Here is a 72089-nt window from a genome sequence, read left to right as displayed (position 1 = left end):
GAGCCTCTCGCCCTTACAAAAGATGTTCACAGAGAATCACGGAGCAAGGGAGGGATTAGCAACTCACACACGACACAAAGATCACAGCGAATACGCACACACAAGACCCAGACTTGAGCTCAAAAGACTAGCACACTAGAACAGAGCTCAAATCACTAGAATGTCGAACAAGTGCGCGAGATTGATGTGTGAGTGATCAAGAGTGCTCAAGGAATGCTTGGTTGTTTCCTCCATGCGCCTAGGGGTCCCTTTTATAGCCCCAAGGCAGCTAGGAGCCGTTGAGAGCACATCTGGAAGGCTATCCTTGCCTTCTGTCGTCGGGCGCACCGGACAGTCCGGTGCACACCGGACACTGTCCGGTGCCCGATTTATTTCCATAAACAGCGCAGCCGACCGTTGCCGACCGTTGCAGATCTGGCGCACCGGACAGTCCGGTGCACACCGGACAGTCCGGTGCCTCCTTCCGACCGTTGGCTCGGCCACGTGTCGCGCGCCGATCACGCGGCCGACCGTTGGCCCGGCCGACCGTTGGCTCACCGGACAGTCCGGTGCACACCGGACAGTCCGGTGAATTTTAGCCGAAGTCGCCGGAGAAAAACCCGAGAGCGGCTGGTTTGCTCCGCGCTGGTCTGGCGCACCGAACACTGTCCGGTGCACACCGGACAGTCCGGTGCCCCAGCCCGAAGCAGCCTTTGGCTGCACACAGCTACTCTCCACTTCTTTTCTTCTTCCTATTTCTAACACTTAGACAAATACATTAGTACACAAAACCAATGTACTAAGACTTAGAAACATACCTTTGTTGAAGATTTGCACTTTGTTCATCCATGGGCATTGATTTACATTTAAGCACTTGTGTTGACACTCAATCACCAAAATACTTAGAAATGGCCCAAGGGCACATTTCCCTTTCAATCTCCCCCTTTTTGGTGATTTATGCCAACACAACATAAAGCAACTAGAACAAGTGCAAAATCACTTCAAATAAAAACTCAAGTTGGTTTTGATTCAATTTTGGCATATATGGATCATCCTTTGCCACCACTTGGTTTGTTTTTGCAAATCAAACTCAAATCTCTATCTCTAAGTCAAACACACATGTTGAAGCATAAAGAGAGTCATTCTAAAAGAGATTGATCAAAGATTTCAAAAACTCCCCCTATTTCCCATAATCAATACTTCTCCCCACAAGAAGCCAATTTTTGACAAGAGAGACAATAAAAGAGTTTAACAACACAAAAACTCTATTCTATTATTTTCAAAATCTCTCAAGTGGTAGCTGATCCATTTAATCGCTTTGGCCTTTATTTTCTCCCCCTTTGGCATCAAGCACCAAAACGGGATCAATCTTGGCCTTTTAACCCCATTGCCTCACCAAAGTCTTCAATTAAGAGCAAATGGCAATAAGATTTCATGAGATGAACTTGGAATTAGTTACCCTCTCATCGGAGTGCAGTGGAAGTCTTTCATGGTCCAAGTCCACCATTTCCCTTTCAATCCTCCTTCGAGACTAAAACATCAAACTCAAGCACATGGTTAGTCTCAAAGGGTCAAGTTGTAACACATCTCCCCCTAAATATGTGCATTACTTTGCAACGGACTTGTGAGGTCCAGGGAGTGTTTGTACAACTTGAGCACCATAATAAGCAACAAAATGCAAAAAGGAACATGATCAAAAGCATAAGTACATGTATGCTACAATTCAATCCAAGTTCCGCGAATCTAAGACATTTAGCTCACTACGCAGCCTGCAAAAGGTCTTCTCATCTAGAGGCTTGGTAAAGATATCGGCTAGCTGGTTCTCGGTGCTAACATGAAACACTTCGATATCTCCCTTTTGCTGGTGGTCTCTCAAAAAGTGATGCCGGATGTCTATGTGCTTTGTGCGGCTGTGTTCAACCGGATTTTCCGCCATGCGGATAGCACTCTCATTATCACATAGGAGTGGGACTTTGCTCAGATTGTAGCCAAAGTCCCTGAGGGTTTGCCTCATCCAAAGTAGTTGCGCGCAACACTGTCCTGCGGCAACATACTCGGCCTCAGCGGTGGATAGGGCAACGGAGGTTTGTTTCTTAGAGTTCCATGACACCAGGGACCTTCCTAAGAATTGGCACGTCCCCGATGTGCTCTTCCTATCGACCTTACATCCAGCATAGTCGGAGTCTGAGTATCCAACCAAGTCAAAAGTAGACCCCTTTGGATACCAGAGCCCGAAGCAAGGCGTAGCAACCAAATATCTAAGAATTCGCTTCACCGCCACTAAGTGACACTCCTTAGGATCGGATTGAAATCTAGCACACATGCATACGCTAAGCATAATATCCGGTCTACTAGCACATAAGTAAAGCAAAGAACCTATCATTGACCGGTATGCTTTTTGATCAACGGACTTACCTCCTTTGTTGAGGTCGGTGTGTCCGTCGGTCCCCATCGGAGTCTTTGCGGGCTTGGCGTCCTTCATCCCAAACCGCTTTAGTAGATCTTGCGTGTACTTCGTTTGGGAGATGAAGGTGCCGTCCTTGAGTTGCTTCACTTGGAACCCAAGGAAGTAGTTCAACTCGCCCATCATCGACATCTCGAATTTCTGCGTCATCACCCTGCTAAACTCTTCACAAGACTTTTGGTTAGTTGAACCAAATATTATGTCATCGACATAAATTTGGCACACAAACAAATCACCATCACATGTCTTTGTAAAAAGAGTTGGATCGGCTTTCCCAACCTTGAAAGCATTAACAATTAAGAAATCTCTAAGGCATTCATACCATGCTCTTGGGGCTTGCTTAAGTCCATAGAGCGCTTTAGAGAGCTTACACACATGGTCGGGGTACCGTTCATCCTCAAAGCCAGGGGGTTGCTCTACGTACACCTCCTCCTTGATTGGCCCATTGAGGAAAGCGCTCTTCACATCCATTTGGTACAACCTGAAAGAATGGTGAGCGGCATATGCTAGCAAAATACGAATGGACTCTAGCCTAGCCACAGGAGCAAAAGTCTCCTCAAAGTCCAAACCTGCGACTTGGGCATAACCTTTTGCCACAAGTCGAGCCTTGTTCCTCGTCACCACCCCGTGCTCGTCCTGTTTGTTGCGGAACACCCACTTGGTTCCCACAACATTTTGCTTTGGACGAGGCACCAGTGTCCAAACTTCATTGCGCTTGAAGTTGTTTAGCTCCTCTTGCATGGCCAACACCCAGTCCGGATCAAGCAAGGCCTCCTCTACCCTGAAAGGCTCAATAGAAGAGACAAAGGAGTAATGCTCACAAAAATTAACTAGTCGAGATCGAGTAGTTACTCCCTTGCTAATGTCACCCAGAATTTGATCGACGGGATGATCCCTTTGAATCATCGCTCGAACTTGGGTTGGAGGTGCCGGTAGCGCTTCTTCCTCCATTACTTGATCACCTTGTGCTCCCCCTTGATCAAGCGCCTCCACTTGAGGTACCTGTTCGTCATCTTCGGTTGGGAGTTGCACCATAGTTGAGGAAGAAGGTTGATCTCGTTCATCTCGTTCCTGTGGCCGCACTTCTCCAATCGCCATGGTGCGAATAGCGGCCGTCGGAACATCTTCTTCATCTACATCATCACAATCAACAACTTGCTCTCTTGGAGAGCCATTAGTCTCATCAAATACAACGTCGCTAGAGACTTCAACCAAACCCGATGATTTGTTGAAGACTCTATACGCCTTTGTATTTGAGTCATAACCTAATAAAAACCCTTCTACAGCTTTGGGAGCAAACTTAGATTTTCTACCCTTCTTCACTAGAATGTAGCATTTACTCCCAAATACACGAAAGTACGATACATTGGGTTTGTTACCGGTTAGTAGCTCATACGACGTCTTCTTGAGGAGGCGATGAAGGTAGACCCTGTTGATGGCGTGGCAAGCCGTGTTCACGGCTTCCGACCAAAAATGCTCGGGGGTCTTGAACTCTCCTAGCATCGTCCTTGCCATATCGATGAGCGTCCTGTTCTTCCTCTCTACCACACCATTTTGCTGTGGTGTGTAGGGAGCGGAGAACTCGTGCTTGATCCCTTCCTCTTCAAGGAACTCCTCCACTTGAAGGTTCTTGAACTCGGATCCGTTGTCGCTCCTTATCTTCTTCACTTTGAGCTCAAACTCATTTTGAGCTCTCCTGAGGAAGCGCTTGAGGGTCCCTTGGGTTTCAGACTTATCCTGCAAAAAGAACACCCAAGTGAAGCGGGAAAAGTCATCAACAATAACTAGACCATACTTACTCCCTCCTATGCTTAGATAGGCGACAGGTCCGAAGAGGTCCATATGCAGCAGCTCCAGGGGTCTTGAAGTGGTCATCACGTTCTTGCCGTGATGCGCTCCTCCCACTTGTTTACCTGCTTGACAAGCTGCATAAGGTCTATCTTTTTCGAAATGCACGTTAGTCAAACCTATCACGTGTTCTCCCTTTAGAAGCTTGTGAAGGTTCTTCATCCCCACATGTGCTAAGCGGCGATGCCACAGCCAGCCCATGCTAGTCTTAGCTATTAAGCATGCATCTAGACCGGCCTCTTCTTTTGCAAAATCAACTAAATAAAGTTTGCCGTCTAATACACCCTTAAAAGCTAGTGAACCATCACTTCTTCTAAAGACAGACACATCTACATTTGTAAATAGACAGTTATACCCCATATGACATAATTGACTAACAGATAGTAAATTATATCCAAGACTTTCTACTAAAAATACATTAGAGATAGAATGCTCATTAGAAATTGCAATTTTACCTAACCCTTTTACCTTGCCTTGATTCCCATCACCAAATATAATTGAATCCTGGGAATCCTTATTCTTGACGTAGGAAGTGAACATCTTCTTCTCCCCCGTCATATGGTTTGTGCATCCGCTGTCGATAATCCAGCTTGATCCCCCGGATGCATAAACCTGCAAGGCAAATTTAGGCTTGGGACTTAGGTACCCAACTCTTGTTGGGTCCTACAAGGTTAGTACAAATTTCCTTAGGGACCCAAATGCAAGTTTTGTCTCCCTTGCATTTTGCCCCTAGCTTCCTAGCAACAATTTTCTTATCCTTTCTACAAATTGCAAAGGAAGCATTCAAAGCACAATAAATCGTAGAAGGTTCATTCACTACTTTCCTAACAACATTTCTCCTAGGCATTTGATGAACAACATTTCTTCTAAGCCCATTCCTACCATGCATAACATGAGAACTAGAAGCAGTCATAGCATAAGAGTCATAAGCATGTGAATCAAAAACATCATGACCTCTAAAAGCATTTCTAGAATATCTCCTATCATAGTACATGAAAGCATGATTCTTCTTAACACTATTAGCCATAGGTGCCTTCCCTTTCTCCTTGGTGGAGATGGGAGTCTTATGGGTTGTTAAGTTCTTGGCTTCCCTCTTGAAGCCAAGCCCATCCTTAATTGAGGGATGTCTTCCTATTGTGTAAGCATCCCTTGCAAATTTTAACTTATCAAATTCACTTTTGCTAGTCTTAAGTTGGGCATTAAGACTAGCCACTTCATTATTTAACTTTGCAATAGAAGCTATGTGTTCACTACAAGCATCAATATCAAAGTCTTTACATCTATTGCAAATAACAACATTTTCTACACAAGTTGTTGATTTACTAGCTATTTCTATCTTAGCATTCAACTCATCGTTAATGCTCTTTAATTTTGAAATTGTCTCATGGCATGAAGATAATTCACAAGTAAGCATTTCATTTCTTTTAACTTCTAGAGCATGAGATTTTTGAGCTTCTAAAAATTTATCATGCTCTTCATACAATAAATCCTCTTGTTTCTCTAAGAGTTTATCCTTCTCATTCAATGCATCAATTAATTCATTAATTTTGCCAATCGTGATTCTATCTAGACCTTTAAATAAACTAGAATAGTCTATTTCATCATCGTCACTAGAATCATCACCACTAGAAGAAGCATAAGTAGAGTTTCGAGTACTTACTTTCTTCTCCTTAGCCATGAGACACGTGTGACGCTCGTTGGGGAAAAGGGCCGATTTGTTGAAGGCGGTGGCGGCGAGTCCCTCATTGTCGGAGTCGGAGGAGGAGCAATCCGAATCCCACTCCTTGCCTATATGCGCCTCGCCCTTGGCCTTTTTGTAGTGCTTCTTCTTCTCCCTTTTGTTCCCCTTTTCCTGGTCACTTTCATTATCAGGACAGTTAGCAATAAAATGACCAAGCTTACCGCATTTGAAGCATGATCGCTTCCCCTTGGTCTTAGTCTTGCTCGGCTGTCCATTGCGACCCTTTAGCACCGTCTTGAATCTCTTGATAATGAGGGCCATTTCTTCATCATTAAGACCGGCCGCCTCAATTTGCGCCACCTTGCTGGGTAGCGCCTCCTTGTTCCTTGTGGCTTTGAGAGCAAAAGGTTGCGGCTCGTTGATCGGTCCATTCAAGGCGTCGTCCACATACCTTGCCTCCTTGATCATCATTCGCCCGCTGACGAATTTTCCTAGGACTTCTTCGGGCGACATTTTGGTGTACCTGGGATTCTCACGAATATTATTCACCAAATGAGGATCAAGAACGGTAAAGGACCTGAGCATTAGTCGGACGACGTCGTGGTCCGTCCATCGCGTGCTTCCGTAGCTCCTTATTTTGTTGATAAGGGTCTTGAGCCGGTTGTATGTCTGAGTTGGCTCCTCGCCCCTTATCATCACGAACCGTCCAAGCTCGCCTTCCACCAACTCCGTTTTGGTGAGCAAGGTAACGTCATTCCCTTCATGAGAGATCTTGAGGGTGTCCCAGATCTGCTTGGCGTTATCCAAGCCGCTCACTTTGTTATATTCATCCCTGCACAATGAAGCTAGAAGAACAGTGGTAGCTTGTGCATTCTTATGGATTTGCTCATTAATGAATGAAGGGCTATCCGAGCTATCAAATTTCATTCCATTTTCCACAATCTCCCAAATGCTTGGATGGAGAGAAAATAGGTGAGTTCGCATTTTGTGACTCCAAAATCCGTAGTCCTCTCCATCAAAGTGAGGAGGCTTGCCAAGTGGAATGGGGAGCAAATGAGCATTTGAGCTATATGGAATGCGCGAATAATCAAAAGAAAAGTTTGAGTTAACCGTCTTTTGTTTGTCGTGGTCGTCGTCCTTTTGGGAGGAAGAGGACTCATCGCTGTCGTAGTAGACGATCTCCTTGATGCGTCTTGTCTTCTTCTTCTTCCCATCTTTTCGCTTGTGGCCCGAGCCCGAGTCATTGGACTTGTCATCCCTTGGCTCGTTGACGAAGGACTCCTTCTCCTTGTCGTTGATCACAATTCCCTTCCCCTTAGGATCCATCTCTTCGGGCGGTTAGTCCCTTTCTTGAAGAGAACGGCTCCGATACCAATTGAAAGCACCTAGAGGGGGGTGAATAGGTGATCCTGTAAAACTTCAAAACTTAAGCCACAAAACTTGTCAAGTGTTAGCACAATTATGGCCAAGTGGCTAGAGAGGAGTCAAAACACAATAACCACAAGAATTCAATCACAGAGATGACACGGTGGTTATCCCGTGGTTCGGCCAAGTACAAAACTTGCCTACTCCACGTTGTGGCGTCCCAACGGACGAGAGTTGCACTCAACTCCTCTCAAGTGATCCAATGATCAACTTGAATACCACGGTGTTCTTGCTTTTCTTTTCTCAATCCCGTTTGCGAGGAATCTCCACAACTTGGAGCCTCTCGCCCTTACAAAAGATGTTCACAGAGAATCACGGAGCAAGGGAGGGATTAGCAACTCACACACGACACAAAGATCACAGCGAATACGCACACACAAGACCCAGACTTGAGCTCAAAAGACTAGCACACTAGAACAGAGCTCAAATCACTAGAATGTCGAACAAGTGCGCGAGATTGATGTGTGAGTGATCAAGAGTGCTCAAGGAATGCTTGGTTGTTTCCTCCATGCGCCTAGGGGTCCCTTTTATAGCCCCAAGGCAGCTAGGAGCCGTTGAGAGCACATCTGGAAGGCTATCCTTGCCTTCTGTCGTCGGGCGCACCGGACAGTCCGGTGCACACCGGACACTGTCCGGTGCCCGATTTATTTCCATAAACAGCGCAGCCGACCGTTGCCGACCGTTGCAGATCTGGCGCACCGGACAGTCCGGTGCACACCGGACAGTCCGGTGCCTCCTTCCGACCGTTGGCTCGGCCACGTGTCGCGCGCCGATCACGCGGCCGACCGTTGGCCCGGCCGACCGTTGGCTCACCGGACAGTCCGGTGCACACCGGACAGTCCGGTGAATTTTAGCCGAAGTCGCCGGAGAAAAACCCGAGAGCGGCTGGTTTGCTCCGCGCTGGTCTGGCGCACCGGACACTGTCCGGTGCACACCGGACAGTCCGGTGCCCCAGCCCGAAGCAGCCTTTGGCTGCACACAGCTACTCTCCACTTCTTTTCTTCTTCCTGTTTCTAACACTTAGACAAATACATTAGTACACAAAACCAATGTACTAAGACTTAGAAACATACCTTTGTTGAAGATTTGCACTTTGTTCATCCATGGGCATTGATTTACATTTAAGCACTTGTGTTGACACTCAATCACCAAAATACTTAGAAATGGCCCAAGGGCACATTTCCCTTTCAGTCCACTCGGATTACCCGCTTGCAGCTCACCGGAGACACCATGTTCGGCGCCCATCGAGGGTAACATGGCGCTTTCCCCCCTCCTCCTTGCGGAAAGGCGACGCAGGGGCGTATGTAAAAAAGCCGAGTCTGTCCCTGATCGCCCTCTCGCCCTGTGCGGAGGCTCGGGGGCTGCTCTCGCAAACCCGGCTCCGGCCGAACCGTTGACAGCGTCAACATACCAGCCTGAGAACTTGGGCCCCGACCGTACACCCGGGCTACGGCCAGTTCGCATGAGGGAACAACCAGACCGGCCGAAGCGTTACGCAAGGCATTAAGACCTCGGAGGAGTGAAACCACTCCTCCGAGGTCTCGGGGGCTACACCCGGCGGGTGCGCTCGCGCGCACCCACCGGAACAAAATGCAACCGAGAAAGGCTGGTCCCCTTGCAAAAAAGTGCGACGAAAGCCTCCAAGCGAGTGCTAACACTCCCTTCGAGGCTCGGGGGCTACTGTCGGGGACCATAATTAGGGGTACCCTCAAGACTCCTAATTCTCAGCTAGTAACCCCCATCAGCATAAAGCTGCAAAGGCCTGATGGGTGCGATTAAGTCAGGGATCAGTCCATTCGAGCGACTCGATCAGGCCTCGCCCGAGCCTAGCCTCGGACAAGGGCAGCCGACCCCGGAGGATTTCCGTCTCGCCCGAGGCCCCCCTCCAACGGCGGACACATCTCCGGCTCGCCCGAGGCCCTGCCTTCGCTAAGAAGCAACCCTGACTAAATCGCCGCACCGACCGACCGAATCGCAGGAGCATTTAACGCAAAGGTGGCCTGACACCTTTATCCTGATGCACGCCCCCCGGCAGAGCCGAAGTGACCGCCGTCACTTCGCCGCTCCACTGACCAGCCTGACAGAAGGACAGCACCGCCTGCGCCACTCCGATTGCAGTGCCACTTGACAGAGTGAGACCGACAGGCAGTCAGGTCCTGCCAAAGGCATCATAGGAAGCTCCGCTCCGCCCGACCCAGGGCTCGGACTCGGGCTAAGTCCCAGAAGACGGCGAACTCCGCTCCGCCCGACCCAGGGCTCGGACTCGGGCTAAGTCCCGGAAGACGGCGAACTCCGCTCCGCCCGACCCAGGGCTCGGACTCGGGCTAAGTCCCGGAAGACGGCGAACTCCGCTCTGCCCGACCCAGGGCTCGGACTTGGGCTAAGTCCCGGAAGACGGCGAACTCCGCTCCGCCCGACCCAGGGCTCGGACTCGGGCTAAGTCCCGGAAGACGGCGAACTCCGCTCCGCCCGACCCCAGGGCTCGGACTCGGGCTCAGCCCCAGAAGACGACGAACTCCACTTCGCCCGACCCTAGGGCTCGGACTCCGCCCTGGCCTCTGCCGAACGACCTCCGCCTCGCCCGACCCAGGGGTCGGGCTCGGCCTTGGCCATGGAAGACAGACTCGACCTCGGCTTCGGAGGAGCCTCCACGTCGCCCAACCTAGGGCGCAGGCCAGCCACGTCAACAGGAAGCGCCATCATCACCCTACCTCGAGCCGACTCGGGCCGCAGAGAACAAGACCTGTGTCCCATCTGGCTAGCTCTGCCAGATAGGCAATGATGGCGCCCCGCATGCTCTGTGACGACGGCGGCTCTCAGCTCTCTTACGGAAGCAGGAGGACGTCAGCAAGGACTCAACCGCTCCGACAGCTGTCCCTCCGCCAGGCTCCGTCGCTCCTCCGACGGCCACGACATCACACCAGCTGGGTGCCAAGATCTCTCCGGCTGCCACATCGGCATGTACTTAGGGCGCTAGCTCTCCCCCGCTAGACACGTAGCACTCTGCTACACCCCCATTGTACACCTGGATCCTCTCCTTACGCCTATAAAAGGAAGGACCAGGGCCCTCTTAGAGAGGGTTGGCCGCGCGGGGACGAGGACGGGACAGGCGCTCTCTTGGGGCCGCTTGCTTCCCTCTCCCGCGTGGACGCTTGTAACCCCCTACTGCAAGCGCACCCGACCTGGGCGCGGGACGAACACGAAGGCCGCAGGATTTCCAACTCTCTCACGCCCATCTCCGGCCACCTCACTTCCCCCCTTCGCGCTCGGCCTCGCATCGACCCATCTGGGCTGGGGCACGCAGCGACATTCACTCGTCGGCTTAGGGACCCCCCGGTCTCGAAACACCGACAATTACAAACGGTCAACGCGAAGTTAATTATGTGACGGCGGCAGCGATGAGCCTTCCGTCATCTTGTGCGCCACCATCCTCCTGCTCTAGATGATGGTGATGAGGCAGATGCAGACATGCTCCAACTGCACCCTGAGGTCCTCATACTCCGCCTCCTCCCTCGCCACTTCCTGCAGCAACGGGCACTAGCCATAGCCCCACACCGTGATGCACGCCATATCACAGACGTGCATCCTCCCTCGCTACCTCCTGCAGTAGCTCTTGCTCGCCGCGGCCCCACACAGTGACGCGTGCCACATCACGGTCACGGCCGTGCTCTAGCTTGTCGTGCGCGCGCTACACCATGCGGCTCACCATGTCTAGGTCCCGCCCCACGATGCAAGCGCTGCGCGTGGCAGTGGCCGTGTGGCAAAAAGGGATCTTGTTGATGGATGGATGGATTATTAAGAATTTATTAGAGGCATCTTGTGTGTATTTAGTTAGCTGCCATATCCTATTTTTATTGTAGGCAAAAAGGATCACATGCATGGAAGCTTATCTGTGGTACTACTTGGTTCGGGGATGACATTCTACAACTTGAGCACCAAAATAAGCAACAATATACAATAAAGCTTAAAGAACATGATCAAAGGCATATAAAAGATGTATGCCATAAATCAATCCAAGTTCTATGAATCTAAGACATTTAGCTCACTACGCAACTCACAAAACCTCCTCTCATCGAAAGGCTTGGTGAAGATATTGGCTAGCTGATGATTGGTGCTAATATAGCAAATGTCGATATCTCCCCTTTGCTAGTGGTCTCTCAGGAAGTGATGCCGGATGTCTATGTGCTTAGTGCGGCTGTGTTCAACGGGATTATCCGCCAAGCGGATTGCACTCTCATTGTCACATAGGAGTGAGACTTTGCTCAGATTGTAGCCAAAGTTCTTGAGTGTTTGCCTCATCCAAAGCAATTGCGCACAGCAATGGTCTGCGACAATATACTCAGCCTCGACGGTGGATAGGGCAACGTAATTCTGTTTCTTTGAGCTCCAAGACACCAGGGATCTCCCTAATAACTAACATGTCCCTGATGTGCTCTTCCTATCTACCTTGCACTCGGTATAATCAGAATCTGAATACCCAATTAGGTTAAAGATAGACCCCTTAGGATACCAGAGCCCGAAGTGAGGCGTATGAACCAAATATCTTAAAAACCGCTTCACGGCCATAGCGTGACATTCTTTGGGGTCGGATTGAAATCTAGCACACATACATATGGAAAGCATAATATTCGCTCTACTTGCACATAAATAAAGCAAAGATCCTATCATAGATCGGTATACCTTTTGATCCACGGACTTACCTCCCGCTTCGAGGTCCAAGTGTCTGTTTGTTCCCATTGGTGTCTTGATGGGATTTGCATCCTTCATCCCAAACTTCTTGAGGATGTCTTGCATGTACTTTGTTTGGGAGACAAAGATGTCTTCCTTGAGCTATTTTACTTGAAATCCTAGAAAGAATATCAGCTCGCCCATCATCGACATCTCGGACTTTTGCACCATCAGCCTGCTAAACTCCTCACAAGACTTTTGATTAGTAGAACCAAATATTATGTCATCGATATAGATTTGGCATACAGATAAGTCACCATTATATGTCTTAGTGAAAAGAGTGGGATCAGCTTTTCCAGCCTTGAAAGCATTTGAAATAAGAAAATCTCTAAGGCATTCATACCATGCTCGTGGGGCTTCCTTAAGCCCATAGAGCGCCTAGAGAGTTTGTACACATGGTCGGGATACCTGTCATCCTCGAAGCCAGTCGGTTGCTCCACATAGACTTCCTCCTTGATTGGTCCATTGAGGAAGGTGCTCTTCACGTCTATTTGAAAAAGCTTAAAAGAATGGTGAGCAACATAGGCCAATAATATACAAATTGACTCTAACCTAGCTACAGGAGCAAAAGTCTCCTCATAGTCCAAACCTGCGACTTGGGCATAACCTTTTGCCACAAGTTGAGCCTTGTTCCTTATCACCGCTCCATATTCATCTTGTCTGTGGCGGAACACCCACTTGGTTCCCACAATATTTTACTTTAGACGCGGCACCAAGCTCTAGACTTCATTTCTCTTGAAGTCGTTGAGCTCTTCCTGCATGGCTATCACCCAATTCGGATCCTTCAAAGCTTCTTCTACCCTGAGAGGCTCAATAGAGGATACAAAGGAGTAATGTTCACAAAAATTAGCGACACGAGATCGAGTGATTACTCCCTTGCTTATATCCCCTAGGATCAGATCCACCGAATGATCGCGTTGTATGGTGGTGCAGACTTGGGGTGGAGGTGCCTATGAAGCATCTTCTTCCTCCTTGTCTTCTTCTTCATGCACTCCCTCTTGATCAATTCTATCATCTTGAGGTACATGTTCCTCATCTTGAGTAGGGGGTTGCACCAGAGTTGAGGAAGACGGTTGATCTTGTTCTTGTGGTTCCTGTGGTCGCACATCTCCAATCGCCATGTTCCTTAGCGCGGTCGTTGGAACCTCATTCTCATCTACATCATCAAGATCAACTTGCTCTCTTGGAGAGCCATTAGTCTCATCAAATACAACATCACTAGTGACTTCAACAAGTTTAAAGGATTTGTTGAAGACCCTATATACTCTTGTATTTGAATTATAACCAAGTAAAACCCTTCTACAGCTTTGGGAGCAAATTTAGAATGCCTACCTCTCTTAACCAAAATATAACATTTGCTCCCAAACACACGAAAATATGAAACATTGGGTTTGTTATTGGTTAGGAGTTCGTATGTAGTCTTCTTGAGGAGGTGATGTAGATACAACTGATTCATAGCATGGCAAGCTGAAGAGGACATCACTTCTATACATATAATGCATGGACCGATAACACGATCGCGTGCACGACAGCTAAATCTCTAGCTACGTTCTACCCTAGTCAGTTGTGTTTCAGAGCTTACGCTTGGGGCCATGGATGTTTTGATGATTAGAAACCTTGGAGAGGACCAGCAAGGACTTGAGAAAGGCCAAGTGTCGAGGAGGAGCCGCAAGGGCATCCACAACAGGAAGGAGATCAAGTCTGACTCGGCTGCGACTCCATCTCAGGTTCTAGGACCAGTCTGCACTTAAATAGACACCCAGGACGCATCCAGACTCTGATTGCAAGGACTTGATATGGTTGAAAAGATAAGGAGATTATCTAACTAACCCAACTGGTCCCACCTTAAAATTCATCCGGAGTCAATGGGAATCGTCGAAACAATTAAGCATTCAGATTCTATTTTGGTGCTGCGACACCGTCTGTTGGACCGTTGGGCCGTGTATCAAGTCGGAGCCTATTAGGGGTGAGACCAGGGGTCACACACGCCCTAAGGCTCTATTTATTCAGGAGCCGCCGCCACATTAGGGTTTGGGTTTTGCTTAGATCATTCTGTCATCGAACAGTGTCGCCGTAATTAGCTTGTGAGACCCCATCTCGTAATCAACACAGTTTTGGTTGCGTTCTTCCTGTTCTTGCTTGTGTTCTTGATTGCGCTTGCAGGGATAAGCATTCGTGGTGAGGTCACTCGTGTGTCATGGGTGATAACCAACAGAGCAGTGGTGTAGTGATTGCGAGGATCCGTTCGCTCGAAGCCTTGGATCATCAACGTCGAGATCTCCACCCAATCAAGTTATCGTACCTCACGGAAGATTGGACCTCGTCCTCTATCAAGTGGTATCAAGATTCAAGTTGCCCATGAGGTATAATCTTACCTTTCGATTCGTTTTGTTCATCCTATAACCCACAAAAAAGCTAAAAAAAATTACGATTCGTTTATCCCGACCTAAAACCATCGCATTAGCCTTTGCATAATTCAGTTTTGGAGTCCGCAGTTCTGAGTTCATGTCCTAGGTCAAGGTCTTGTTGCTGGTTTAGATTTGTTTTGGGTCAGTTTGATCATTACCATCCGCTGCCATCCCACAAACTCAATCTCAATAAACCAATCCCATCCACAAAACCGACCCCATTCACCCTTCATTTGCCGCGCCAACAACCCTAATTAGGTTGCTGGTTTAGATTTGTTTTGGGTCAGTTTGGTCATTACCATCCGCTGCCATCCCACAAACTCAATCTCGATAAACCAATCCCACATACAAAATAGATCCTATCTCCAAAATCGACCCTATCCACAAAACCAACTCCCACCCTTCCAACACCTCACCAGAAACTCTGATTCAGAGTCCAAACTTAAAATGGCCATAACTTTCGCCTCGGAACTCGAATCGAGCCCATTTTTTTTCCAAATCGCACAGAATTAAATTTTGCATCCGATTCTCTTTGGCTTTGCCAGATTCGCCGTTTTTAAAATCCCCAAATTCGGCTTGGAAATAGGAGTTCTCATTTTCCAAACATTTAATCCAATTTTAGGGCAAACTTGCAAAAATTTCAAAGGACGCGTCTTTGCACAAAAAAAATCTGAAACTTGGTCGGTTTCCTTCTTATGTGCTGCTGCAAAAGAGAAAATATACAAAACATATTTGAAAAAAAATCGCAAAATAAAACAACGACTAGAGCAAAAATCAGGGAAAAAGAGAAAAAGAGAAAAAAGAGTAGCACATAAGCAGAAACGCCATTGTTCTGTGCACCTCTGTGATTATTTTGCTCTCAACTTGTTTTCTTGCTGCACCTAGATGCTTGTTCCTCCTTTCTTGTGCCTTGGTCCAACTGTTCTAATACATTTTCTAGGCCAGCAACTAGGACGAGTATTTGGAACACTTATTCAGCATTGCTATCTGTTACTGACTTGTGTGCCACAATATATATTTAGTCAGCCTTCCCAAAGCTCCACCTTTCTCTCGAGCAGAACAGGTACTCCTTTGCAACCACACCCACGCTTTTTGGACAGTCACACCGGCCACCGTTTGCCACCAGCAGTGCTGGTAAGAACCTAGTAAGAGCAGGGTAAGACGCTTCATAACTTGTGTTCCACCATCACCACCTTGAGAGATAGTTGTAGGGTTTACACTGTTTGTTTGTTGCCTTTTTGTCTCTGTTTTGTACTAACAATGACAGGACCAAAGAACCAAACGGACAAGGAGAAGAGCCCTAAGCTTAACGACGATGAGTGTGTTTCTCAGCTGGAATTGAAGGAGATGATGCGCGCGATGACTGAAGCTTTCAAAAAATACCAGGACTCTGCGGCGACATCCTATTAGCAGCTTGATCAACGAGTTGCTGAGCTTGTTACCCGTATGGACGTGCTGGAGGCCCCACCACAAGCTCTAGCCCCAGCTGCTGGTGCAGTAGTGCTCTCTCCTGCGGAGGACGACAACGACGGCGGCGATGTTGATGCACCGCTGCGACGACGCCTTGCACGTAATCGACAAGATATGGGAGGTAATGGTAGACGTCGTCATCATAATCATGAATCAGACAATGATTTATATGCTAAGATTAAGTTCTCTATTCCACCATTCATTGGTTCTTATGATGTTGAAGCTTACTTAGACTGGGAGATGACGGTAGAACAAAAATTTAATTCCTATCTTGTTCCTGAGCAGCTTAGGGTTAGACAAGCCACTAGTCAATTTAAAGATTTTGCTATCATTTGGTGGAATGAACTTATTAACACACGTGCTGCACCACAAACATAAAATGCGTTAAAAGAGGATATGCAAGCTCGCTTTGTTCCCCCTTCTTATAGACGTGATCTTCGAAAAAAATTACAATGCTTAGATCAGGGAGACATGTCTATGCAGGAATACTACCAAGAGCTTCAGAAAGGTATGCTGCGATGTGGGGTAGTTGAGGATCCGGAGGACCAAATGGTTAGGTTTTATGGGGGATTGAGGCGGGAGATTTAGGATATTGTTGATTATAAAGAGTATCATTCTATACAACGCTTGTTCCATCTTTCTATGTTGGTAAAAAAAGAATTGCAGGGTCGCCAACAGCGAAGGAGTAGCACCTTCACGCCACGACAGCCATCGATGCCAGCCAAGGCGTCATCCTCTTCGGGCGTACGGACGTCCACACCTTCCTCCACCAGTAGCACACGTAGCACTGCACCTTCGGCATCACAGGGACACGACAACAGCAAGTCCTTGAAAACCTATTGCAGCCACCTCTTCCACAGGCCGCTCCTTCGACATCAAGTGCCACCGCTGCCAGGGACTTGGCCATATGCAGCGAGATTGCCCCAGCAAATAGGCATACATTGGTACTGGTGATGGTGGGTATGTTAGTGCTTCTGATGTTAAAGATGAAGATACTGTTGGAGCTAACATTGCGGGAACTAATGATGGTGATGAAGAGGTTCTTGGTACAGCAGCGACCGAGACCTATAAGGCCTTGATTGTGCAGCGAGCTTTGAGTGCCACGGTCGGCGACGACGACAATGGACAACACCACAACCTCTTCAACATGTTCCTCATCGTCAAGGACTGTCGTGTACATACCATCATTGATGGTGGTAGCTGCAACAACTTGGTGAACGTTGAGGTGGTCAAGAAGCTTGGCTTGACCACATGAGAGCATCCCCACCCTTATCACATTCAATGGTTTAACAACAACGGTAAGTTCAAGATAACACAAATAGTAAGGGTGCATTTTTCTATCGGCTCTTACCATGACTTTGTTGATTTCGATGTGGTAACTATGGATACTTGCTCTTTTTTATTGGGACGTCCTTGGGAGTTTGATACTGATGCTATTCACCATGGTAGATCTAATAAATATACTTTCATGCACAAGGGAAAGAAAATTATGTTGCTTCCTATGAATCCCACTGAAATTATCCACTTTGAACATAAGAAAAAGACTAATGCTAAGCAAAAAGGTGTTTTGAACTCTGAAAATCAGCAACCTATTAAGTTAAAAACTCCTGCTTTGCTAGCTACTAAATCTGATCTTGATGAGTTACATGCCTCTATTGGACTTTGCTATGCCTTAGTGTGCAAAAATGCTTTCTATTCCATTGTTGATACGTCCATTGCTTTGCCACCGGCTGTTGCCAACCTTTTGCAGGAATATATGGATGTGTTTCCCTCTGAGATACCCCCTAGATTACCACCTGTGCGAGGCATTGAACACAAGATTGATTTAATTCTAGGGGCGAGCTTGCCCAACCGTGCTGGCTACAGGACCAACCCCGAGGAGACTAAGGAGATTCAGCGCCAGGTCCAGGACCTTCTAGACCGTGGGTACATTCATGAGAGCCTTAGTCCTTGTTCTGTTTCTGTTCTTTTGGTTCCTAAGAAAGATGGCACTTGGCGCATGTGTGTTGATTGTAGAGCCATTAATAACATCACAATTCGGTACCGATATCCTATTCCTAGATTGGATGACATGCTTGATGAATTAAGTGGTTCTATTGTTTTCTCTAAATTGACTTGTGTAGTGGATACCACTAGATTCGTATGGCTTTAGGTGATGAATGGAAAACTGCATTTAAAACTAAGTTCGGTCTTTATGAGTGGTTAGTCATGCCTTTTGGGTTAACTAATGCGCCTAGCACTTTCATGAGATTGATGAATGAGGTTTTACGTGCTTTCATTGGTAAATTTGTGGTGGTTTATTTCGATGATATTCTTATCTACAGTAAGTCTCATGATGATCATATTGAACAATTAAGTGTTGTTTTTTATGTCTTGTGTGATGCACGTTTATTTGGTAACCTTGATAAGTGCACCTTTAGCACTGATCGTGTGTCTTTTCTTGGATATGTTGTGACATTGCAGAGCATTGAGATGGATGAGGTAAAAATTGTTGCCATCATGAGCTTGCCACTTTCGACCACGGTCACACAGGTTCAGAGTTTTCTTGGTCTTGCAGGATTCTATAGACGATTTGTGCGGGATTTCAGCACCATTGCAGCACCTCTCCACGAGTTGAAAGAATGGAGTGTCATTTCATTGGGGACCAGCACAACAACAAGCTTTTGATGCCCTCAAGTCGAAGCTCACACAAGCACCGCTGCTGCAACTTCCTGGTTTTGACAAGACATTCGAGCTCGAGTGTGATGCGAGCGGCATTGGGATTGGAGGAGTGCTCATCCAAGGAGGTAAACCTATTGCTTTCTTTAGTGAAAAATTGCATGGTCCAACTCTGAATTATTCTATATATGACAAAGAACTATATGCTTTAGTACGAGTTTTACAAACTTGGCAACATTATCTATGGTCTAAAGAATTTGTCATACATTCGGATCATAAACCTTTGAAGTATCTTAAGGGACAATCTAATCTAAACAAAAATCATGCTAAATGGATTGAATTCATAGAATCATTTCCTTACATTATTAAGCATAAAAAAGGAAAGGATAATATGATTGCTGATGCTTTGTGTAGATGTTATACTATGCTGTCCCAACTTAATCATAAAATCTTTGGTTTGGAGACTATAAAGGAATTATATGCTGCTGATTTGGACTTCAAAGATGCTTTTGAAAATTGCAAAGAGGGAAGAACGTGGCAAAAATTTGTGTTGTGTGAAGGCCTTCTCTACCATGCTAACAAGTTGTGTGTTCCAGCTAGCTCCGTTCGTCTTCTACTCTTGCAGAAAGCACATGAGGGTGGCTTGATGGGACATTTTGGTGTTAAAAAAACCGAGGATGTGATGTCCACTCATTTCTATTGGCCTCGGATGCGGCGTGATGTTGAGCGCTATGTCTCTCGTTGCACCACGTGCAACAAAGCTAAGTCCCGACTTAACCCCCATGGTCTTTATTTGCCTCTTCCTGTTCCTAGTGCACCTTGGGAGGATATTTCTATGGATTTTGTTTTGGGATTTCCTAGAACAAAGAGGGGGAGTGATAGTGTTTTTGTGGTTGTCGATCGTTTTTCAAAGATGGCACATTTTATACCCTGTCACAAAACTGATAATGCTTCGCATGTTGCTGATTTGTTCTTCACTGAGATTGTGCGTTTGCATGGTGTGCCAAATACTATTGTTTCTGATAGGGATGCTAAGTTTTTAAGCCATTTTTGGAGAACCTTGTGGTTTAAATTGGGAACAAAGTTAGTGTTTTCTACTACTTGTCATCCCCAAACTGACGGACAAACAGAGGTTGTTAATCGCACTTTATCTACTATGTTGTGGGCTGTTTTGAAAGATAATTTGAGGTTGTGGGAGGAATGTTTGCCACATATTGAGTTTGCTTATAACAGATCCATTCATTCCACAACCAAGCTTAGTCCGTTTATGGTAGTATATAGTTTTAATCCTCGTGCTCCAATTGATTTGCTACATTGACCAACTTCTAAAATAGTGAACTTGGATGATACACAATGTTCTGAATTCATTCTTAAGTTGCATGAAACAACTAAGTTACAAATTGAAAAGATGAATGAAAAGTATCGCATTGCTGCTAGTAAAGGTAGGAAGGAAATAAAATTGGACCTGGTGACTTGGTGTGGGTTCATTTGAGAAAGGATAGGTTTTCTAATTTGAGAAAGTCTAAACTCATGCCACGTGCTGCTGGTCCTTATAAAGTTCTTGTAAAAATTAATGATAATGCATATACACTTGAATTGCCTCTAGATTTTGGGGTTAGTCCTACCTTTAACATTTTAGATTTGAAGCCATATATGGGTGAGAAAGATGAGATCGAGTCGAGGACGTCTCCAATTCAAGAGGGGGAGGATGACGAGGACATCACTTCTATACATACAATGCATGGACCGATAACACGATCGCGTGAACGACAGCTAAATCTCCAGGTATGTTCTACCCTAGTCAATTGTGTTTCAGAGCTTACACTTGGGGCCATGGATGTTTTGATAATTAGGAACCTTGGAGAGGACTAGCAAGGACTTGGGAAAGGCCAAGGTGTCGAGGAGGAGCAGCAGGGCGTCCACAACAGGAAGGAGATCAAGTCCGACTCGGCTGCGACTCCATTTCGGGTTCTAGGACCAGTCTACACTAAAATAGACGCCCAGGACGCATCCGGACTCCAATTATGATGGACTTGATATGGTAGGAAAGATAAGGAGATTATCTAACCAACCCAATTGGTCTCACCATAAAATTCATCCGAAGTCAACAGGAATCGTCGAAACAATTCAGCGTTCAGATTCTGTTTTGGTGCTACGACACCGTCTGTTGGGCCGTTGGGCCGTGTATCACGTCGGAGCCCATTAGGGGCGAGACCAGGGGTCACGCACACCCTAAGGCTTTATTTATTCGGCAGTCGCCGCCACATTAGGGTTTGGGTTTTGCTTAGATTATTCTGTCATCGAACAGTGTCGCCGCCATCGGCTTGTGAGACCCCATCTCGTAATTAACACAGTTTTGGTTGCGTTCTTCCTGTTCTAGCTTGTATTCTTGATTGCACTTGCAGGGATAAGCCTTCGTGGCGAGGTCACTCGTGTGTCACGGGTGATAACCAACGGAGCAGTGGTGCAGTGATTGTGAGGATCCGTTCACTCGGAGCCTTGGATCATCAACGTCGAGATCTTCACCCAATCAAGTTATCGTACCTCACGAAAGATCGGGCCTCGTCCTCTATCACAAGCTATGTTCACAGCTTCCGCCCAAAACCAATTCGACGTCGCATCATTCTTGCCATGCCGATGAGGGTTCTATTCTTCCTTTCCACCACGCCATTTTGTTGTGGTGTGTAGGGGGCAGAGAATTTGTGCCTGATGCCTTCCTCCTCAAGTTATTCCTCCACTTGAAGGTTCTTGAACTTTGTGCCGTTGTCGCTTCTTATCTTCTTGATTCTCAAGTTAAACTCATTTTGAGGTCGCCTTAAGAAGCGCTTGAGAGTCCCTTAGATATCTATTTTATCCTACAAAAAGAATACCCAAGTGAAGCGAGAATAGTCATCAACTATAACAAGACCATACTTACTTCACCCGATGCTAAGATAAGCAGCGGGTCCGAAGAGATCCATATGAAGCAGCTCTAGTAGTCTTGATGTTGTCATGATGTTCTTACCCGGATGACTCGATCCAACCTGCTTCCCTACTTCACAAGATGCACAAAATAGACATCTGTTAGTCCTAACACATGTTTTCCCTTTAGAAGTTTATGAAGGTTCTTCATCCCAACATGTGCTAGACGACGATGTCACAGCCAGCCCATATCGGTCTTAGCGATTAAACATGCATCTAGATTGGCATTCTCTTTTGTAAAATCTACCAAATAAAGCTTGTCGTCTAGTACACCTTTAAAAGATAATGAACCACCACTCCTTCTAAAGAAAGTTACATCAACATTTGTAAATAATCAATTATAACCCATATGACAAAGCTGACTAACGGAAAGCAGGTTATAGCCAAGAGATTCTACCAGAAAAATATTAGAAATTGAATGCTCGGTAGTAATGGCAATCTTACCCAATCCCTTTACCTTGCCTTGGTTCCCATCACAAAAAATGATCATCTCGTGGGAATCCTTGTTCTTGACGTAGGAAGAGAACATCCGCTTCTCCCCCGTCATGTGGTTTGTGCATCCGCTATCAATGATCAAACTTGACCCCCCAGATGCATAAACCTGCATGGTGAATTTAGGCTTAGGGTTTAGGTACCCAACTAGTGTTGGGTCTTGTCAGGTTAGTCACATAAGATTTTGGTACCCAAATGCAAGTTTTACCCTTCTTGCATTTAGGTCCCACATTGGAAGCAACAACTTTACCAGACTTACAATATAATACATAGGAAGCATCAAACGTACGATACAAAATAGATGGACCATATGATGCATTCTTAGCCTTAGGCATATTACTAGATCTAGCATGAGCAACATTGTGTCTAGGTCTACTCCTACCATGAGCATGAGATACACTATTAGATGATGCAATCATGGCATGTGTAGAACAAACATCGCTATGAACATGACGCACAGAGGGAATATCATAATCAAGACAAGCATCATGAGCATAATGAGGTGCATGATGAACATTATGAGCATTCTTAACATGAGCATACAAATAAGCATGGTTCTTGCTAACATGCGAAGAATGTAAGCTACTAGCCATAGGCACTTACCCTTTCTCCTTAATGAATTTGGGGACCTCATGGCTACTTATGTCTTTAGCTCTATTTTGGAAGCTAAGACCATCTTTAATAGAGGGATGTCTACCAATGGTGTAGGCATCCTTTGCAAATTTAATTTTATCACATTCATCTTTGCAAGTTTTAAGTTGAGCATTTAGTTTTGCAATATCATTATTCAACTTATTAACAATGGTAGAGACATGATCATTGCAAGCATCAATATCAAAATCTTTACACCTATTGTAAATTGATACATACTCAAGAGAAGAACTAGAAACATGACATTCATCCAATTTCTTACTCAAATTATCATTGGCTCACTTAAGACTAGAAATGGAAGAATGACAGGAAGACAGCTCAGCAGATAACAAATCATTCTTCTTAATTTCTAATGCAAGGGATTTTTCTACCTCAACAAACTTGTCATGCTCCTCATAAATTAAATCCTCTTGCTTTTTCTATTAGTCTATTCTTCTTATTCAAAGCATCAATTAGTTCACTGATTTTATCAAATTTTTATCTATATAGGCCCTTAAATAAATCACTATAATCTACATCATCCTCATCAGATTCCTCATCGCTAGAAGTATATTTTGGTGTGTCTCGTGTATATACCTTCTTCTCCTTAGCCATGAGGTACGTGTGACGCTCGTTGGAGAAGAGGGTTGACTTGTCGAAGGTAGAGGCGGCGAGTCCTTCGTCGTCGGAGTCGGAGGATGAGCAACCTGAGTCTCACTCCTTGTCGATGTGCGCCTCGCCCTTCTTCTTCTTATAGAATTTCTTCTTTTCTTTCCCCTTGGCGTTCTTGTCTTATGCCTGGTCATCATCATCAGGACATTATGCAATAAAATGACAAGGCTTACCGCACTTGAAGCATGCATGCTTCCCCCTTGATTTTCCTTTGTTGGAGAAGTCCTTGTGCCCCTTGAGTGCGGTCTTGAAGCGCTTGATCACAAGTGCCATCTCCTCTTCGTTGAGGCTGGCCACCTCAACTTGCGCCACGTTGTCAGGGAGCACCTCCTTTTGGTTCGTCGCTTTGAGAGCGATGGGTTGTGGTTCGTTGTAGTGGGGGAGGCTCCCGTTGGCGACTTCATCGATGTATCTAGCCTCCTTAGCCATCATTCGCCCGCTTAAAAACTTACCAAGGATCTCCTCAGGCGTCATCTTAGTGTACCTGGGATTCTCACGGATCAAGTTTACAAGGTTAGGATCAAGAACGGTAAACGACCTTAGCATGAGTCGAACGACATCATGATCCGTCCATCTTGTGCTTCCATAGTTCTGGATTTGGTTCACCAGGGTCTTGAGCCTGTTGTACGTCTCTTGTGGCTCTTCACCTCTCTTCATGGCGAACCTCCCAAGTTCACCTTTCGATGAGCTCCATCTTGGTGATCATCATCATATAATTTCCTTCATGAGTGATATTTAGTGTGTCCCAAATCTCTTTGGCATTGTCCAGACCACTAACTTTATTGTACTCCTCCCTGCATAAAGAAGCTAGCAACACAGTAGTAACTTGGGCATTTTTATGAATCATTTCTTGGACATAAATAGCATTATGGTTCTCATCATCGCTATCTAGTATGTGCATTCCATTTTCTACTATATATTTTGTGGCTCCATCAAGAATAATCCTCCCCATCAAAGTGAGGAGGCTTGCCAAGAGAAATAGAGAGTAAATGCGCATTGGAATTGTACGGAATGCGAGAGTAATTAAAATATGTTTTTGAGTAATTTTGTTTAACCGTCTTTTTCTTGCTAGAGGAGGAGTTGTCGTCCTTGTGTGAAGAGGAGGAGGAGTCATTGTCATAGTAGACGATCTTCTTGACGCGCTTTCTCCTCTTGCCCTCCTTCTTGTTTGATCCTGAGTCGATGGGAACATCGTCCTTGAGATCGCCGTCAACGGGGATCTTCTCCTTCTCATCAACCACCTTGCCCTTCCCATTAGAGTCGTTTCCCACCATCTATTCAGGTTGTTAGACCCAACGGAAGAGATCGGCTCTGATACCAATTGAGAGCACCTAGAGGGGGGTGAATAGGTGATCCTACAAAAATCAAACACAAAAACACAAACTTGGTCTAAAAGATAGAGTTAGTGCAAATTAAACCAAGTTTGAGTGGAAAGAAGGGGGAGAAGTCCTCTTCACTTGATTGCTCTATCAAGATATAAATTAAACTTAGAGCAATATCACAAGTGATTAGAAAGAACTTAGGAAGGGAGAAAATCGCAAGAAAGTAAATGGCACCAACGCACAAAGCGATTTTTTCTCGTGGTTCAGTCAAGCCTAAAATGCTTGCCTACTCTACGTTGTGGTGTCCCGATAGACAAGGGTTGCACTCAACCCCTCTCAAGTGATCACGTAGATCAAACTTGAGTGCCACAGTCTTCCTTTATCACTTTTATCTCATTTGTAAGGAATCTCCACAAATTGGAGTCTCTTGCAGCCTTACAAAAGATCAAAGTCTCAAACTAGAGTAAGGGAGGGAGAGAAAGTACACACACAAGAGCAAATCGCAGCAACACACACTATAAACACAAAGACAAGAGCGCAAGTACACAAATTCACAAGAATAGCTCAAAACAGGCACTCGAATCTCACTAAAACCACTAGAATGCGTTGTTGCAGTGTGTCGAAGTGTTGGTGTGCTCTTGAGATACTTGAGTGCTGAATGGAGGTAGGCCTGGGCAGAAAACTCGAAACCCAAAACCCGAACCCCGAAAACCCAAACCCAAACCCGAATAATCCGTACCCAAAAAACTCGAACACTAATTAGGGTCTAGGTGACCGGTACCCGAACTAGAAACTATACCCAAACGTCCCCATACCAACCAGTACTCTGGTAGGTGTGGTACCATGGACCACGGTAGCTAATAGACCCAATACCCAATAGCCCAAGCCCAATATCTGGCTCTCACTGATTCATCGCAACCCTAGTCCCTACCTCCCTGGAGGCTTCGCTGGATGCTTGGATCCACTCTACCAAAGTACCAATCCAACCGAGCGCTGGTCGCCGACCGCCACGGCACCAGCACCACCTAGTCCACCACCGGCCAGGCGTCCACCGTGGCGCCGCCCAGGGCCTAGGCGCGCCCACCACCACAGGCACGGCAGCACGGGCCACGCTGCCATGGCCGAGCCCAGCCACTGACGACCACGATTCATCGGAGATTTGAAGATTCAGAGTATCGGACCACCGCCTAGGCTCCCATCGGCCAAGGACTGGTGTAGTGGTGTGGAGTGTGGACGTGTGTGTGTAAGTGTAACTGTGTCTGACTCTATATGAGGTTGGCAGGTGCAGGTTGCTATCCACCGTCCTCGTTGGCTCGTTGAGACTTGAGAATACTTTGAGGTTGCAATTTCAAACTGCAGTATGATGTTGTAAACTGTGAGTTAAGTATTACGTGTACTGTTAAACTCAAAGTAGTATGACGTTGCAGACTTGCAGTACTATTGTTTCCTGTGAATCTCTTGTGTGTTGTAATATCGGGTAATTTAAGTCTACCTGAACCCGAACCCGAAATTATAGGTACCCGAAATTGCGGATACCCGAAATTTTGGGTTCGAGTTTGGGTTCGGTTTCTGGATACCCGAGTTATAAAAACCCGAACAATCCAACCCGAAATTTCGGGTAAACTCGAACGCCCAGTCCTAAATGGAGGCGCCTAGAGGCTCCTTATATAGGCTAAGGAGGCCTAGGAGTCGTTGCCTCCTTTAGAAAACTGCAGATCTGGGCTCTCTGCGGGCGCACCGAACCGGTCCGTGTAACACCCTGAATTTGGGGGTATAAAATTTCTTTGCTCATATTCACAAATTCAGGTGTTACTTCTCTTTTCACACCCTTCCCAATCCCCTCTTTCTCTTTTCTATAGTAGAAAAATGGCTATTTTCTTTGTGTAATAATAGTCTATTAGACTAAAACTCCAAGGAAGTATGAAGTGTGGCATCATGTTAAACCCTAAGTTTCACTTTTGTTTGGTGCATAATACTTGGAAGTGCTAATTTGAATTTGTGGCAAATTTAGATTTGAATCAAAGAGAGTAAATAAAAAGAAAAGGGAAAACAATTGCTGGAATAAAAGAAAAAAGGAAAGAAGCCCACACCCCCCGCCCCCTCGGCCTTTCGGCCCATCTGGCCCATCCCCCGCGCGCGCCTTCCTCCCCCCTCTTCTCCCTCTGCCCTGGCGGGCCCGCCCGTCAGCGCAACCGCTTTCCCCGCGTCCGCGCCCGCTTCCCCCGCTCTCTCTGCTCGCGGGCCCGGGCTGTCAGTTCCTCCGTCTCCGCGTAACCGCCGCCCCGAGCTGCGCGTGTCGTGGACTCCGCGCCCACGTCGCGCGTGGAGCTCGCAACCACCCCGCCTTCGGCCACTTGAGCCCGGAGCCTAGCCCACCCTCTCTCCCTCCCTCATTTGCGCACCTGCAGACCTCCCTTTCACCTCTCCCACGCTGCCCACACGCCAAAGCGCTGCCGCCATTAACCGCCGCCGCCCGAGCTCGTTTCTCCGTCGACGTTGGAGCCCCGCCGTGCCCTCTGCCACGGTGAGCTTCGCCTCGACGTCCGCAACCCGGGACACGCCCCAATTTCCCCTCTCCCTCCCCAATTTCCTCTGCCCGCGCTCACCCGCCGTCCCTTGCGCAGCCGCCGTGGTCCGCCACCGTCGACTCGGGCTACCGCCGCGCCTTCGCCGCCACCGAGGAGTCCCCGGAGTCCGCCTTGAGGTAAGGAACCTCCCCCGCCCTCTCCCTTCCTTTTTTTATTGCCTCCGCTGCGTTTAATTCCTCGCCGGAGCCCTTTAGTGCCACCGCCGAGCTGCTTCGTCGTGGGCCGCCCCCTCCGGTGCCCCTGTCCCGACCTAGTCTCCACCAGAAGGTTCCCCGCGCCCTCCCCAACCTCCCCGGCCACCCAGGTCGCCCCAAGGACCCGCAGAGCCCCCGCGCCCCTTGTCTCCGGCGAGTTCTCCGCCGCGGGAACAGGCGCCGCCGCCTCTGCTAGCCGGAGGGGAAGACAGAAGCCGGCCGCCAGATCTCCGCCGTCCAGCTTAGATCAGACGGCCCTGTTTCAAATAGGCCGAGCCCAATCCTAGCCGTCCGCCTGAGATCCAACGGCCCAGGGCCGTCCCCCCCCCCCCCCCCCCCCCGCACTCCGCCTTCCTGTCATTCGGGCCCCGCCTGTCAGCCGCCCGCGCCCGCGCTGCCCGCCTGGTCCCGCCTGTCAGCCGCTCAGGCCGCCGCGCGCTCGCGCGCCCGCCCGCGGATCTAATCTCGGGCGTTGATCTGAGATCCAACGGCCATAGGAGCCCGATACCCCTTCGCCCGCGCAATTTCTTAAAGAGACCCCCGGCTTTCTGCAAATTGACCCGCCGTCCCTGGATCATCGCAGTTAGGTCCTCGGACCTTTTATTTAATCCAAAATAAGTATTTAAGGAATATTTTTAATCCCTAATCTTGTAAAATTCATAACTTTGTCATATGAACTCCAAATTAGGTGCTTCAAATTGCAAAATGTTCATAATATTCATATCTATCTATTTAAACAATGTTTCCCTGCTGTTTTTATGTCCCAATTAATAGTTGATCGTTAGGGTAAAATTAATGTTATTGGAACCCTATTTGAGATAAATAAAAGATAATAGACTTTAATAAAAGTTGGAGCACCTAAGTTTATGGACTTAACACTATGTAATGATTTAATCCCACCACTGACTTTGATCTGATTAGTGGATAATGAATCACTTTGTATAGTCATCTACCCTAGACCTAGGGAACACCAGATTGCCAATCCTTTTCTATTTATGAACTTGTGATCTCTCTGCTGCATATGTTTGGTATATTGCTTTTGTTTGTTATTTCCCAAGTGCATAGAATGAATGATTACTTTACGTAGACAACGGGCAGTCTGTGTTTCCCGAGGAAGTTGCAGAAGAAGTCCCTGATCAGCAGTTTGGTGAAGGCAAGTGTCCTCTGACCCATTATGTCCTATTCACTTATAACTCACTTTCCCACATTACTTAATTGAAACCTAAGGATTGACTAGCTTTATACTTTACCTTATCCTTGATGACCTTTTGGGTTATTATTATGGTTAGCATTTTGCTATTGCCTTAACCTAATCAATGAACATGATGTGACTATTTATGATACGATACTGTTATCCTGATTATGTTGATGATATACTTGTGGCATTTAGGGGCTCAGGCTGTTTCCTGAGTACCTCTCCGTAAGGACCTGTTCGTTGAGAGACCACCCGGGATAACAGTGCAACCATGAGGGTGAAATGGGATGCCCTTAGCTAATTAATTAGAGGAACTAGAGGTGTAGTTGCTTCGTCGTCGTGCCGTCAATGGGGTCCAGGCACAGTGCTTGCTCTGCCGAGGCCGAGTGCCGAGGTTCTTTCGTTTTGCTTTTTGTTAGTCACTCTCCTGCGGGGAGGGGTACTGTGTTTATCAAACTGGAGAAACCTAACGGGCGACTATGATCTCTAGGGAATCTTTGTAACAGCTACGTAGTGATACCCGGCCGGACCACCTAGGAAGTGATCAATGGGGATTAGCTCTCCCCGGGCAAAACGGGAATCATGACTCATGGGTAAAGTGTGCGACCTCTGCAGAGGGTAGTGAAACTAATATATCAGCCGTGCTCACGGTTAAGAGCAGCCTTGGGATCCTCTTTGATTAGAGATACTCCGGATACACCTTGGATGATGACTTCAATGATGATGGTTAATGATGGTGACTTTAATTATGAATTCTAATATTTCCTCTCTGAGGAGGTACTTTTGGGAGTATATCTTGGGTTTTATGATAAAATATGGCTCCTACTAACAATAAATACCTGACCAACTAAAAGCAACTGCTTGAGCCTAACCCCACATAAAAGCTAGTCCACTTCAGCCAAACGGGGCATTTGCTGAGTACGTTGATGTGTACTCACCCTTGCTTTACCACAAAACACCAGGTTGTCCACATTGCAACCACTGCTCGGGAGAAGACGAAGTCGTGGAAGGGGACTTCCAGGAGTTCCAAGACTACGACGAGTTTTAGGTGTGGGTTGGCGGCAACCCCCAGTCAGCTGCCTGTGAAGGCCTTATCTTTACTGTGTTTCGCTTAGCACTTTGATTTATCAGTTAAGTTGATGACTATGTGGATGTCTATGACTCTGTGATGTAACAAGATAATACTCTTTTATGTTATTATTCGAGCATTGTGCGATGATGTTCATTTATGTAATCGCTGTGTACGTGAGTTCTGATCCTGGTACGTACATAGTTCGCATTCGGTTTGCCTTCTGAAACCGGGTGTGACAGTTCGGTGCACCACCGGACCGGGCGCCACATCATCTAGCCGTTGCTCGCTCGCGCGCCCGCTGAAGGTAGCCATTGGAGGGTCTAGTGCACACCGGACCGGTCCAATGAATTTTATAATAAAATTCCCGAGACTGAGTTGTACGGCTGGGTCGCATGGACCTGGTCTGGTGCACCACCGGTCCGGTCCGGTGCAACCCAGACCAGTGCAAGTTGGGCTCTTTTGAGCCAAACTCCTCCAAATCTTTTTGGCTGTCTTTGGGGGTTTCCCTACAACTTAGACAAATATATTTAGCACATAATCCAATTGACTAAGTGTGGGAAACTTACCTCTTTCTCATAGTTTCTCTAGGATTTGCAATATGCCCAAAACCAAGTCCAAAATGCACCTTTCTTGCTGAAATGGGTTAGTAGCCAAACCAAAGTACTAGAAATATAATATAGGGTATGTGCAACTTATTCAAACACTTAAACATCATGTTTATGTTGTTTTGCCCAAAGTTGCACTTCTAGTCTCCTGGTTTGCTCATTTGGACTTAGTTCCTTCAATTTGTCTTTACTTGAACATGTGCTCATACTCACATCAATGTAGTTAGTCCAATATGGTGTGTTGAGTACTTATCACCAAAACAGGTAGAAAGGGCCCTATGGCACATTTCCCTTTCAAAGAGAACATCTGCTTCTCCCTTGCCATTTGGTTTGTGTATGTGCATCCACTATCAATAACGCAGCTTGAGCCCCTGGATGCATAAACCTGCAAAATGGTTTAGGTACCCAACTAGAGTTGGGTCCTGTTAGGTTAGTCACATAAACCTTTGGCACCCAAACGCAAGTCTTACCAATCTTGCATTTAGGTCCCACATTAGCAGCAACTACTTTACTAGATTTGCAATACAACACATAGGAAGCATCAAACGTGCGATATGAAATAGAAGGACTATAAGATGCATTCCTAGCCTTAGGTACATGAATAGATCTAGCATAAGAAACATTTTGCCTACTCCTATCATGAGCAAAAGATGAACTAGTAGAAGCAATCATGGCATGTGAAGAATAAATATCATAATGCACAGCATGAACAACATGATCAACACAAGCATTATGAGCATTGTGAACATTTTTAACATTAGCATAAGTATAGGTATGATTATTGCTAACATGAGAAGAGTGAGTACTACTAGCCATAGGCGCTTTCCCCTTCTCCTTGATGAATTTGGGGGCCTCATGGCTCTTTTTGTCTTTGGTTCTATTTTGGAAACCAAGACCATCCTTAATTGAGGGATGCCTACCACTAGTGTAACCTCCCCTAGCAAATTTTAATTTCTCTAATTCATTATTGTAAGTTTTAAGTTGAACACTTAATTTAATAATATCATCATTCAACTTTGCAATAGTAGAGATATGATCATTGCAAGCATCAACATCAAAATCCTTACATGTAGTACATATATCAACATGCTCAACGGTAGATGCAGGACATTTATTCAATTCAACTATCTTAGCACTCAGATCAGCATTGGCAGACTTAAGACAGTTAATTGAATCATGAGAATCAAATAGCTCTTTAGACAACAATTCATTTTTCTTAATTTCTAAAGCAAGAGATTTTTCCATACTAATAACCTTATCATGCTCACCATAAAGTAAATCTTCTTGCTTCTAAAAGTCTATCCTTCTCATTCAAAGCATTAATTAATTCATTGATTTTAGCAATTTTGGTTCTATCTAATCCCTTAAATAAATTGATATAATCAACATCATCATTACTAGACTTGTCATCACTAGAAGAAGTGCATTTAGGTGTGTCTCTAGCGAATACCTTATTCTCCTCATCCATCAGACATGTGCGATGTTCATTAGGGAAGAGAGAAGACTTGTCGAAGGCGGAGGCGGCGAGTCCTTCGTCGTCGGAGTCGGAGGAGGAGCAGTCTGATTCCCACTCCTTTCCAATGTGCGCCTCAACCTTCTTCTTGTTAAATTTCTTCTTTTCTACTTTCTTCCCCTTGGCGTTCTTTTACTTGTCCTAGTCATTCTCATTACTAGGGCAGTTAGCAATAAAGTGACCAGTCTTACTGCAATTGAAGCAGGCGCGCTTCCCCCTTTATTTGCCCCTATTGGAGAAGTCCCTGCGCCCGTTTAGTGCGTTCTTGAAGCGCTTGATGACAAGCGCCATCTCCTCTTCGTTGAGGCTGGTCGCCTCAACTTACACCACCTTGCTGGGAAGCGCCTCCTTGTTGTTCATCGCTTTGAATGCGGTGGCTTGTGGTTCGTTGATGGGGAGGCTCCCATTGGCGATGCCGTTGATGTATTTCACGTCCTTAACCATCATTTGATGGTTGACGAATTTTCCCAGCACCTCCTCGGGGCTCATCTTCGTATATCTGGGGTTTTCGTGAACTAGAGAGACAAGGTTAGCATAAAAAACGCTAAATGACCTTAACATGAGTCGTAAGACTTCATGGTCCGACAATATTGTGCTCCCGTAGTTGTGAACTTGGTTCACCAGGGACTTGAGCCTGTTTTACATTTCTTGTGGCCCTTAACCCCTCTTCATGGTAAACCACCCAAGTTCACCTTCAACAACCTCCATCTTGGTGATTTTGGTCATCATGTTTTCTTCGTGCGCAATGTGCAATGTGTCCCATATTTCCTTTGCATTCTCCAAGCCGTCGACTTTATTGTATTCTTCCCTGCATAGAGAAGCTAACAGAACAGCAGTGGCTTGGGCATTTCTATGAATTTGTTCTTCTACTGCTACTTCAGTTTAATCTTCATCATGAATATCGGGTATCCTAAATCCATTTTCTACAATGTCCCAAATGCATGGATGGAGAGAAAATAAATGACTACGCATTTTATGACTCCACCATAAATAATCCTCCCCATCAAAGTGAGGAGGCTTGCCTAACGGAATAGATAACAGTTGGGCATTGGAAGAACGAGAAATGCGCGAATAATTTAAAGGGGTGCGGTTAAAGGAAGTTTTGACCGTCTTTTGTTTGGAAGAATACGTGTCATCGTCCTTTTGCGAAGAAGAAGACGTGTTGCTCTCGTAGTAGATGATCTTCTTGATGCCCTTCTTCTTCATGCCTTCCTTCTTCTTGCATGATCCCGAGTCGACGACCTTTTCGCCTTTGGGCTCGTCGTCGATGGGGATCTTCTCCTTCTCGTCGGTCACCTTTCCCTTCCCTTTGGAGTCCATCTCTTCGGGTTGTTAGACCCAATATGAAAAGACTGACTCTGATACCAATTGAGAGCACCTAGAGGAGGAGTGAACAGGTGATCCTGCAAAAATACAACTAAAAACACAAACTTGGTCCAAAGTTATGAGTTAGCGCAAAACTAAACCAAGTTCGAGAGAGAAGAAGAGAAAAGTCCTCTTTACTTGATTGCTCTTTCAAGATATAAATTAGACTAAGTGCAATATTCCAAGTGAATTTGGAGAACTTAAGAAGCAATAAAATCGCAAGAAAGTAAATGCACAAGTGAAATGCTTGCCTACATCCACATTGTGGTGTCCTAACGGACAAGGGTTGCACTTAGCCCCTCTCAAGTGATCCAAAGATCAAACTTGAGTGCCACGATCTTTCTTATATCAATAGTATCCTTCTCGCAAGGAATCTCCACAAACTGGAGTCTCTTGCAGCCGTACACAAGATCAGAGTTATAACTTTAGCACAAGAGAGGGGAGAGAGTATACACACAAGAGTCAAAACCAGCCACACAACACAAGAACGCAATGTCAAGAGCGTAAACACAAGAAGTCACAAGAATGGCTCTAGAACAACGCTTAGATCTCACTAAAACAGCTAGAATGTGTTGTGGCAGAATGTCAGAGTGAAGAGTAGCTCTTGGTATGCTTGGTTACTGAAAAGGAACGCCTAGGGGATCCTTTTAAGGGGCCATATGGTCGTTGCCCCTTCCTTGTAAAAACTACCAAAATCTGGCTGACTGCGGGGGTTTAGGGTTTAGGGTTTAAGCTTGGCAATAGTTGCATCCGAAGTAGCTTTTAGTGCAGGCGGAAGAACACTCGATGACTTTTGAAGCTCACTAACACCAACAATGGTTGAGCGCCTGATTTGTGCTAATGATTGGATTCGTGGATCCAATGTTTTTAGTGTTAAAGAGGACACCGAACAAATTGCCAAGCTTGAGGAAGGTAAATAAGTTTAGATGTGAACTGTGTATCTTTCTTGTTTGATGAATAATGAATTATAATAGCGCAATGGTAATTTTGTTCTCTAATTGCAGAACTTGAAGGACTGAACATTTCTAAGGACAAGAATAAGGAGGACACACCTACTCAGTCATAAACTTGTCAACTTGGTATGAAAAATGCACATCTTGTTTGTAGGCTGTTAACTAATCACATCTTGTTCCTACTCAGTCATAATCTTATTCCTAACTGTTAACTAATCACATCTTGTTCGATTCTGTTCTTGGTTGTAGGCTAATAACATGTTGCTCTTGATGGCTTGGTGCTCTAGTGTTGCAGCCTGCATGTTGGCTTGGTGCTCTTTATGGACTTGTTGTTGCCCTGTGTGGTTGTTCACAACTTTCAGTTTGCTATTTGAGTTATTTAAGTTGGCCTGTAAGACTGTAAGACCATGTGAACAGTTTCTATTTCTGATCATGTGAACAGATTGCTATTTCAGTTTACTAAGACTGTAAGACTAACTTTTAGTTTGCTATTTCAGTTTACTAATGTTCATATGAGCGGGACTTACTACATGTATGTTGTACGGAGTAAGGTTCAGACATTCAGTTCAGTATGCTGTTGCTGTATGCGATGTCCAGTTCGAACATTCGGACGTTCAGTTCAGTTCGGTATGCTGTTGCTTTACAAGATTAAGGTTCAGACGTTCAGTTCCATCAGTTCAGTATGCTTGAAACTTACTACCTGTAATCCTGCATGTCGTATGCAGTTTATTTGAAACTTGTTACCTGTATGTCGTATGCAGTTTATCTGGTAAGGTTCTCCAATTTCTGAAAACCGAAATAACCGAAAACCAAACCGATGAAACCGAAAACCGAAATCCCCGGTTTTTTATAAAATTCCCTAACCGAACGGTTGTCTAAATTTGAAAACTGAACTTTCCTTATACCGAAAAAACCGAACCGAATAAGTAAACCGATTGCCCAGCCCTGGTCTCTGATACCCCATACCCCTTCTCTCACTGCCCTGTGGCCCCAAACGTGTCAGGTTTCTTCTTCCCAAAGTGGAAAAAAGTAGGGGCAGGGGTCACGGTAATGTTCAGTGCTCAGGCAACGCCACCCATCTCAAAACCCCAACCAGGCACTACTCCCTCTCCTCCTCTCCTCCTCTGCCCTCTCGCCCTCTCGTCCGGTGAGCAGTTCGCTGTCTCTCCGCTGATCGCATACTGCAGCCGAGAAGCACGACAGGGATGGAGGTATATACCACCCTCTCTCTCTCTCTCTCTCTCTCTCTCTCTCTCTCTCTCTCTCTGACTACGTCGAGAGTCACCGCTCGTGGAGTCCGCCCGGCCCGCCTTGCATCCTCCGTTCCCATGGCACACCGGTAGGTTAAGGAAGAAGAAAGGCTCATCTTTTACTTGTCGCATCGATCGCATACGCAGATACGCTCCTCTGGCCGACCGGCTGGCCACCAATTCCTCGTACCTCGGTGACGGCGAAGCCAGAGGAGCAGGAGTGCCTCGGCATTCATTCGGTTCTGCCCGGCCCGCCTCGCAGAGTCGCAGGTTCCCATGGCACACCGGGAGATTGAGGAAGAAGAAAGGATCATCTTTTACTTGTCGCATCGATCGCATAAGCAGATACGCTCCTCTGGCCGGCCGGCTGGCCACCAATTCCTCGTACCTCGGTGACGGCGAAGCCAGGGAGCAGGAGTGCCTCGGCATTCATTCGGCTCCGCCCGGCCCGCCTTGCATCCTCGGTTCCCATGGCACAACGGGAGGTTGAGAAAAGGCTCATCTTTTACTTGTCGCATCGATCGCATACGCTCCTCTGGCCGGCCGGCTGGCCACCAATTCCTCGTACCTCGGTGACGGCGAAGACAGAGGAGCAGGAGTGCCTCGGCATTCATTCGGCACTAGTCTAGTGTCTTAGAGAGGAGCAGGAAGACCTCGGCTCTAAAACCCCAAGAAAACCCCTAGTCCCTATTATTAGTTTATTACTTTACTACTACTATTAAAGCAAAGTAGCGCCCACAGTAGCGAATTAGCGATACCGCGCCCCCGCCCATCCCCTCCCCGCCCGGCGTCCGCGACCGCCGCCCTCGCTGCCCACCCCTATGGCCTCCTCCTCTAGCAAAGCTGCCCTTCACCTCCGCCGCCGAACGCGCCACCGCCTGCACTGTTGCTCAGTCCCACCGCCCCGGCCCGCGATCCCCAACCCGCGTGTGATATCCGACGGCGAGCCACCGGCGATCACCGGAGATTTCGGGAAGAAGATGCGGGAAGAAGCAGCAGAGAAGAGGGAAGACAGAGGTATGGTGGGGATTTGTTGTTCTGTTATTTCTTGACCAGGTTGCTACAGTATTTATGTATATGGCCTATACGCCAATTACAAGGCCCAAATCCGGCCCAACAATCAAACAAGATCAGTCTCAGAACAATCCCGCCTGGCGGCTCCCTTCCTGTTAGTTCTCCTGTGCCGGCGACGCCATGACAGTGCCCCTCCTGAAGAACCAGCTGGTCCCCAGATGGTAGAAGCGGGAAACTTGGTTCGTAGCACATTGTAATCCTCCCAGGTAGCCATCTCCGTAGGAAGACCTGCCCACTTGATCAGGATTTGAGTAACAGCAGCTGAACCTTTTCTCACCAAACGCCTGTCCAAAATGCTTTCTGGATCCGGAGGATTTGTCTCTGAAAAAACTGCTGGTGGCAAGTCAGAAAACACCGGAGTGTGGTCTGGAATGTGCTCTTTTAGTTGTGAGACATGGAATACTGGGTGTATGGAAGCTGAATCCGGTAACAGAAGCTTGTATGTCATCTTTTGAAAATGCCTCAGTTTATTTTCTCTGTTTTCTGTAGGAACTTATTTGGGACGAAAATGAAAATTGACATCTTATCTATGTGATCTGCAGGACGACGACATGATGAAATACGCTCCGGATATCTTCACTCGCTTGGAAGCCAGAGACTGCCGGAGCAGTATCGTTACCATCATTGACAAGAGAGGAAAGAGAACTGGATTTGGAAGTGGTTTTGTCATCTATGACGGTCCTCCAAGGTACGAAACAATAGAAAAAAATTACTCTAGAGCATGGTTTAAAAGGCATCGCCTAGGCGACGCCTAGGCGTCCAGGCGCTAGATTTTGCTAGGCATCGGCACCGCCCAGGTAAGAACGAGCATGGCGTCCGCCTTAGCGAGGTAGGCGACTGGGCGACGCCTTCTTCCCCTGGGTGACGCCTGACCTTGGGGTTGTTGGCCGTAGTCGCCGCGCGTGCGCAGAGCCCAAATTGGCGCACGTTTTGGCGCGGGAATAGGTAAGGAAAGTAGGAAGCAGAGGGGAATAGATAAGGAAATAGAGAAATTGATTAGGGCACACCTTCCCTGGACGGCACTTGCGGCGGCGGCGCCACCTTCCTGGACGCGGCCTCCTGTGCACGCGCGGCAGCCCCTCCCTGTGCGCGCGCAGCAGCCCCTCACTGTGCGCCGGCTGCTCCTCCCTGTGCGCGCGGCTGCTGCTCCTTGTGCGCGCGGCTCCTCCCTGCTCCCTGCGCACGGCTGCTGCTCCCTGCGCGTGGCTGCTGTTCCCTGGGCGCGCCCCTCCCTGCACGGCGGCAGGTCTTCCCTGGTAGGTCCTCCTCCCCTGCTTTCTCTCAGGTTTCTGTCAAGACTCAAGAATGGTGTTCCTCCTCCCCTGCTTCCCCTGGTTTCAGGTTTCTGTCAAGTGTCAAGAACTCAAGACTGTGCAGTGAGTACCCTGGTTTCAGGTTTCTGTCAAGTGTCAAGAACTCAAGACTGTGCAGCGAGTACCCTGGTTTCAGGTTTCTGTCAAGACTGCAGCAAGTAGCGACAACACAATGTCTTCTCCAAATGTAGCTCCATCTTCTGTGGCTGCTGAGTACGACCCGAAGAGCGATCCTACTCGGAAGCCACAGAAGTCTACTGATCCAGGGTGGAAGTACGGATTTTGGCCAGATCTTCAAAATAAAGATAAGGTGGAATGCACTCTATGTGGTCAGGTTGTTAGTGGAGGGATAAAGAGGTTAAAGCAACATTTGGCAGGGGCATATGGAGATGCAAGGAGTTGTGCCTTCGGCCCGCCTGCTCGCCATAATCCAATGGGCGAGCTCGCACGGCTACCGTTCCGCACATCCGTGACGAATTACTCGAACGGTTCATGGAGTTGCTCTGCCAGACGGAGCCACTCTCGACGCGCGCGCGTCCAACTCTTCGCGACCGGCCTGCCCGAACGCCTGTGCATCGACGTCGAGCTGTGCGCGCCCGCCGACCTCCAGCAGGCCATAGCCCTGGCACGCGCCTACGAGCGGCGCGCCCAGGCCCCGGAGGGACCATACTAGGGCGGCAGCCGTGGCACGCGCAACCCCAACCGCCCCGCACCAGTTCCGCCGTCGCAGCCAACGTCGGCCGCCCCAGCAACGTCGGCGACTCCGGCCGTGTTTTTAAGCGGCTCACCAACGAGATGGCAGAACGTCGCCGCCAAGGGCTGTGCTACAACTACGAGCCCTTCGTCCGCGGACATCGCTGCCAGCGCCTGTTCTACCTCGAGGTGGCGGACGAGGACGACACGGAGCCAGCGCAAGAGGAGTCTCCACCGGAACCCGTGCAGCCCACTGTGTCACTCCACGCCCTGGCAGGAGTGCGCACACCGAACACCATGCAGGTCGCGGTATCCATTCATGGGCACAAGCTCACCGCTCTCATGGATACTGGCTCCACGCACAACTTCATCAACGCCGACGTCGCGGCCACGGTCGGCCTCCTCTTCACCGACTACTCCGCCATCCGTGTCGCCGTCGCCAACGGCGACAAGGTGCCCTGCTTCGGCCGCGCCCCGGATGTAGACATGAGCGTGGGTCCCGACGTCTTCCCCATCACCTGCTACGCCATTCCGCTAGGAGGTTACGACCTTGTGCTCGGTGTCACCTTCCTGCGCGCCCTGGGACCCATCCTCTAGAACCTCGACGATCATTGGATGGCGTTTTGGCGCGACGGTCGCCGAATCCAGTGGCACGGCGTGGGGGCATCAGCCCATCCCACGCCCAGGGCTGCTCTCCACGCCATCTCCGACGGCGACCAGCCCCTCTTGGAGCACCTCCTCGACGACTTCGCCGACGTATTCGCCACGCCGTCGGGCCTACCCCCGGTGCGGCCGTGCGACCACCGCATCCACCTCCTGCCCGGCGTTCCGTCGGTGGCCATGCGCCCGTACCGGTATCCGCAGCTACAAAAGGACGAGCTGGAACGGCAGGTGGCAGACATGCTGTCTCAGGGCATCATCCGCCAAAGCACGTCGGCATTCTCAGCTTTGGTCCTCCTTGTCAAGAAGCATGATGGATCGTGGCATTTCTGCATCGACTTCCGCGCCCTCAATGACCGCACGGTGAAAGATAAATATCCCATCCCGGTCGTTGACGAGCTCCTCGATGAGCTACATGGTGCCCGCTTCTTCACCAAGCTCGACCTCCGCTCTGGGTACCATCAAGTCCGCATGCATGTGGACGATATGGAGAAGACGACGTTCCGCACTCACCACGGCCACTTCGAGTTCTTGGTGATGCCGTTTGGGCTGACGAACGCGCCTGCGACGTTCCAAAGCCTAATGAACAACGTCCTGCGCCCCTTCCTGCGCAGGTTTGTGCTTGTTTTTTTATGATATTCTCATCTATAGTCCATCCTGGTCAGAGCACCTGTAGCATGTCAAGGCGGTCCTCGCTGCCTTGCGAGCCAACTCCCTCTTCGTCAAGCGTTCCAAGTGCTCCTTCGGCGCCCCCTACATCGCCTACCTTGGCCACATCATCTCGGTCAAGGGCGTCACCATGGACAACGACAAGGTGACGGCGGTGGTCTTCTGGCCACAGCCGCGCTCGGCGCGTGGTCTGCGCGGTTTCCTCGGCCTCGCCGGGTACTACCGCAAATATATGAAGGATTTCGGGGTCATCGCAGCACCCCTCACCGGACTGCTGAAAAAGGATGCTTACCAGTGGGGGTCGGTGGCGAAAGTGGCCTTCTAAGCCCTCAAGCGCGCCCTGTCCACCGCGCCTGTCTTACAGCTGCCGGCGTTCGACGTCCCCTTCATCGTCGACTGCGACGCGTCAGGATCGGGCTTCGGCGCGGTGCTGCATCAAGGCGCTGGCGCCGTAGCTTTCTTTAGCCGCCCCTTCGCCCCGCGCCATCTGAAGCTCGCGGCGTACGAGAGGGAGTTGATCGGCCTGGTACAAGCTGTCCGTCACTGGCGCCCGTACCTCTGGGGAAGACGCTTCCTCATCCGCACGGATCACTACAGCCTCAAGTTCCTCCTCGACCAACGGCTGTCAACAATTCCTCAGCACCAGTGGGTCAGTAAGTTATTTGGGTTTGATTTTTCCATAGAACATCGGCCAGGCCGCCTCAACACTGTGGATGATGCCCTCTCCCGACGCGACGCCGACACACTAGAAGCTGCCAACCTGGAGGTTTCGTCGAAGGGAGCGGCGCACATCCTGGCCGCCCTCTCGGGACCCTCCTTCAAGCTCGTCGACGAGATCATCCAGGAGGCAGCAGCCCATCCGAATTGCATCCGCACCCGCGACCAGATCACCAGTGGCGCCCTGGGCGCGCCCTGGCAGACCCGCGACGCTCTCATCCTCTACGGTTCCCGGATCTTCCTGCCCCAGACGTCAACTTTCCTACCGCAGGCATTAAAGCTGGCCCATGTTGGCCATGAGGGCTTCTAGAAGACATTGCAGCGGCTGCGCGCGGACTTCTACATCACCAGCGACCGTGCGGTGGTCCGTGACTACGTCCGAGCTTGCACAACCTGCCAGCGCAACAAGACAGAGGCACTCCAGCCGGCGGGACTCCTACAGCCCTTGGAGGTGCCTTCGCAGGTCTGGGCCGACATCGCCATGGATTTTATCGAGGGATTGCCTCGAGTCCATGGCAAGTCCGTCATCTTAACGGTCGTGGACCGTTTCTCCAAGTACACCCACTTCATCGCCTTGGGACACCCCTACACCGCCACCTCCGTCGCGCACGCCTTCTTCGCCGAGATCGTCTGACTCCATGGATTTCCCAACTCCATTGTGAGCGATCGGGACCCGGTCTTCACCAGCGCCATGTGGCGCGACCTCTTCAAGATGGCAGGCGTCAAGCTGCGTATGAGCACCGCGTTCCACCCTTAGACGGAGGGACAATCTAAGGCCGCCAACAAGTGCATCGCCATGTACCTACACTGTGGCAGAACCTCCCAAGTTATTGGGTCCACATGCAACTGTCCTCGTCTCAAAGACCTCAGACGGCTATGCATGTGCACCGGATAACTAACAGGATCCGTCCGAGTGTTCCAGAGACCCTGATAAACCATGTATAACCAAGATCGCAGGATTAAGTAAACACAAATCACACATCAACATTTGCACCGGGATTTCTTTATTACAAAAAGCTTACAAGTTACAACTTACAAAAGTAAATCAAAAGTATTACACTTTGAATGATGTAAAACATTTATAAGTTTGAAATACATGCTAGCTCATATGACAATCCTCAGAAAGAAGATATAGACGAGATATACTTATGTAGGAAGGCCGAGCCCACCGGCACTTAGCACCATCCACAACAGAGCCAAACTATTACCTGAAAAACATAGGGAATAAAACCCTGAGTAGGCAATTACTCAGCAAGACTTACCCGACTAAAGAAAAAGACTCCAAGGGTATGCTGGCTTTTAGGAATTAAGGTAAGGCTAGACAAAATTCAAGGACTCTTTTGCAGAAAAGCTTACTAATAGTGGATCCTTAAGCCATCTTTTAATTGTCAAGTTAAGTTTTTACCTGATTCTAGATTTGCCTAATCTAGATCATTCACTTGTCCTGATCTAGCTTTCTTTTACCAAATTCTTGTTTCACTTGTTAACAACGTGTGAGTCAGGCTATCGAGTCTCCATAACCGAGGAGCAACGACGATTCGAACCGATTATACCCAGCTGGGGATCCCTAACCACACGACATATGTAGCACTTAACCCTTGTATATGTCAACCATTCCCACAGATCCTCTAAAACGTGAACTGGTCCGCGCTACCCGGGAGCACAGTACTCCTCTATCCAGCCTCTTTGCCAGGAGGGTACATGCTACTCCCACCATCTCCCACGCCCAGTGCGCGGTTGTCTTTTCACGTATGGAATAGCCGGGTTCAGGCTTACCGGAGCATGTGGCAAGTTGCAAAGTCTCGACAACGGACAGGCCCACATCGATACGGTCCTTATTCGACATAGACGGGTGAACTATCCTGCTCAACGTCTGGTCTACATTTTAAATTATTTCCCAAAACTTGGTACCTGAGAGAGGTACTCTTTTCGAATGATGAATTCATCTGGGCCCTGATGCCTTCATACGCTGCTTCACCGGTGACCGCCCTCGCGCCTGGGTGGACTGGTTACCGTGGGCAGAGTACTGCTACAACACCTTCTTCCACACCACCCTGCGCACAACTCTGTTCCAGGTGGTTTACGGCCGGGTACCACTGACGCTGGCCCCCTTTGTGACGGGCACGTCATGGACCCAGACCGTGGATGACATGCTGCGACAACGAGACATCTTCTTGGCGGAGGTCCGCGACCGCTTACTGCAAGCACAAGCCTACGCCAAGCGCTACTACGACGCCAACCATCGTGACCTAGAGTTCGTCGTGGGGGACTGGGTGTGGCTGCGACTGCTCCATCGTCAAGTAGCATCCCTGGTCGCCCGCCCGAACATCAAGCTGGGACCACGCTATGCAGGGCCGTTCTAGGTTACACAACGCGTGGGCACAGTGGCATACCGACTGCGGCTCCTAGAGGGTGCGAAGATACATGATGTCTTCCACGTCGGCTTGCTCAAGCCGTACCATGGGCCGCCGCCTGATGGTCCACCACCTCTACCGACCATGGAGCATGGGCGCTTACTGCCCGTTCCCCTCCGGATTCTTCGCGCCAGCCGACGAGGAGGAGTCTGGAACGTCCTGGTGCATTGGGAAGGCACTGAAGAATCAAATGCCACATGGGAACCACTGGAGCAGTTCAAGGACTCCTACCTTGAAGTTCAGCTCGAGGACGAGCTGTTTGTGGAGGAGGGGAGAGATGTTATGACCGGCATCCAATATGTCAGACGCCATAAGCGCCATAACAGCAGCTAGGTAGTTTGCTAGTTTATTGCCTAGTTTATTGCTGGTTTGTTATGCAGCAGCCGACTAGATAGGATGAGGTTAGTTGGTTAGAGAATAATGTGGAGCTCCACCTAGATAGATGGAGATTAGTTGAAGAGATAAGTTAGAGAGGGCCTTTATGTACAGACTATTATCATTAATGAAGGATTAAGTAGGGCAACTCTTGCCAGCTGCTCATCAGCCGTACCTCTCTCCCTCCATCGCCCAGGCCGAGATCACGGCGTCCAGGCGCCGGGGTCCAGGCCCTCGCCCTCCTACCCATTACCACTACCAACTCCACAACCCTAGCTCTACCAGGCGGCGGCTGGCGGCTCCACGGCTGGGGCGTGGGGTGGGGGTGACTAGGTGAAGCGTGAAGGCTGGGTGGCAGAAAGTCAGATTGAAGCGCAAAGGATTTAGGGTTAGAATCATACGTGGGCTATTGGGCTGCAATCTGCAAGGATGTGTCTGTTAACATTTCGGGTAATTTAGGGGGATCGGGTACCGGGATGCGTAACCTGAATTATCCAAACTTAAAACGGGTTTTCGAACTTGTTATCCGAATTAGTGATCGGGTAATTCGGGTTCAGGTAAATCGGATCTGGGTACTGGTCAATTTAGAAAGTTAGGTCTGCAGTTCTTAGGGTTTTGGTGCATACAAATAGCACTGGTTTGTGTTGCACTCTGATCTGCTGCTCTGAGTCCTTTGAGGGCCTTTCGAGTTGATCTTTGGGATTAAAGTCACGTACTCGCAGGACGAGAATTTTTAGTGGCTCCCATTCACCCCCCCCTCTGGACGTCTCACTGGTCCTACACCTCCCAAGTTATCAGGCCCACATGCACCAATTCTTGCCTTAATGGCCTCAGATGGCTATCACGTTCTATGGCGGTGGCATACCTACTCACTCCTTCATTGAACATTAGTCGCACTTTCCTAGGGTTTAGTTAGTGTACCTGCAGAAAATTTCCATTATAGTTGTGGGTTAGTGGTTAGCATCTAGACCACCTTATAGTCCTTAACTTAACCACATACTATTTGCACTTCTACTATCAGGCTTTGAGTATAGATTCTTAAGTTTTTATAAATAATTTGGACTCAAATTCATTTTGAAGTGTATCAAAGGATTACTTTAATAGCCATGATAATGGGAAATGCTTCGATACCAATCTGTGGCAGCCCTCCCAAGTTAACGGGCCCACATGCACCAATCCTTGTCTTAATGGCCTCAGATGGCTATGCACGTGTACCGGGTAACTTAACAAGGCTGTCGAGTTCAACAACTTGAACTCATTATCCCAAGGATATCCTATCACATGCATATTACAGTAATCAACATTCGATACACACACACTTCGGAGCTAAGAGCGGAAGACTTTTACAAACATACTTTTTATTTCCCAAAACTCAAGTGTTTACATCAAGGAAAAAGTTATATTTATTACAAGTCCTGATAGTAATCAAAGTGCATAACTTGTTACAAAAGCAGGAAGGTAGAAACCCTCCTAAGCTTACACATACAACTAACTACACATCCTTCAGGACCGGAAATGCCCTCCAGCCACAGGAACACCTAGCATACTCCTCATCACCTGCAACAACATTGGGTTCGAAAACCCTGAGTACGAAATGTACTTTCGCAAGTCTTACCCGACTAAGGAAAAAGACCCTCAAGGATATGCTGGATTTGGGAACCAAGGAGAGGCATTTAGCAAAAATCAACTTTAATATTTTGCAGAAAAAGCTTACTAAAGTGAGTCCTTACTTTCACATTTTAATGCTGGATTAAGTATTAATAGACTTTGTTTGCATCTAGTCTAATCATCTCATTAATTATTACAACAATTTCTTTACTCATTTTGATTTCATCCTGACTTACGATGTAAGACAGTGACCAAGTCTCCACTATCCAGGGATATAAGGCGATCCGAATCGATTTACTCAGCTGAGGATCTCTAACCAGACGACATATGCTTCTTGTAACTCTTGCATATGTCTACCATTCCCATGGATCCTCCACTACATGAACAGGTCTGCGCCACCCGAGAGCACACTACCCTTTTTAGGCGGTACTTTGCCAGAAGGGTACATGCCACTCTCCCATCTCTCAACTCCCAGTGCGCGATTGTCTTTTCACATATGGAATAGCCGGGTTCAAGCTTACCCTGTCCCATTTCCAGGGCATGTGGCCAGTTAAGATAGTCCTTGATCATGCAATCCTACACTCGAGAAAATCCTTAATCAACCTGGGTGAAACATCACCTGTTTCTAGCCCAAGTCTCGATTTAAGTACTTCCATCCTTAGGATTTATTTGTGTACCTTAGGAGGAATAGAATATTTTACGGAACCTTGTAGCAAGATCCCACCATGTTCTTGGTGAAAATATTCTTGTAGGTAGAAGCCATCCTTCCTCGAGCTAGGCAAAGGACAACCCCTATCCACAAGATCTAAGCAGGGCTAAGCAATTTTGTAAACAATATTTGATACTTCAAAAGAAGTATCTATACAGGATTGGAAATCAAGGTAGTCAATGCATCAAATGGTTTCCAAGCAACTTCTATGAACTTAATGCATATTTCACTAGACTTAAAGTGTATAAAAGTCTTTTTAAAAATACAAGGAAGGGGCAAATGCACCGGGGCTTGCCTTTGTTGCAAAGAAGAGGTGCTAGATCCCTCTACCAATTACCCAGTTAGATGGAGCCCTTCCACTGGATCAACAGTGTTGGAGTAGGCTCCTTTTCCAAAGATCCCTTCTTCTTGGTACTTCACTCCTTCAGGGAATTCTACATGAAACGACATGATCATGGATGCTTATGCTTATGCAGTTTGCAAAGAAAATACTTTAAAGCATTACAAGATTACATACTTCTAAAGGTGCACACAAAACTAATCAAACAACAGGGGATTTTCAAACATGAGGAACTCTAAAGGTTACACCTATAAGCTATGACCACCAAGGAACTAGAACACGCTTAACCTATTCCAAAGGTTCATAGCTCACCAAGTAATTTTGTTCCCTTATCCATTACTTAATCAAATATTTACCTAGAGATTAATCTTCTCATGTAATGAACCATACAAGCTTGAACTATCAAGGGATTAGAACAACCTTAAATTATACCAAAACCTAGATTCTACTAGGTAATCTTGTTTCTTCATCCAAAAACCAAATTCCACTTAATAGACTTGTCTCCTCTTTAAAGTACTAAATTCACTTTTTAATTTTTATTAAGAGTTTATCTTTTTTTCTATTTGGACCTTACTAGATTTCCTGAGCAAATGGCTTCCAAAGAGCACCAAACTTTTACCAAGTACTCATATCCAGATAACAAGCTTCTCCAAAATTTTCCATGATTTTTGGTGCTCTACTCTGCTCACTAAAATTGAATTAATCCTTTTTAGAGCACACTTAAATCACTTAAAATTTGTAAACTGTTCTAAAAATCCTAGAACCAACTTTATCCGAGAGATCTTGATTTTATACATCCAATAAAATTTGTCCCACGATTTTTGGTTGTTTCTATGATTTTTGGTAACTCTTATAATCTCTCAGACAAAAGAATAAAGAAAAATCCTTAATCTCGGCTGAAACTGACCTAGTCGGCCCATTTCCAGGCACAGTCGGCCCACGACTGGGGAGCCCGCGTCCGCACTGGCCATTTTGCGCTAAAGCCCTCGTGCTCCAACTTAACCAACCCGAGCTCCTGCCACTATTTGTTTGTGCCACTGACAATCGCGCAGACACCCCACGTCTATCTCCCTTTTACAATTTCTCGGCACCGACGCTGCCACGCGAAACTCCGGCGACCTAGCGCCGGTCCGGCCATCGTGGTGCAGTATAGACATCCCCACAGTAACTGCTTGTACCGACCTCTTTGGTGTGTTACCTGAGCCATCCACCAACCCGATTCCCTGGATGATGGAGCACGAGGGCTTAAGTTTATAGGGCACGAGGTGTCTAATAACACATGAAAAAGCAGTAACTGCTTGTACCGACCTCTTTGGTGTGTTACCTGAGCCATCCACCAACCCGAGCTCCTGCCACTATTTGTTTGTGCCACTGACAATCGCGCAGACACCCCACGTCTATCTCCCTTTTACAATTTCTCGGCACCGACGCTGCCACGCGAAACTCCGGCGACCTAGCGCCGGTCCGGCCATCGTGGTGCAGTACAGACATCCCCGCAGTAACTGCTTGTACCGACCTCTTTGGTGCTTTAGAGCCTACTTTTACCCTGTATAAGAACTCACAAAATGTAGAAAACTTAATTCTGTTCTGAAATTGGTCATCCACAATTTGTTCATGCTTTGCCAAAAGATTATATAGCACACATCAATAAGAAATGAAATCCTGCCACATTCCAGGCACCGAACCAAATACTCCTCACATCTTTTTTTATAAGGCGTATTAGCATTTCAGAAAATATTTGAAGGCGTATTTGGCCATTAGTTCCTTTTATAATATATTATCAATTATGTGTGGAAGTACAAATCTAGTGATGCATATTTTTTTGCACTAACCATACATATATTTTGAATGATGGTCAAGTCAAACTTTACTATGTTTGTTTTTTTTTAATTTCAATACACCTAACATTTTTGAAATAGAGTGCATGCTAAATATAATGAATGCGACCAAACTTTCATAACTCGGTTTCAAACCAAGCATGCACAATTAATTCAAGTGCACAGCCACTTAAATGAATATATGACAGGAAAAAAACAGTATATTACCTTCAGTTTTCTTGCAAGATCTTCATGACTTTGAACAGTTGCAGATCTGTTGGCAACATCCTTAGCAATGCTAAGCCTTTGAGTGACCTCAGCCTGTACGGCATAAGAACTACTATGAACACATGGCATAGCAACTTCACCAACGAAACATCATAATTCATAGTTTCCATGAACTATCAGAAACTACTGACCATAAATATAGATATAGCCAAGATGTATTTAAGTCAGTACTAACAAACCAGAAATACATTCTCAAACAAAAATTATGAAATAATAGTTAGATAGAGAACTGCAACGACCAAATAACCTTAGATATAGTGTAATTTATCAATTATGATTTAATATAACATGGTGAGTGAGTAACTGCTTGTACCGACCTCTTTGGTGTGTTACCTGAGCCATCCACCAACCCGATTCCCTGGATGATGGAGCACGAGGGCTTTAGGTCCAAAAATTACACTATATCGGAGTCCCACGCGCGACAACATGGTGAGTGATTCCAGGCACCGAACCAAATACTCCTCACATCTTTTACCAACCCTCCTGCCACATTCTAGGCACCGAACCAAATACTCCTCACATCTTTTTTTATAAGGCGTATTAGCATTTCAGAAAATATTTGAAGGCGTATTTGGCCATTAGTTCCTTTTATAATATATTATCAATTATGTGTGGAAGTACAAATCTAGTGATGCATATTTTTTTGCACTAACCATACATATATTTTGAATGATGGTCAAGTCAAACTTTACTATGTTTGTTTTTTTTAATTTCAATACACCTAACATTTTTGAAATAGAGTGCATGCTAAATATAATGAATGCGACCAAACTTTCATAACTCGGTTTCAAACCAAGCATGCACAATTAATTCAAGTGCACAACCACTTAAATGAATATATGACAGGAAAAAAACAGTATATTACCTTCAGTTTTCTTGCAAGATCTTCATGACTTTGAACAGTTGCAGATCTGTTGGCAACATCCTTAGCAATGCTAAGCCTTTGAGTGACCTCAGCCTGTACGGCATAAGAACTATGAACACATGGCATAGCAACTTCACCAACGAAAAATCATAATTCATAGTTTCCATGAACTATCAGAAACTACTGACCATAAATATAGATATAGCCAAGATGTATTTAAGTCAGTACTAACAAACCAGAAATACATTCTCAAACAAAAATTATGAAATAATAGTTAGACAGAGAACTGCAACGACCAAATAACCTTAGATATAGTGTGGGCCCACTCTGAAGTAACATTACAAAAGAAATCAGCAAGACAAGCTGCATATATAACAGTGTAATCCTGGTTCCAAACAGCTAGCAACAAAGAAGTGATGACTGAACTGGCAACTACTGGATAATCTTGTTTCAACAAAGCTGGTATTCATAAAATTGGAGTTGAAAGAAAGAGCTAACGATAAAAGCAAACATTGAAGTAAAGTAATTCCAGTCAATGTAAGAATAAAAAATAATAACAATTGAGTAGCAGAACCTACCATGCATCTATCACAAACTCGGACAAGTGGAGCATTATCCTCAGCCGTCAGAGCAATCCTTCCCTGGCTGCATTTGTCACAAAAGATTTCACCACAGTTCCGACAATGATGCTGCAAGGAAGGAACCCATCTCAAAGAATTAAAATTTTAACTCAAGGCATTAAGAAGGGCAGACCTGGTGCTGTGGTGAAAGTTGTTTCACTGAGTCACCAGGTCGCGGGTTCAAAGCAGTTTCTCTGCATTTGCAGGAGAAAGACTTGACTTGATTTATCCCTTTCCTAGACCCTACTCATGTAGGAGCCTTCGGCACTGGGTATGCCCTTTAGATAATGAATACAAAGACAAATGTGCTATGTAGATTACCCTGCGATTGAAAGGGCTAAAATCAACAACGCAGGAGTGGCATTTCTTGGCAACCTCATCTAGGACCTATAAGGGTACAAAATTAAATGAAATGCAGAAACTTAAAAAAAATTACAAGTGAAGAAAATAATCATAAGAGACAAGTGAAGAAAAATAATCATAAGATTATGAATGGTGATACGATATAACAAATGTTGTCAAGAACTTCGAATAAGATCAATAACACAGACATATCAACATACAAATGATAGAACTGAAGCACAAATGAAAAATATTCAATGAAAGGCTAGAAAATGCAGATAGCCAACTATATCCATCCAGCCGTAGTAGATGTTCTTATAAAAAATAACATGCAAGGAATATAGGTGATGAAATAGCTTAAACCAAAATGGTTTCAAGAACATTAAAAAGTAGCCAATGCATATTACGTTAAACCAAAATATAATTAGTCAAAGCATATTAAGTTAAAAGTTGTCAATGCATAATACAGCTCAGAGAATCCAGGCCCCTAAAATAACAAGGGAAAGGATGGCCCTCGTCTCTCCCGCCCCCGCCCTCTCGGCTCCCGACGCCCCTCCCCAGCACCAGCACGCGCCGGTTCCCATTCCGGGGCCGGCGGCCAACTCCCTTGCTGCCGTCGCCGCAGCACCCTCTAGCCCTGGCGCGTCGGCTTCTATCCCCTCCTTGTCTCCTCCCGTGTCCCATGTAGCCAGGGGACGATCCAAGTCTCTAAGGTGGGGTGACCTCAGTCCGGCCTCTTCGGATGGCGTGACGTCGCTCGACTCCCGGCCTTCCTTCAAGGACGTGCTGGTGAGACCAGCGAATCCTTTGCCGCCCAGCCGTGCGGTAGTCCATGAGTCAGCCCTGGCAGCTGGAACGTCCTCGGCGCTGGGGAAGGTGAACCATCGGCGACCTTGCCCTCACCCCCTGTCTACAAAGCGGCGGAGTCCCAGGCAGGCTCCCCACTCTACACCGGCTTTCCGCCCAGCTCCAAATTTTGATGATCAAGGATGGACAACTGTGGAATCCAAACAAGGTAGAAGACGCCGGTTGAGGGCTTCACGACGCCCGAGTCGAGTCCCTGCTGAGCTTGTTGGAAGGTGCTTCAACTGCTTGGGCAGCGATCACAGGGCTGCAGGGTGTGACAGTGAGCCTCGGTGCTTCCTCTGCTCGGAGCTTGGCCACAAGTCTTCCTCCTGCCCCAAGACCCCGGTGTGGAAGCGGCTCGGGCGCCCCAGAGTCCCGGTCTGGGAGCGGCTTTCACCGGCAGTTGAGGGGAGAGTCCAACGCGGGGCAGGCCGCCGTTCGGTTTGGCAGCGTATCGCTACGCCCGAAGCTGGTCCGGTCGCCCCCTCTGTCCTGGTGGGAAGCATGCTTGGCGTCTCGGCTGCACAGGGCAATGGCGGCCCTGCCAGCTCCAGGCGCAAACGGTGGAGGAAGAAGAAGCATTTGGAGCGTGAAGATGAGCCGACTTTGGAGATTGTGGCTCCACCTCCACCTCCTCCCGTGCAGACAGTTGATGCAACTGCTTGTGTGATTGATTGGTCTGTTCAGATGTCCATTGCGGAAGATAATCTCAAGACGGCTGCGGTTATCACAGTGGTTTGTTCCAGGGACATCAGCGCTAATGAGATCATGTCGGTCTTGGCTCCGCGGCTGGAAATGGAGGAGGGAGGATTGGTTCTCCGGCAGTTATCCCAGTCCAGCTTCTTGGCTGTCCTTCCCAGCCGTGTGCAACTCGACACGCTGGTGGATAGCTTCCCTATCATCAGAGAAGAAAATTTCATGCTCTCCTCAAGGCGTTGGACGAGGTTTGGGGGTGCTGGTGGTAATTCCTTGAAGCACCTTGTGGAACTTGAGCTCAGAGGTCTGCCGGTGCATGCGTGGGAGACTTCGGTGGTGCAACAATTGATCAACCCCCATGCGTGCATTTCCCAGGTTCTGCCCGGCACGGTGGAAGTCCGGAGTCTGGAGGCCTTTCGATGCCTTGCCTGGTGCAGCGACCCTGAACGTATTCCAGCTACTAAAGACCTCTGGATCACTGAACCAGACCAGGCTTCGGCTGCTGAAGGGAAGAAGGCCCTGGTGTACCCGGTGCAAATTCGTTGGGTTCCTACTGATTTGAGCCTCTTGACTGGTGATCCACCACTGCTGATTGGAGGTGACGACCAGGACAAATCTGATACCCCCCCTTCACGGAGAAGATGTAGTGACAACCCTCCACGTGCTCAACATGATGCAATCAATGACGTTCCTGGCAACAAGACCCACACTCAACGGCGGCCGGTTCATGACCGATTGGGACCCTTGAGGCGCTCAGATTCCCCCAGGGAATTGAGCCATCCTCGGGTTCAGATTGATCTTGAGGCCCGCAGCAGCCAGCCTTGTGTTCTGTCTGATACAGTGGCGGACAGCTGCGTAGGGAATCCTCCGACTCCTGTGCCGGACGGGGTTCAATGTTTGGCGGGGGATGTGCTGCTGCGGAGCGAGGAGGGCTGCGAAGATGCTGAAGTAATTCCCATGACCCCGATGGCCGTTTCCAGCCCCTGTCCTTCCTCTGGAGGGAGACGCAGACTGATGCTGAAGACTGCTACAAAGCAAGCAAAGTTCAGGAACCCGCCCATTGCGTTCTTCAGGCGGCGACGGCGCGCTCCGGGGACCCCTGAGGGCGCCACACTTCCCCCTTGTTCCTCTGATGATCGGGGGGCAGGGAGCAGCCTGGGCGCCTTGCCTCCTGCCCCTGCTGCTGGGGTGGCTGCGTCGCTCCTTCCACATGGGTCGCCCCCGCTTGTGGAGTCCCATGGGTCGCCAGGACAGCAGGATTTTCTCCGTCGAGTTTCTAAGGCTGTTGGCGCCGTTCTTCCTCTCCCGAAGGCAATGGGGGGAGGCCGACGACGGAGGCAGCCCACTTCCCTTCCGGACGCGATACGCCGAAGTCGGCGCGTTGCGGGGTTGGGAGTGGAGCAAGTTCAGCATATTCCCAAAGCAAGAAGGACAATCATGAAGTCCATCCTCGCGGAGCCGGACAGTGAACATTTCAGCCAACAAAATCTGGATGCTTATGCGAAGCTCTTCCAAGCACCCTTGTCTCGTGCCCAGGTGGAGGCTCTCGCTGCTCTCTTTGGTTGGGTGATGTCGGATGATGAAGGTGAGGTTGTTCCCCCTGGGACAGCCACTCTGGTCTGCTGATTACAGCCCACGGTCGCCTACTATTCCAACTGTTGTCCTATGGATCCTTCCCTAATCCTATTCTGGAATGTTCGCGGTCTCAACTCTGCCGCTAGACAGGATGTTGTTAGGAGTTTGGTTGATTCGTTAAGAGTAGATGTTGTCTGTTTGCAAGAAACAAAGTTGGTCAATTGCGATCGCCGCACAGTTTTGTCAATGTTAGGCGCTGATTTTGACAATAACTTCATTTGTCTCCCCTCGGTTGGGGCAAGTGGTGGGGTGCTGATTACTTGGAGAGGAAAATTGGGAAGAATCGTTGCCTCTCGCGTGGACTCCTTCAGTGTTTCAGTAAAATTCAACCCTGCTGATGGCGTGGCTTGGTGGCTCACCTGCGTGTATGGTCCGCAGGGTCATGACAGAAAAATTGCATTTATTCTTGAGTTGAGAGCGGTCAGAGCTGCTTGCACCGGGCCTTGGCTCCTAGGGGGTGATTTCAATCTCATTTTCAGAGACGAAGACAAAAACAACATAAATATTAACCGGCCCATGATGGGGAGGTTCAGAAGGTGCATCAATGATTTAAGCATCAAAGATATTGACCTCTTAGGCCGGAAATATACGTGGTCTGGCGCTAATAATGTGCAAGTCAAGCTGGACCGGGTTTTCTGTTCTTCGGATTGGGAGGAAAAATTCCCCAATTATCTGCTGCAAAGTTCGGCTTCAGAGGATTCAGACCACTGTCCTCTCCTGTTGGGATTGAAGGACAACCACACTGGGAAACGGAGATTTCACTTTGAATCATTTTGGCCCAGATTTGATGGTTTTCTGGAAGCGGTATCTAATACCTGGGGTTCTGTTCAGCAGTCTTCCTGTCCCCTCAAGACCCTCTCCCTAAAATTCAAGGCGACAACAAAAGGGCTGCAAAGTTGGAGTGACAGAAAGGTTGGAAATTTCAAACTGCAACTTGAGCTTGCCAGAGAAATATTGCTGCAGCTTGAAGTGGCAAAAGAGAGCAGAATTCTTAATGTTCTGGAGACTTGGCTGTTTGGACGCTTGAAGAAATGCTCTCTGTCTCTTGCATCCTTAATCCGCTCGATGGCTAGGACTAGATCAAGAATCGCTTGGCTCAAAGATGGTGATGCTAATACAAGGCTCTTCCACTCTTGGTCTCGTTATCGGAAAAGAAAAAATTTCATAGCCAAAATTCAAGACGGGGAGCAGCTGGTAACCAGTCATTGTGACAAGGCAGAGGTGCTCCGGTCCTTTTATTCAGATCTGATTGGTACAGGGCAGCAAAGATCCAGAACTGTCAACCTTGACACCTTAGAAATGCAGCACACTGACCTTCAGGGGCTCGAGCAGCCAATCTCAGAGGAGGAGGTGTGGAATACCATCAAGCAGCTTCCTCCGGACAAGGCCCCGGGGCCTGATGGGTTCACAGGCCGTTTCTATAAGGTCTGCTGGTCAATCATCAAAAAAGACATTATGGCTGCTATCATGGCTATCTGGAACAAGGACTTTCGGAATTTCAGATACCTCAACACAGCCTTCATTACTCTTTTGCCTAAGAAAGAGGATGCCATACTCGCCAAGGATTTTCGACCTATTAGCTTGATCCACAGCTTCACAAAATTAATCACGAAGATCATGGCAAGCAGACTTAGTGGGTATATGGACAAGCTGGTTTCTAGGAACCAAAGTGCGTTCATCAAGGGCCGATTCATCCAAGATAATTTCATGTTAGTTCAGCAAACTGCAAGACTGCTGCACGCTCAAAAACAGCCCAGAATCCTTCTCAAGTTAGACATTTCCAAGGCCTTTGATTCAGTGTCTTGGTCCTTCTTGCTTGAAGTATTGGAAAAGGTTGGATTCGGCCCCATTTGGAGAGATGTGATCAGTGGGCTGCTTATGACCTCTTCTACCCAAATTCTACTTAATGGAGTTCCTGGGGAATTCATTCAACACTTGAGGGGCCTGCGGCAGGGGGACTCGTTATCCCCTCTCCTCTTCATCATCGTTATGGATGTTCTCAATGGCCTAATTGTTAAAGCTGCTGATGAGGGTTTGCTTCAACCCCTCTCAACTCGCTCCATCCAGCACCGAATATCGCTCTATGCTGATGATGTGGTAATTTTCTTGAGACCGGCTGCTAGTGATCTGCACTTGGTAACAAGGATTTTGGAGTTGTTTGGGGACGCCTCGGGGCTTAAAACCAATGTTCAGAAAAGCAGTGTGGCTCCCATTCACTGCTCTCCGGTAGACATGGAAATGGTAACCCAGATTTTTCCTTGCAAAGTTGAAACACTTCCTCTTAAATATCTCGGGCTGCCTCTTTCCCTCAGGAAGCTAAGCAAGGAGCAGCTGCAACCGCTAATCGATAGGCTTGCAGACCTCTTACCTAATTGGAAGGCCGACCTGATGACTCGAGCTGGCAGAGCCATCCAGGTGCAACATGTGCTCACGGCAACAGTTATATACCACGCCATGGCATTGGATTTACCTAAGTGGGCTATCAAAGCCATTGACAAGATTAGACGTGGCTTTCTTTGGAAAGGACGTAAGGATGTGCTCGGTGGCCACTGCTTAGTCGCTTGGGGCAAAGTGACACGCCCAAAGGAGCTTGGTGGGCTTGGCATCTCAGATTTACAAAAGCTGAATTGGGCCCTTCGGGTTAGATGGCCGTGGTTGGAAAAAACGGATCCCTCGAAGTCTTGGGCTGATTTACCTCTCCAGAGTTCCAGCATTCTGAAATCTATCCTCTCTACAGCTTTGATTACAGAAATTGGTGATGGTCGTAACACCTTATTTTGGAGGGACAGATGGTTGATGGGGTTGAGTATTGAGGATCTAACTCCTCATATTTTTGCCATCGTCCCGACCAGGATTACCAATAGGAGAACGGTGGCTGAGGGTATCGTGGAGATGGCTTGGATTCGGGACCTGAGAGGCACCATCACTTGGGATGTCCTCTCGGATTTTTTAACTCTTAGTGAAGTCATTGCAGATTACTCCATTAATGTTGGAGTGCCAGACAAGCATATCTGGAAATTCTCCCCGACAGGCCAATACTCTTCAAAGTCGGCTTATGATATGTTATTGCTTGGTTCCACTTCTTTGAGAGCATATGAGCGCATTTGGGAATCTTGGGCACCTTCAAAGTGCAGTTTCTTCCTTTGGCTTGTCATGCACAACAGATGCTGGACCGCAGACCGTCTTGCTAGAAGGGGGCTACCCCACCCCAGTGTGTGCCCCCTTTGCGACCAAGAAGAGGAAACAATACAACATCTTCTCATCTCTTGCGTCTTTGCACGACAGTTCTGGTATTCCTTGTTAAGCAGGTCTGGGTTGCCTAACCTTTCACCAGATAATGCTAGTTGCAGCTTTGATGACTGGTGGAGCAGAGCTGTGGAGAAGATTCCCCGTGATCTCCAATCCGGCTTCAATTCTCTAGTTATTCTTGGCGCTTGGAGCCTATGGCGTCATCGCAACGACTGCGTGTTTAATGGGAGATCGCCAAGTCTGGCGAGTGCTCTCACCCTCGCTGGCGATGAGCTCAGGATGTGGTGTAGTGCCGGGGCAAAAGGGCTAAACCTGCTTTCAACTCTTATGTTTATGCTTGACCCAGGGGGATAGACTAGTGGCTTGTTCAGAGTGGTTGTGTGTGGTTTCTGTGTTGCGTCTTGTGTCTTGTTGTGTCATGTGTGTGTGTGTCGTGTCAGGTGTGTGTCGGGTGTGGTGTGTTGTACCTTCTTCTATCTATTAATGGAATGATACGCAGATCCCCTGCGTGTTCGAGAAAAAAAAATAATACAGCTCAGCATACTCAATGGTCTTTTTTTTAATGAAGTGGCAGGAGCTCTCCCTTGGATCCCCGCAGTAAGGGGGTAACCACTAGATCTCGTGTTGCACATTTTTGTGAGCATTACTCTTTGATCTTGAATCTGCTCAGGTATGGAACATTCTTAATTTGCCGACAGTGACTTAAATGGCTCGCTAAAAACAAAGCTGGATTTGAATCTAGCTTTATGGGCTCAAGCATGTTCACAAAGGTGTATGCTGGGCTCGTCTACCTCCAACATTTGTTTATATATTCCTATCTATAATGAAATCACAAACATACCAAATGAAACAACTAGTTCCATACCTTTGCCTTGAGCATTCCTAATCTTTCTTTTAGGTGAAGATTAACCTTTAATGCTTGTGATTTTACCAAATGAAAGAGAACAATCTCTACTTATGAATTTCCATGAAATAGCTTAAAAATGATTGCATTTGAAACACAAGCAATAGTTTACTATTTAGCAACCTCTAGTATATAAATGATAAAAAGGTTACTAAAATAAGGAAACCTCATGATATGAACTAAATTACCCTTACAAGCATCATGCATAACATTAAAAAAGGTGAAAGTAGCATGATTATTTACTTAAGTTTATAGGGCAAGTTTAATTCATAACATGGTGAGTGATTAATGTAGAAGACTTGCAAATTCATAGTTTCATATAGACTTGCTGGTGATCTCTGTTTTCCATTTTCGTAATTCATACTGCTGCCGTGCTGGTCAATTTTCATAATTCATAATTCTAGTCTCTATATTCTAAGTATATTCTATACCTACACTATATAAGTATATTCTATATCTATATAAGAATATACTTAGAATTCCAGGCCAAACAATCAGCCGATCAGGCAATATGAAATCACTGCCTTCTAGTGTGCACATTTTAGTAAGATAAGCATGCAGCTCCAAGAATGGCACAAATATGACAAATCCAGCACACGGAAACTGAGATACATGTCTAAAGACAGCAAATATTCTGGTTGAGGTATTAAAGAAACAAGTTAATATTAAAAGTAAACATTGAGAGACTGCGACAAATAAGATAAGTAAGAGCAGCAGATGATCCAGATTATCATATGCATATGCTGCCTGGAACACAAAAGGGCTGCCCTTATAAGCTCATGTAAAGGGACGGGGGAAGTGAGGTAGAATGAAGTAGGTAAACTAATGAAGTGCATACATCAACTAGACATACCTGTAACCAAAATTCTTGAGTGCAAGACCTACCTACCTTTGCCAGGATTTCCCGAAATGCCGCAGATGCTCGAAGATTGTGCCCCATGGTAGGAAAATGGTCCTTCCCATAACCAGAAAAAGGTTCATGCCAACAGATTCCCCATTTAAAGAAAAAACTATTCCACCTTCCCAAGCCTAATAAAAAAATAAAGGCAATAGGAATCAGAGCTTACATTTGAACAAAATGTAGGTGTTATGGAACAAAATAAAATTTATTTTATTGCCTGCGTGCATACAGAAAAGCAGAATAAAATGGTCATATCAACATGCAAGTGTACCTCTGAGGTTTTACTCTCAAGATCTTGACCATGCTTAGATACGCTTAGATCACAGCCCAATTCGACACTCCTGGATATTAGGTCACCAGAGACACCACGCCCAACTACATATGCCGCACCACGGAGCACAGATTCCAGCACACATTGGGAACTTCCAACATGAACACCAAGGAAGGCATCAATGTTGACAACAGCGAAGTTATGATCTAAATCATATTCAGCCAAAAAACCCTTGTACACTTCATTGCCTTCACAGCGCACTTTAATCTACAAAACAATAATAAGGCAAGAAATAATCACATAATAAACAGGAGCAAACAAAATAGTAATTAACAAATGTCAGCACCAACCTTTAATTCATAGTATTGTTCGTTTGTTTTACCATGAAAAGCCCTAACCAAACTTGCAGAAGTCAGACACATTGTAAGGTGGTATCCCTTGTGTGCTATAGCTATGCCCGAGCAAGAAAATAAGGTTATGTCTCCTACAGAAGATTGCAGCTCGAATCATTTAACTGGTAATGTTTCAATATATACTTGTTGGAAAACTAAGAATATAGCAGCATATATGATCACCATTGCACAAAGAAATTGAGACAACACTTTTACAAATATCTGATTTAACCCAGCCAGGTAGCTTAGCGAATACATCTTGATTAGAGTCCCCATCACGCAAGTGACCTAGTTGACGAAATGAAACATTAAAACAACTGTGAAAGCTCAAATAAATCTGTGAAAAATGTAGAGGAGGAAAGGAAGGCTAGCATAAAAGAGGAAGAACTAGCAGACCTGAGACCAAATCAATCTTGCAACTTCTTTTTTCCTTATGAAATCTTCTAGTCAAATCAACACCGCCCTTCTTGCCTTTCTGCATCTTTTTCAATCTTAAAGAGGAATTTTCCAGTTCGCTCATTAATCAACTCCGCCTATGTTGTCTCAGCATATGTTCGTGCAGCATAGCCTGGTCCCAAGTCCAGGTACAAGGAGGAGGGTTGCGTTAGGCGTGGCGAGCCAACTATAAAAAACTTAGCCACTCAAATGGAAATGAAACCCAATAGAAAACCGTTGGGGCGTAACCCTCTTAGCGACGCGCCATATCGGAACCCGGGTATGGTGTTAAATGGGCAAGGGCCGGGCCGCCACCCCCTTGGTGGCGCGCCGTGTCGTGATCTGGATGCGGTGTCAAGTGAGCAAGGATCGGGTCGTCGCTTCCTTAGTGGCGCGCTACATCGGCGCCCGGGTGTAGTGACAAATGTGCAAGGGTCTTCGCATCTGTCTCAACGGGTGCGAGGGGTAAGGAAGCTAGTTGAGCCGACTAGGATCCGTGTAGGTAGTTGGAACGTAGGGTCCCTTACGGGTAAGCTAAGAGAGTTAGTCGATGCAGCGAGCAGGAGGCGTGTTAATATCCTATGTGTCCAGGAGACAAAATGGAAGGGGCAAAAAGCGAAGGAGGTGGAGAACACTGGTTTCAAGCTTTGGTACTCAGGAACAGTGGCAAATAAAAATGAAGTAGGTATCCTGATTGATAAGAGCCTCAAGGATGGAGTGGTGGATGTCAAAAGGCAGGGAGATAGGATTATCCTAGTCAAACTAGTTTTGAGGGATGTAGTCTTGAACATTATAAGTGCATATGCCCCTCAGGTTGGTCTCGGTGAGAGCGAGAAGAGGAAGTTCTGGGAAGACTTAGATGACATGGTCAGAGCAGTAACCACCAATGAGAAGCTTTTCATAGGAGGAGATCTCAATGGTCATGTAGGTTCAACAAATGCAGGTTATGAGCTGGCTCATGGAGGTTTCGGGTATGGTAGTAGAAATCAAGGAGAGGATATTTTGGACTTTGTTGTAGCCTACAACCTCGTGATAGCCAACACTTTCTTCAGAAAGAAAGATTCTCATTTGGTGACTTTTAGCAGTGGCCATCGTTCGAGCCAGATCGACTTCGTTCTCACAAGGAGAGAAGATAAACAAGCATGTTTGGATTGTAAGGTGATACCTGGAGAGTGTTGTGCCCCAACATAATCTTGTGGTGGCTGACTTTCGTTTTCGGATCCGTACCCATAGGGATAAACAAGCCAAAATTACGAGGACGAAGTGGTGGAAACTCAAAGGGGAGACATCCGAAGTTTTTTAAGGAAAGAGTTTTTGTGGAGGGCGCTTGGTCCGAAGAAGAAGATGCAAACAACATGTGGGTGAAGATGACAACTTGTATTAGGAAGGTGGCGTCAGAGGTGTTTGGAGTGACCAAAGGGAGTAGAGGTGAACCTAAAGATACTTGGTGGTGGACCGAGGATGTTCAAAAGGCAATAAAGGAGAAGAAATAATGTTACAGGAGCTTGTTCCATGACAGGAGCGCGATCAACATAGAGAGGTATAAGGTGGCAAAGAAGACTGCAAAGCGAGCTGTGAGTGAGGCAAAGGGTCGAGCCTATGATGATCTTTACCGAAGACTAAGTACAAAAGAAGGGGAGAAGGATGTCTATAAAATGGCTAGGATTCGGGAAAGGAAGAAAAGGGACCTCAACCAAGTTAAATGCATTAAGGATGAGATGGATCAACTCTTGGTGAAAGGTCAAGACATCAAACAGAGGTGGCAGAGGTATTTTGACAATCTTTTCAATGGTGAGAATGAGACTATGGACACCCAATTGGATGACTCCTTTGATGATTTAAATAGATGCTTTGTACGCAGGATCCAAGAGTCAGATGTCAAAGAAGCTTTAAAGAGGATGAAAGGGGGCAAGGCGATGGGCCCGGATGGTATCCCAATAGAGGTGTGGAAATGCCTTGGGGATATTGCTATCGTTTGGCTAACCAAGTTGTTCAACCATATTTTTCAATCAAACAAGATGCCCGATGAGTGGAGGAGTACATTAGTACCAATCTTCAAGAACAAGGGAGATATTCAAAGTTGTACCAACTATCGAGGGATTAAGCTCATGAGCCACACTATGAAGCTATGGGAGAGAGTTATTGAGCATCGCCTGAGAGGAATGACGCATATCACCATGAACCAATTTGGATTCATGCCTGGAAGGTCAACCATGGAAGCAATTTTCTTAATAAGACAGGTCACGGAGCGGTATAAGGAGCAGAAGAAGGACTTGCACATGGTTTTTATCGACTTGGAAAAGGCCTATGATAAAATACCTAGGAATCTCATGTGGTGGGCATTGGATAAGCATAAAGTCCCAACAAAGTATGTTACGCTCATCAAGGACATGTATGACAAGGTTGTGACTAGTGTCCGAACAACTGATGGTGATACAAATGTTTTTCCGATTAACATAGGACTACATTAAGGTTCAGCTTTGAGCCCTTATATATTTGCCTTAGTGATAGATGACGTCACGAGGGATATACAAGGAGATATCCCTTGGTGTATGCTTTTCGCTGACGATGTAGTTCTAGTAGATGAAAGCCGGGAATGAGTAAATAGAAAGCTAGAGTTATGGCGTCAGACCCTAGAGTCAAAAGGATTTAGAATTAGCAGGACCAAAACCGAGTATATGAGATGTGACTTTGGTACTACAATTAGTGAGGATAGAGATGTAAGCTTGGGAGGCCAAGTAATACCAAAGAAGGACACCTTCCGTTATTTGGGATCGATACTACAGAGAGATGGTGATATTGATGAAGATGTTAGCCATAGGATCAAAGCAGGGTGGATGAAATGGCGTCAAGCATCGGGAGTCCTATGTGACAAGAGAGTGCCACAGAAGTTGAAAGGCAAGTTCTACAGGACGGCGATTAGGCCTGCTATGTTATATGGGGCCGAGTGTTGGCCTACTAAGAGATGGCATATCCAACAACTAAGTGTCGCAAAGATGTGTATGTTGCGTTGGATATGTGGGCACACAAGATTGGACCGAGTGAGAAACGATGACATACGCGATCGGCTAGGAGTAGCGCCAATTGAAGAAAAGATTATGCAACACCAGTTGAGATGGTTTGGGCATGTCCACCGGAGACCCCAGAGGCACCGGTGCACAGAGGTATCATAAGACGGGTCAATAATGTGAAGAGAGGTAGAGGGCGGCCAAACTTGACATGGGAGGAGGCAATCAAAAGGGACTTGAAGGAATGGAATATCCCAAAGGAATTGTGTTTGGATAGAAGTGCTTGGAAAGAAGCTATCCACGTGCCCGAATCGTGATTAGGCCTTTTCCCTTTTAGTGCTCTCAAAAGCTTTTCCCCTCCCCGTTCTCTCTCTTTCTCTTTTTGGTGACTTCTTGTTGGGTTTCAACTCTAGCCTACCCTAACTTGCTTGGGACTAAAAGGCTATGTTGATGATGTTGATGATGACTATACGGAATCGTTTTGCTGCTATTGCCACCTTCATTTGATTACCATTGTGGCAATCTCGTAGAACGAATCCTATTGCAAAACTGCTATCCTCAGTAAATACAGGCGATCCTGCTAAACTAGTCTCTCCATTGCGATTCACCAGAAAATATGGACATGACACCAAGAAATAATCTCTTGAATTGACAATTGGACCATATGACTGAAAACCATATGATTCAAGAGTTTCTAATGTGATAAAAGTTGGTTGGTAGTAGTATGTGTGACGATAGTTCATATGAGGCATCATAAATGTCTGACTTGGTTTCAAATAGTCAATAATAAGTTCATCTTCGATTAATTTAATTTCCTCACATTTTGAATGGTCATTGGTTCTAAGATGGAAAGTGTCCTCTTTAGTTGCCACGGATACCACTAACTGGACTTCATAAAAAACTGGACATTAAGGTCATTCTTGTTTCGATCTTTCACAAAAGATGATGGAGCAACAACAAGTGTGTTTTGTTCTAAGGTTATTGGGTTAGTCCAAGACTTGACTAGGACACAACCAAAACAAAACTCACTAGGCCTTCTGTCCATCACAGTTACAACACATTTCATAGCTCTTACTGCAGTCATTGGTGTGGTTCTCATGGTTGAAGTCCTCCCTAAGGGTTTGTTCGGTTATTTGTGATCCATATGGATTGGAGGGGATTGATATGGATTGAGAGGGATTTTGACTTACTGGGGATTGAAACCGACTCCATATGGATTGGGGTTGAACCAAACAAGCCCTAAGTGAATTAGATTGGATCAGTCAGGACTAGGCTTTACTTTCGTTAAGATGAACGGGGACTGGGGAGAAGAGGTGGAGCCGTACCTGCAGCTGCAAGACACCGCCGCACCGGAGATGGAGATTGGGGGGGTTGAATCCAGCAAACACTGAAAGAAGTGAACCACTCTTATCAGCATTCACCATTCAGCAGTCTAAATCTAAAGTTCTAAAGTCTAAACCGAGCAGTGACCGTCTTGGTGGACCAGCACTAAGCGCGTGCAGGATTCCAAAATGCGGCACTAAGCGCACGCTTGACGCTTCAGCGCACTGAAGCGCTAAGCGGACGACGGGTCACTCTTCGCTTTGGGGCATAATAAGCGCTCCCAAAGCGGCGCGACCGTCTTGGTGGAGCAGCGGCTGCTGGCTCCCGCTGCCCGCAGGCCGCGCGCGGCGCAGCAGCCGGAGCCGGGCTCCGTCGATGATCCAACGGAAGCGGGAGGAGAAAGAGAGGCACGCACGCAGGGTCACCGGCCAGTGTGCGGAGGACCGGAGGCAAGGGCGCGAGGCGGGAGGTGAAGCAGCTGATGCCGTCGCTGAGAGCCCGAGACTGAGCGCCGCCGCCGTCGCCTGCGTGCCGAGCGCGAGTAGGGAGGGAGCGGAAGATGGAGAAGATGGAAGATGAAGATGAAGAAACGGCGGCGGCTGCGTGCCTGTGAAAAGGTTAGGCTGGCTCCAACAAGACCCTCTAAAGGGTCCTGTACCCTAAATTTAGAGGACGAGGACGTCCTCTACTCCCTCCAGCAACGTCCTCTAAACGGTCCTCTAAATTTAGAGAACGCTGCTGGATCCTCTATATGTAGAGTTTCTCTAAACGGTTCTCTATCTATTTGAATACTTTAAACAACCGGTTTAATAAAACTAAAATATGTACTAACATAGGTCTCGGAGTAGGTCCTCCCACCATAGGTCTCCCCGTGGACGCCATCCTTGGCGACATTCATAAGGGGGTAACCACTAGATCTCGTGTTGCACATTTTTGTGAGCATTACTCTTTTGTTTCCTCTATTGAGCCACACAAGGTAGAGGAAGCACTACAAGATTCGGATTGGGTGGTGGCGATGCAAGAGGAGCTCAACAACTTCACTAGGAGCGAGGTATGACATTTAGTTCCACATCCTAATCAAAATGTTGTAGGAATCAAATGGGTCTTCCGCAACAAGCAAGATGAGCATGGTGTGGTGACAAGGAACAAAGCCCGACTTGTGGCCAAGGGATACTCCCAAGTCGAAGGTTTGGATTTTGGTGAAACCTATGCACCCGTAGCTAGGCTTGAGTCAATTCGAATATTATTAGCCTATGCTACTTACCATGGCTTCAAGCTTTACCAAATGGACGTGAAGAGTGCCTTCCTAAATGGACCTATCAAGGAAGAATTCTATGTTGAGCAACCTCCCGGCTTTGAAGATAGTGAGTACCCTAACCATGTTTATAAACTCTCTAAGGCGCTTTATGGGCTCAAGCAAGCCCCAAGAGCATGGTATGAATGCCTTAGAGATTTTCTTATCGCTAATGGCTTCAAAGTCGGAAAGGCCGATCCTACTTTATTTACTAAAACTCTTGACAATGATTTGTTTGTATGCCAAATTTATGTTGACGATATTATATTTGGGTCTACTAACGAATCTACATGTGAAGAATTTAGTAGGATCATGACACAAAAATTCGAGATGTCGATGATGGGGGAGTTAAAGTACTTCTTAGGATTTCAAGTAAAGCAACTCCACGAGGGCACCTTCATTAGCCAAACGAAGTATACTCAAGACATTCTAAACAAGTTTGGAATGAAGGATGCCAAGCCCATCAAGACACCCATGGGAACCAATGGGCATCTCGACCTCGACACGGAAGGTAAGTCCGTGGATCAAAAGGTATACCGGTCGATGATAGGTTCACTACTCTAAATTTGATTCAGCTGAGGGATCCTTTGTATCATCCACGGAGAAGGCAGCTTTGGCCTGGGCCAGGGTCTTGACATGGTCGCATCCCGCCTTCTCCAGGCTCCTGCAATGCGCCTGCCACTTCATTAAAAAAAGACCATTGAGTATGCTGAGCTGTTACTGCGGGGATGTCTATACTGATCAAAGTAAATAGATATATAGGGAGAATCAACTAGCCTTTGTTGATATGTGTGCCCGACAACTTTTGGGTTGTCGGCTGGTTGCGCCCGAGACATCTTGTCTCTGGTGGCCTTCATTTCCGGGCAGTCCCTTGTTGGGTGCGCGCAGTCTTCGCCGTGGAACAAGCAGTAAAATCTGCGCGGCTGTGCGCCCGTCCTCGGCCCCGTCTGAAATTTACAACTCATGGCTAGCAATCCGCTTAGGGCTCACAAAAACATTGAAGATGAAGGATATACGATGGCTCTGAACAACCTTCGTTTAGAGGTAATTGAATTAAGAAATGAAGGTCTTGAAAAAGACAAAATCTTGATTTCATTGGTAAACAAAGTGAAATAAGATGAAGCTAGTTTCAATGCTCAAGCCGAAATTCATAAGAATGAAATCGAAGACCTTTGGAAGCAGTTGGCAGAAGCCAAAGAAAAATGTGCTCTCGCAGAAGCTAACTGGGAGATCAGTTAATATTGGAAAAACCATTTAGAGAAAACAGTTGAAGAACTTCGCTCATCCAAGGAAAGATGCTTTGAAAAATCCTTGGGCTGTGTGGAGAAAATAAAGGCTAGCTTCGCCAACGTGGGCACCTATTCTAACGAAGATAATTTTATACAAGACGACCCTGAAGGTGTTATCGAATGGATAAGTGGAGAGGCCGAAGCTTTCGAAGAAATATTAAGTGACCGCGGGGATGTCTGCGCGTTCTCTGGTGCAAGGGGAATTTCAGCCATCCTGGAGAAGGCGGGATGCGACCATGTCAAGACCCTGGCCCAGGCCGAAGCTGCCTTCTCCGTGGATGATACAAAGGATCCCTCAGCTGAATCAAATTTAGAGTAGTGAACCTATCATCGACCGGTATACCTTTTGATCCACGGACTTACCTTCCGTGTCGAGGTCGAGATGCCCATTGGTTCCCATGGGTGTCTTGATGGGCTTGGCATCCTTCATTCCAAACTTGTTTAGAATGTCTTGAGTATACTTCGTTTGGCTAATGAAGGTGCCCTCGTGGAGTTGCTTTACTTGAAATCCTAAGAAGTACTTTAACTCCCCCATCATCGACATCTCGAATTTTTGTGTCATGATCCTACTAAATTCTTCACATGTAGATTCGTTAGTAGACCCAAATATAATATCGTCAACATAAATTTGGCATACAAACAAATCATTGTCAAGAGTTTTAGTAAATAAAGTAGGATCGGCCTTTCCGACTTTGAAGCCATTAGCGATAAGAAAATCTCTAAGACATTCATACCATGCTCTTGGGGCTTGCTTGAGCCCATAAGGCGCCTCAGAGAGTTTATAAACATGGTTAGGGTACTCACTATCTTCAAAGCCGGGAGGTTGCTCAACATAGAATTCTTCCTTGATAGGTCCATTTAGGAAGGCACTCTTCACGTCCATTTGGTAAAGCTTGAAGCCATGGTAAGTAGCATAGGCTAATAATATTCGAATTGACTCAAGCCTAGCTACGGGTGCATAGGTTTCACCAAAATCCAAACCTTCGACTTGGGAGTATCCCTTGGCCACAAGTCGGGCTTTGTTCCTTGTCACCACACCATGCTCATCTTGCTTGTTGCGGAAGACCCATTTGGTTCCTACAACATTTTGATTAGGATGTGGAACTAAATGCCATACCTCGTTCTTAGTGAAGTTGTTGAGCTCCTCTTGCATCGCCACCACCCAATCCGAATCTTGTAGTGCTTCCTCTACCTTGTGTGGCTCAATAGAGGAAACAAAAGAGTAATGCTCACAAAAATGTGCAACACGAGATCTAGTGGTTACCCCCTTATGAATGTCGCCAAGGATGGCGTCGACGGGGAGACCTATGGTGGGAGGACCTACTCCGAGACCTATGTTAGTACATATTTTAGTTTTATTAAACCGGTTGTTTAAAGTATTCAAATAGATAGAGAACCGTTTAGAGAAACTCTACATATAGAGGATCCAGCAGCGTTCTCTAAATTTAGAGGACCGTTTAGAGGACGTTGCTGGAGGGAGTAGAGGATGTCCTCGTCCTCTAAATTTAGGGTACAGGACCCTTTAGAGGGTCTTGTTGGAGCCAGCCTAACCTTTTCACAGGCACGCAGCCGCCGCCGTTTCTTCATCTTCATCTTCCATCTTCTCCATCTTCCGCTCCCTCCCTACTCGCGCTCAGCACGCAGGCGACGGCGGCGGCGCTCAGGCTCGGGCTCTCAGCGACGGCATCAGCTGCTTCACCTCCCGCCTCGCGCCCTTGCCTCCGGTCCTCCGCACACTGGCCGGTGACCCTGCGTGCGTGCCTCTCTTTCTCCTCCCGCCTCCGTTGGATCATCGACGGAGCCCGGTTGCTGCGCCGCGCGCGGCCTGCGGGCAGCGGGAGCCAGCAGCCGCTGCTCCACCAAGACGGTCGCGCCGCTTTGGGAGCGCTTATTATGCCCCAAAGCGAAGAGTGACCCGTCGTCCGCTTAGCGCTTCAGTGCGCTGAAGCGTCAAGCGTGCGCTTAGTGCCGCATTTTGGAATCCTGCACGCGCTTAGTGCTGGTCCACCAAGACGGTCACTGCTCGGTTTAGACTTTAGAACTTTAGATTTAGACTGCTGAATGGTGAATGCTGATAAGAGTGGTTCACTTCTTTCAGTGTTTGCTGGATTCAACCCCCCCAATCTCCATCTCCGGTGCGGCGGTGTCTTGCAGCTGCAGGTACGGCTCCACCTCTTCTCCCCAGTCCCCGTTCATCTTAACGAAAGTAAAGCCTAGTCCTGACTGATCCAATCTAATTCACTTAGGGCTTGTTTGGTTCAACCCCAATCCATATGGAGTCGGTTTCAATCCCCAGTAAGTCAAAATCCCTCTCAATCCATATCAATCCCCTCCAATCCATATGGATCACAAATAACCGAACAAACCCTTAGGGAGGACTTCAACCATGAGAACCACACCAATGACTGCAGTAAGAGCTATGAAATGTGTTGTAACTGTGATGGACAGAAGGCCTAGTGAGTTTTGTTTTGGTTGTGTCCTAGTCAAGTCTTGGACTAACCCAATAACCTTAGAACAAAACACACTTGTTGTTGCTCCATCATCTTTTGTGAAAGATCGAAACAAGAATGACCTTAATGTCCAGTTTTTTATGAAGTCCAGTTAGTGGTATCCGTGGCAACTAAAGAGGACACTTTCCATCTTAGAACCAATGACCATTCAAAATGTGAGGAAATTAAATTAATCGAAGATTAACTTATTATTGACTATTTGAAACCAAGTCAGACATTTATGATGCCTCATATGAACTATCGTCACACATACTACTACCAACCAACTTTTATCACATTAGAAACTCTTGAATCATATGGTTTTCAGTCATATGGTCCAATTGTCAATTCAAGAGATTATTTCTTGGTGTCATGTCCATATTTTCTGGTGAATCGCAATGGAGAGACTAGTTTAGCAGGATCGCCTGTATTTACTGAGGATAGCAGTTTTGCAATAGGATTCGTTCTACGAGATTGCCACAATGGTAATCAAATGAAGGTGGCAATAGCATCAAAACGATTCCGTATAGTCATCATCAACATCATCAACATAGCCTTTTAGTCCCAAGCAAGTTAGGGTAGGCTAGAGTTGAAACCCAACAAGAAGTCACCAAAAAGAGAAAGAGAGAGAACGGGGAGGGGAAAAGCTTTTGAGAGCACTAAAAGGGAAAAGGCCTAATCACGATTCGGGCACGTGGATAGCTTCTTTCCAAGCACTTCTATCCAAACACAATTCCTTTGGGATATTCCATTCCTTCAAGTCCCTTTTGATTGCCTCCTCCCATGTCAAGTTTGGCCGCCCTCTACCTCTCTTCACATTATTGACCCGTCTTATGATACCTCTGTGCACCGGTGCCTCTGGGGGTCTCCGGTGGACATGCCCAAACCATCTCAACCGGTGTTGCATAATCTTTTCTTCAATTGGCGCTACTCCTAGCCGATCGCGTATGTCATCGTTTCTCACTCGGTCCAATCTTGTGTGCCCACATATCCAACGCAACATACACATCTTTGCGACACTTAGTTGTTGGATATGCCATCTCTTAGTAGGCCAACACTCGGCCCCATATAACATAGCAGGCCTAATCGCCGTCCTGTAGAACTTGCCTTTCAACTTCTGTGGCACTCTCTTGTCACATAGGACTCCCGATGCTTGACGCCATTTCATCCACCCTGCTTTGATCCTATGGCTAACATCTTCATCAATATCACCATCTCTCTGTAGTATCGATCCCAAATAACGGAAGGTGTCCTTCTTTGGTATTACTTGGCCTCCCAAGCTTACATCTCTATCCTCACTAATTGTAGTACCAAAGTCACATCTCATATACTCGGTTTTGGTCCTGCTAATTCTAAATCCTTTTGACTCTAGGGTCTGACGCCATAACTCTAGCTTTCTATTTACTCATTCCCGGCTTTCATCTACTAGAACTACATCGTCAGCGAAAAGCATACACCAAGGGATATCTCCTTGTATATCCCTCGTGACGTCATCTATCACTAAGGCAAATATATAAGGGCTCAAAGCTGAACCTTGATGTAGTCCTATGTTAATCGGAAAAACATTTGTATCACCATCAGTTGTTCGGACACTAGTCACAACCTTGTCATACATGTCCTTGATGAGCGTAACATACTTTGTTGGGACTTTATGCTTATCCAATGCCTACCACATGAGATTCCTAGGTATTTTATCATAGGACTTTTCCAAGTCGATAAAAACCATGTGCAAGTCCTTCTTCTGCTCCTTATACCGCTCCGTGACCTGTCTTATTAAGAAAATTGCTTCCATGGTTGACCTTCCAGGCATGAATCCAAATTGGTTCATGGTGATATGCGTCATTCCTCTCAGGCGATGCTCAATAACTCTCTCCCATAGCTTCATAGTGTGGCTCATGAGCTTAATCCCTCGATAGTTGGTACAACTTTGAATATCTCCCTTGTTCTTGAAGATTGGTACTAATGTACTCCTCCACTCATCGGACATCTTGTTTGATTGAAAAATATGGTTGAACAACTTGGTTAGCCAAACGATAGCAATATCCCCAAGGCATTTCCACACCTCTATTGGGATACCATCCGGGCCCATCGCCTTGCCCCCTTTCATCCTCTTTAAAGCTTCTTTGACATCTGACTCTTGGATCCTGCGTACAAAGCATCTATTTAAATCATCAAAGGAGTCATCCAATTGGGTGTCCATAGTCTCATTCTCACCATTGAAAAGATTGTCAAAATACCTCTGCCACCTCTGTTTGATGTCTTGACCTTTCACCAAGAGTTGATCCATCTCATCCTTAATGCATTTAACTTGGTTGAGGTCCCTTTTCTTCCTTTCCCGAATCCTAGCCATCTTATAGACATCCTTCTCCCCTTCTTTTGTACTTAGTCTTCGGTAAAGATCATCATAGGCTCGACCCTTTGCCTCACTCACAGCTCGCTTTGCAGTCTTCTTTGCCACCTTATACCTCTCTATGTTGATCGCGCTCCTGTCATGGAACAAGCTCCTGTAACATTATTTCTTCTCCTTTATTGCCTTTTGAACATCCTCGGTCCACCACCAAGTATCTTTAGGTTCACCTCTACTCCCTTTGGTCACTCCAAACACCTCTGACGCCACCTTCCTAATACAAGTTGCCATCTTCACCCACATGTTGTTTGCATCTTCTTCTTCGGACCAAGCGCCCTCCACAAAAACTCTTTCCTTAAAAAACTTCGGATGTCTCCCCTTTGAGTTTCCACCACTTCGTCCTCGTAATTTTGGCTTGTTTATCCCTATGGGTACGGATCCGAAAACGAAAGTCAGCCACCACAAGATTATGTTGGGGCACAACACTCTCCAGGTATCACCTTACAATCCAAACATGCTTGTTTATCTTCTCTCCTTGTGAGAACGAAGTCGATCTGGCTCGAACGATGGCCACTGCTAAAAGTCACCAAATGAGAATCTTTCTTTCTGAAGAAAGTGTTGGCTATCACGAGGTTGTAGGCTACAACAAAGTCCAAAATATCCTCTCCTTGATTTCTACTACCATACCCGAAACCTCCATGAGCCAGCTCATAACCTGCATTTGTTGAACCTACATGACCATTGAGATCTCCTCCTATGAAAAGCTTCTCATTGGTGGTTACTGCTCTGACCATGTCATCTAAGTCTTCCCAGAACTTCCTCTTCTCGCTCTCACCGAGACCAACCTGAGGGGCATATGCACTTATAATGTTCAAGACTACATCCCTCAAAACTAGTTTGACTAGGATAATCCTATCTCCCTGCCTTTTGACATCCACCACTCCATCCTTGAGGCTCTTATCAATCAGGATACCTACTCCATTTTTATTTGCCACTGTTCCTGAGTACCAAAGCTTGAAACCAGTGTTCTCCA

The 72089-nt window shown here is 46.9% G+C and overlaps 1 protein-coding gene and 1 long non-coding RNA gene across 2 annotated transcripts; both read right to left on the bottom strand.

Moving 5' to 3' along the window:
* Nucleotides 1-49058: 49058 nt before the first annotated feature.
* LOC118476197 (uncharacterized) lies at nucleotides 49059-50041 on the bottom strand. The gene is made up of 3 exons (XR_004855690.1): nucleotides 49957-50041; nucleotides 49594-49704; nucleotides 49059-49108 (listed from the first exon to the last, which is right to left on the bottom strand). It is a non-coding gene; the product is annotated as an uncharacterized lncRNA (long non-coding RNA).
* Nucleotides 50042-57540: 7499 nt separating this feature from the next.
* LOC103644338 (uncharacterized) lies at nucleotides 57541-59535 on the bottom strand. Its single transcript, XM_020547052.2, has 5 exons — nucleotides 59268-59535; nucleotides 59055-59159; nucleotides 58830-58963; nucleotides 58480-58746; nucleotides 57541-58336 (listed from the first exon to the last, which is right to left on the bottom strand). The coding sequence occupies exons 1-5, from the start codon at nucleotides 59389-59391 to the stop codon at nucleotides 58193-58195; spliced, it is 774 nt and encodes a 257-aa protein (XP_020402641.1). The 5' UTR covers nucleotides 59392-59535; the 3' UTR covers nucleotides 57541-58192.
* Between the last annotated feature and the right edge of the window lie 12554 nt (nucleotides 59536-72089).

Source organism: Zea mays, chromosome 1 (genome assembly GCF_902167145.1).
Source record: "Zea mays cultivar B73 chromosome 1, Zm-B73-REFERENCE-NAM-5.0, whole genome shotgun sequence".
Classification (NCBI taxonomy): Eukaryota; Viridiplantae; Streptophyta; class Magnoliopsida; order Poales; family Poaceae; genus Zea; species Zea mays.
This window is presented reverse-complemented; position numbering and strand designations above follow the sequence as displayed.

Excerpts from the sequence above, each read along its gene's own strand:
- LOC103644338 (XM_020547052.2), bottom strand. The coding sequence starts at position 59,391 with ATGAGCGAACTGGAAAATTCCTCTTTAAGATTGAAAAAGATGCAGAAA. Across the intron at positions 59,160-59,267 it reads CAAGATTGATTTGGTCTCAG|GTCACTTGCGTGATGGGGAC; the intron begins GTCTGCTAGTTC and ends TTCGTCAACTAG. Across the intron at positions 58,747-58,829 it reads AACAATACTATGAATTAAAG|ATTAAAGTGCGCTGTGAAGG; the intron begins GTTGGTGCTGAC and ends ATTGTTTTGTAG.